The sequence below is a fragment of the Camellia sinensis genome, chromosome 1, assembly GCF_055761805.1.
Source record: "Camellia sinensis isolate YWXY chromosome 1, ASM5576180v1, whole genome shotgun sequence".
Classification (NCBI taxonomy): domain Eukaryota; kingdom Viridiplantae; phylum Streptophyta; class Magnoliopsida; order Ericales; family Theaceae; genus Camellia; species Camellia sinensis.
Genome location: NC_138961.1, coordinates 80928947 through 81001035, shown reverse-complemented (window position 1 = coordinate 81001035; position 72089 = coordinate 80928947). Strand labels below are relative to the sequence as shown.

General features: G+C 35.6%; 3 protein-coding genes, 1 long non-coding RNA gene and 1 other non-coding gene across 5 annotated transcripts; 3 read left to right on the top strand and 2 right to left on the bottom strand.

The window, feature by feature from the left end:
• The first annotated feature begins 5151 nt into the window (after positions 1-5151).
• LOC145806403 (U5 spliceosomal RNA) lies at positions 5152-5269 on the top strand. Its single transcript, XR_014349467.1, has one exon. It is a non-coding gene; the product is annotated as a U5 spliceosomal RNA (small nuclear RNA).
• A 10-nt stretch (positions 5270-5279) lies between these two features.
• On the bottom strand, positions 5280-9081 carry LOC145795541 (putative E3 ubiquitin-protein ligase WAVH2). Its single transcript, XM_082880255.1, has 4 exons — positions 8811-9081; positions 7076-7629; positions 6277-6602; positions 5280-6128 (listed from the first exon to the last, which is right to left on the bottom strand). Exons 1-4 carry the CDS (start codon positions 8857-8859, stop codon positions 5513-5515), a joined length of 1545 nt encoding a protein of 514 aa, XP_082736381.1. The 5' UTR covers positions 8860-9081; the 3' UTR covers positions 5280-5512.
• Positions 9082-33720: 24639 nt separating this feature from the next.
• On the bottom strand, positions 33721-34053 carry LOC145804452 (uncharacterized). Its single transcript, XM_082898371.1, has one exon. It carries the CDS (start codon positions 34051-34053, stop codon positions 33721-33723), a length of 333 nt encoding a protein of 110 aa, XP_082754497.1.
• Positions 34054-39711: 5658 nt separating this feature from the next.
• LOC114319849 (uncharacterized) lies at positions 39712-49339 on the top strand. Its single transcript, XM_082898285.1, has 5 exons — positions 39712-40724; positions 41790-42099; positions 42220-42402; positions 42498-42699; positions 48491-49339. The coding sequence occupies exons 1-5, from the start codon at positions 39712-39714 to the stop codon at positions 49207-49209; spliced, it is 2427 nt and encodes an 808-aa protein (XP_082754411.1). The 3' UTR covers positions 49210-49339.
• Positions 49340-53680: 4341 nt separating this feature from the next.
• LOC114319852 (uncharacterized) lies at positions 53681-60111 on the top strand. Its single transcript, XR_014328195.1, has 3 exons — positions 53681-53827; positions 55253-55288; positions 59831-60111. It is a non-coding gene; the product is annotated as an uncharacterized LOC114319852 (long non-coding RNA).
• Positions 60112-72089: the final 11978 nt, after the last annotated feature.

The following is a 72089-nucleotide window of genomic DNA, read 5'->3' as shown; positions in this document are numbered from 1 at the left end:
GAGACTAGTGGCATCGAGGAGGCAGTGAGTCGACACTCTGGGTTTTCTGAGCGCGATGATGATGATGCTAACTCCGGCTTCGAGTCAGGGAGTGAGTAGGGTGCCGATATCGGCTCTGAGTTGGGGAGTGGAGACAGCGATACCAGCTCTGGATCGGTGTCCCATTCTTTTGATAGTGGCGCTGACGGAGATAGTGCCCCTGAGTCCCCTCCGAGGAAGAGGACAAAGAGGGCCTCTTGAGCTTGATGCGACAAACACAAATTTTTGTACTCTTAGACTTAGTTTCTTTTATTTTGGTAGCTTAGCACTTGTATAGCTTCAGTTAGGTTTTTACTTTTTGTTTTTTTAAAACACTTGTATTTCCTGTTTTGTAAGAACTATGATTGAGATAAACCCTTGTAGTTTTATAAAAAGAGTTTTGTTTTGCATCATGAGCACCACACTTGCATAAAATAAAAATAGAATGGCATTTGAAACAGAAAAAAAATTGTATTGGAATAATGTTCATAACCGGATAATGAGCAGACCAACGACCAAAATACAAAATACAATTCGATAAGCAGAAAACAAAGTAAAAACAACTTAAACATAACTATTTACACTTGCTAAAAACAAAAGACTCAAAACAAAACCTCAAAGCACACAAAGACCGGAACAAAACCAGACTGCCAAACTGCAAGCCCACAAAAGGGGACGGCCGGCCACTAAAAGGGATGGCTGGCCAGAATAAGTGGCTGGCCAGCCAAGTATGGTGGCTCATCAGTTGTCTGACAGTTGGCATCCACTCACACAGCCTCATTCTCTATAAGAGGTCTTCCTTCACTGTTTCTTCGATAAAACCTCATTTTTGCTGCCAATTCTTCCAAAAATGGAGATATTTCTTGTCGAGAAGCTCAAAGATTGGATAGCCACTTTGGATGGCACAGAAAAGGTAAATTTTTGAGGTTTCAGCATAAACACACTTTTTTCGCTGAGCCGTACTCCACTTTGTTTTCCATTCCTTCATGCCGCGGTTTGATGTTGGGACCCAATTACACATGTATTTTGCTATGGAGCATAGGAAATGTGTCCAACTCTTGAAGAATTTCAAGCATTAATGGAGTCCTGGCATGACGAGGAGATCATGCCTCAGGCTCGTTTTGGCTATGCGTAGGCTTTGGGATGAATGTGTGGGCTCACTTTGCATGAAGCTCGATCTTTGGCTCATGACGGGGAGCTAGATATACACGGCTTAACTCATCAATTTTCTGACACCGGCAACAGAAGCGACGTTCTTTGGCGTGACAAAAGTGGAAGTGTAACAACACTAAGTGCACTGAAATGATGCAAGAAATGTTGCCAAATCATTCAAACAACATAAGTAAAGCATGCTAGGGTCCTAAGGCATGAAAGCTAGCAAAGAGCAACACAAAGGAGGCATGCAATACACTGCACAAATGCATGAACTAAGCATGGACAGAGCTCAAATAGGTCAAAATAAGGACCTAAACATGCTGAGGCAAGGACCCAAAGGCCTAGGCATGCAAGCGTACAAGCTAAGGCATAAGCTAGGCAAACATGGACAATACTCAAAGGCATTCAAAGCATGAATGAAGTGGGAACATGGAAATGCTATAAGCTCTGAAATATCATGTTAAATGATGCCAAATTATGTACACAACACAAATGAAGCATGCGATGATGCTCAAAGCTTGAAGCAAGCAAGAGCACTTGTACTACAAGTATACAAAACATGAAGCATGTGATTGAGGCAACCTAAACCAGTCCTAGAACATGTTAAAATGAGTCTAAGACATGCATGGAAAGAAGCCAAAATGTGCTAGCATGGAGGGGTAAATAAGGTGGATTACACTACACCTATTAAGACCAAGCATGGAATGACTTTAACAACAAAAATCAGAGTTATGTCATGACATAATAACTCCAAACAAACACTGAAATGATGGCTCGCAAGCTATGGCATGAAGGCATACGCAATGATCCATGTTAAGGCATAAAGGGGTAAACCCTCCAATGCATTGAATGAGTGACAGATGTAAGTGTATGGCCACACTACATGGACTGAAATAACATAACTAATGATTCCAAATCATTAAAATAAGCCAAGTAATGCATGTTAGAGGATTCAATACACAAAGCTAAGAAGCTAGATTGAACCAAGGCTATACAAAGCAAGTTATGCATGGCCAAAACAACCAAAATCAGACCTTAAGTATGTTAAAACATGGACAAAAGCTTCATGAAATTAAGCCAAAAGGATGCTAAAATGACATGTTACAACATGATACATGTTAGGCTATTTTATGGGATTACACTACAAGTGCAAGAAGCATGCAAAGGCTAACCAAACTAAACCTAAACAGAGGTATGACATGGTAAAACATCACCAAAGACATGCTGAAATGGATTCAAACCAAGCTAAAATGACATGCTACTTCATGAAGCATACAAAGCTAGTTTGAGGGATTTACACTACAAGTGTATTAGGCATACAAGAGCCAACCAAACCAACCCAAAACAGATCTGAGGCATGTTAAAACAACACCAAAAACCCACTAAGATGGCTCCGAAACAAGTTAGAAACACATGCTCAAACATGAGGCATACAAGACTAGATTGTGTGATTTACACTACAAGTGTATTAACCATGCATGGAGTGACCAAGGCAAGTAATAATAGTGGTATGCCACATCAAAATAACAACAAATATAAGCTAAGATAGGGTCAACATACACTATGTAAAGATGCTCAAACATGAGGCATATTAAGGCATGTATTGAAGATGCAAGGAGAGGGGATGGTCCTCCCCTTCTTAGGACCTTAAAACACCATCCCCACCACTGAAATCCCACTAGATTTCAGTGGTGAGAAGGCCAATACAAGGTGGTCCCGAAGCTCACAAAAAAGGATAAAAAACAAGGCCAAACAAGGCCTAAGAGGGGGTAAACAACCCCAAACACAAAAGTGATCTTAAACAAAATTTTTATGCATGCAAAAACAGAACTTTTATCAGTTATGAGCTAAGCTTAAAACAATATGCAAGATAGGCTAAAAGCTTAAGCAAGAAAGGGAGATTTAAAGGTCAAAAGCTCACACTTGAAAACCTTCTTTATAACTGCAACTCCAGCAGGTTTTTCAAGCTCAAGGCAATCCAAGAACACCAAAATCAGCCCCTAAGCACCTCAGTAGCAAAAGGATGGCGTTTGAGTGTGTGTTTGTGTGTTAAAGCAAGACAAATCCACACTTTTGAACACAAAAATGAAGCAAACAAGGCAATATAGATACAATACTATACCTCTCCTCTTCCCTCAGATTTTCTGACCCTGGAGGAGGGAGGATAAGTCTCCCTCTTATAGAGAAGGAAAGGCAAAGCTTCTTAGAGAAGCTAAGCCTCAAACAAATCCCTTCATACACGTATGGAGGATGGCCCTAAACAGTTGGAGGAAAATATCTCCGAAAATGTGCCAAAAAGCAGTTGACCATTTGGCCTGCTAGTTTAAGTGGTCGGCCGACCACTTTAGGTGGTCAACCAGAGCAAAAACTGGTCGGCCATAGGTGGGAGAGGTCAACACACTAAATGCAAGGTGGTGGCGTGGTGGCCGACCAGAAAAGATGGTTCAAAGACCAAGAAAGCCAGTTATCTGACAAGAAAACTAGCTGAAAAAAGGAAAAGTGGTCTCCAAGAAGAAATACTGGTCTCCCACCCTTGTACCACCTTCCAAACAAAGAAAACAAGATTTGTACCAAAAACAAACCAAAGCGGATGCAAGACGAGAAATCGAGGGGCGAAACACGCGGCCAAAAGCCCCGAAAACTAGCTGACGAGCATCAAAAGTGGTATGTAACCACAAAAGTGATCTCCCGGACCACAGTGTTTCTCTAGGCAGAGGCAACAAGGTGTGGTTCAAAAATCACGCCAAACGAAAAATGTTAAGCGGTCCCCGAGACAAGGCGCGCAGCTAAAGGCTCCAAAAATCGAAAACTAGTCTCTTGCGGGAAAAGTAGCCTACGACCACGAAAAGTAGTCTACGACCACAGAGAGATGGTCTACAAGACCACTCCCTCCCTCCGGGAAGGGAAAACAAGACTTGGTCCTCAAACCGAGCCAAAGCACAAAGAGTTTCGAGGCCCGGAGGCAAGGCTCTCTGCCAAAACTCCGAAACCTCAGAACAAGCACAACATGCACCATCACCGAGCGCTCAATCGATGACATCTGAGTCTTAAAGTCGGTCAAAAATGGGGTGTCTACACATACCTTCAATTGTATTAAAGGTACGAATTAAGAAAAAATAAAATGAGAAGTTGATAAAAAAAAGATTTGTGAATACTATATATTTAAAGGACTTGTTTATTGTTTATTATTTAAGATAAGATTATGATCTCAACAATCTAGTTATAAATTAATATTTATGTTTATAAAATTTCTCATTTATCATTTAAATTATTTAGCCGAGTATGTATTTCTTTCTTGCATAGTTGTATTTTAGATATAAATTAATTTACCTATACAAGTCTCCATCTTTTATATACATATCACGTACCAATTTAAGAGACACGTATAATTACAGTACTAATAGTTGATGAAAAATCGCACATCACGTGCCACGTACTATGTGCAACGCACGTATCTAACCACTAGTATATATAAATAAGCCAGCTAAATTAATTTGCATCTGTTTTATAAGAATAACTGACAACATAACAATGTCATAGAGATGGTTAAATTGTTAGTTTAAATATCAATTAGATGATTATGATGCTAACTATGGTTGAACTAATCAAACTTATATATTGATAATTGGAACCTTTGATGAACACAAAGTACTAATTTTTTTTTTTCTTTTTTTTTTTTTTAATATCACAAAGTACTAATCCTAAACATAGAGAACCGCACAGGCTAAAAAAAATAAAAAAAAAATGTGCGGGAGTTGTTCCACTAGAATGGGCCAAGTCAAGTTGGAAATTAATAATTAAATTAATAAAGATAGAAGTGTTAATTCCAAAGTCCAATGGCGCACTTAATTACTGATAGAACAAAACTTGAATAAATAATTATAAATAAATAAAAAATCCCACATCAGTTAAGTAAGAAAAGCTCACCTTGCAAGAGCTACAATATGAAGCCTTTGATGCAATAAATTGAAGGCATGCAGCTATGCAGTGAGCACAAATAGAACTATTCTTTTGCCTTTTATTTAAGAATATCGTGTGCTCGCTTTAATTCGTGGCATAAGCTAATATTTGGAGGGTTCATCGAAATAATTAATCTAAAAAACTTATTTAACACGGGCAAATCATAGACTAATAGTTTATTGAAGTGCAACGGGCAAATAAGACACTGGAAATTTAACAACAGTGAAATGACTTAAAAAAAAAAAAAAACTTGGTTAACAACGGGAAAATCACACACCCGTAATTTATTGAAGTGCAAAGACAAAACCCAATGCAATGGGCTACGTTGTAAATTAAAGATGGCTGGCGAAGGAATTAAAGCGCGCATGCAAGCATGGAATTACGCGCGGTTGGCTTCATTGAGTATGTTGCTAATGGATCTGAGAGACTCAATGGCCTCCTGAATATAGTGGCTAAGAGCTCCAACGAGGGGAGCAAGGGGATTCTCAGCGAGTTCTTTTTTCTCATCCTCGCCCACAGAGGGCAGTGGCTTGCTGGGATCCTCTTCAAATGACTTGGCTTGCTCAAGGTATGCGTCCATACGCGGAGTGGCAAATAAGCGCAGCTTTTCCACATCACCTCTTGTAGCGAAACGCTGGCGATTATGGGAAGTCTCTAAAGAGAGTGCAAAAGGACGCCCTTGCTTTTCGTAGATATCCTGTGATTCCATCAACCTCTTCATCTGTTCCAGCTCAGATTTCAGCATGTCAATCAAACGGTTAGACTGATCATTGACCACGTCCTCCAGCAAGTTTTGGGCTTCAGCGAGCTTTTCATATGCATCGTCCACCTTCTTGTCGTCAGCCATGACTCTTGCTTCTTTTATCATCTGTGCAGTCAGGAGACGTCCCTCCTCCATTTTCACCTTCTCCCTCTCTTGCTCCACGGATTTGCTGCCGGTGCGCTCTACCAAAATGGTTACCGGACGGACATCATCAAACGATTTCCCACAAGTGCTGCACGCGCGTTATATGCATACACATATCCATTATATTTGTCAGATCGATCATCGAGTCAAATTAAATAGCCAATCGAATACACCAAACATAATTTATTCTACCAGCTAGTAAATGCAGGGATTTAATAATATTGGTACCACCTGACCTGTATGTGTAAATGTACTTGAGGACCGAAGAACTATCTCCAGCATCGAGAAGAAGGTCCACTATGACCGTGCGTACCTCATCGATGTAAAGACTGCCAAATGAAATAGTTACAGAGCCGGCATCATCATCCTTGGTTTGTTTGTAGTCTCCGGCAGACACCTTAACGATTGTGGAATCGACTTGTTTGACAATCAGCTGCAGATTCTGAACAACCACGGTGACAAGCCCAGCCAAACACTGGGAAAATGCAAAACTCGAGTAGGCCTGCTCTCCAAAATATGAGTACGTTCCTTCCTTGCTGTTGTTTGCGATGGCATGGAGCACCTATATCGATGGAGTACACGTACGGGAATCACTGAAGTTATACTACTACAACGTTTGCAACTTTTTTCTTTTTTTTTTTTTTTTAATGCTAACCATCACTCCAAAATCCACAGGTTTTGTATACCGGTTTTCCCACATCACAGTGTTATAAGGAAAGAAAAAAAATTAGAAGTGTTTGCCACTCAACCATTACTTGTCAAATCAGCCAATACAGTAAACCCGAATATAGCAGATTATGTGGAGTGAATGTGTAGGAATCACCTAATTTACCAAAAGAAATTTCAATATAATAACCAAATTTACTCCCTTGTTTCCGCCGAGTACGGATCACCCAAGACTCTAGCTAGCCTAGATTAGTGTAGAGCTAGTTGTTAATTCCTCCATAAAATAGATTCCTATACAGAGAATATAAAACATCCTCTTGTACCTATAAAATCAGTATGAATGAAATTATTTTTTTCAATAAAAGGTACCTTTTCATCTTGGTCTGCGCCAAAACCGAATGTGTATACGGGCACGTCACCGACCGGAACTTGTGCAGCATCACCACCTGCGTTTTGTTGACCATCGGACAAAAGCATAATGCCAACCGCACGCCCGCAAGTAAGTCTGCGGTCATTGAGCACTTTTAAACCCGTTTGAAGGCCAGCAGAGATGTTTGTGCCACCGTTAGCAACTAAAGCATTGACCAATTTTTCAATATCTGCTTGAGAATTTTCAGTTATCTTCCGCAATGGGCACAACCTCTGGGAGTCCTCGCTGAATGTGACGATCGACAAACGATCGATCGGACTAAGTTTCTTGATGATGAATAGCATGGCTTTTTGCACATTTCGTAACTTCTCTCCCTCCATGCTACCACTGACATCTAAGACCGTAACAAGATCCAGTCCGCATCTGTCATTGACGGATCTTGCCCCCTTGAGGATCAGTGTCACCTTGAAGTTGCTTTTTTCCAGTGGTGCTGTCAGATTGTGGACGGGTTCCACGTCTATTTTTCCTACCAGGATTGCTGCAGATTTTTCCCCTGAAATATGCCATCATCCCAAAACTCAAATTAACAATTAACAAAACATTCTAATATGCTAGGAAGCACGGATACAGATACGGGATACGGATAGGATACGATACGATACGGATACGGCGATACGACAAAATTTGAAAAACTAGGATACGGGTACGGCGGGGATACGTTCGTAAAAAATATTATTTTAACAATTTTTAGTAATGCAGTATGTATAAAAATAAAACCTAAAGCAAAAGACAACTTGATAAAGAAGAAAGATTCCTATAAAACTAAGAGTCTTTAAGGTCAATAGCTTCAACTTGTTCCCCTTCATCAGTGAATATCACAAAACCTTAGCTAAAGCCAAAAAACCATTCTTAAATAAAAATTTCAGCAAATATACTTTTTTAAGTCATCAATGATAGCCTAGGAAGCACGGATACGGATATGGTGATATAGGGATGTGGATATGGCGATATGTCAAAACTTGAAAAAGTATGATACGGGTACAGTGGGGATACATTCGTAAATTTTTTTTTTTATATAATTTTAAAAATGTAACATGCATGAAAATAAAACTTAAAGTAAATTAATAAATAAAGAAAGGGATTCCTATTAACCTAAAAGTGCTCAAACATTCATAAAATATCCAAAACTAAAAGTAAAAGCAAATGCAAATTAAACATCATCATTACATGTCAACATCAAAAAAAGAATGAGAGTAGAGAGAAGAAACGTGAGAGAGTGAGAAAGCGAGAGAGAAGTGAGAGAGACAACAATGATACATCAATTTGACAAATTCTATTACTTTAACTCTCACTATATTCCTCTTATCAAAGAACTAAATAAAATATTATAAGTAATATGTAACTTCGAGTATCCGATACTTTAAAATTAAGTATCGGATACTTCTTAATTAATTTTTTATTAATTAAGAAGTATCCGATACTTTTAAGAAGTATCCGATACGTATCCGCGAGTATCCGAGGAGTATCGGTATCCGATACGGATACGTCACCCTTTTTGAAGTATTCGTGCTTCATAGCTAATATGCTATAGGAGTACATACAGCCGATCATGTGCAGACAGTGTTGGAAATAAAAATATTTCTTGTAAGCTTCGAGTGAGATATATCAATACAATTGTGTAACTTTCTTTGTAAATTCATAGACTATAAATGGAGAAACGAATAAAACAAAGACCTGAGACATCTTGGCTTGTAACATTCAGCTCATCATCGTTGAAGCTCATTTTGCCAAGAAAACTAATACAGCAATTGAATTTGCTAAACTTTTCTTACTCCCATCTCACCACTTTCAACCTCAAATAAATATAGAGGGGAAACCATATTAAAAAAGACTTTCTTGTTGTCTTTTTTTATCTTTAAAGCCTGGATATGTCAGTTCTATTTTTTATTATTATTTTTTTTTATTATTTGCATAGGGAAGAACGGAATCTCCGTTGTATTGAATTGAAGGGAGCAAGCACATTCCGTTAGTCGCTATTTATTTGAGGGCCTGAATATGACAGCTCAATTTGTTTTTGTTTTTTTTTTTTTTTTTTTTTTTTTTTTTTTTGGGAAAGAAATCTCCGTTTGAATTGAGGGAGCAATAGTACAATGGACTAACTTTATTTAAATGAATACAGTGGACGGTTGGTAGAATATATATATATATATATATATGAGTTTATATGTGTATAGTTAATGAGATTATTTATCAATTTGTTTTATGAATACAGTGGACGGTTGGTAGAGTGTATGTATGGCGAAGGCACGTTGGGGCGAGGGGTCACGTGCCCCATGACTTTTTAATTTTTTGTTTTTGTTTGGTAACTTGGTCTTACTCTTGTTTACACATACAGCGCCCCAAACAAATTTGCTTGGTTCTCATTTTTTTAAAATAATTTTCAGAAAATTCTATACTTTTATTTTTCATATTTTTTTATTTTTACTGAATTTTTTTAATATTTTATGCAAATTTTTTACTTTTTAGACACACCTAACATAAATACATCTAAAAAGTAAAAAATTGTAAAAAAAATCTTTTAAAAATTCACTAAATATCAAAAATACAAAAAAAAATACAAGAATTTAGTACATTTTTTGTATTTTTATGTATTTCTTAATTTTTTAAAATATTTTTTCACAATTTTTTTACTTTTTAGACACATCTAAGTAAGGTGCATCTAAAAAAATAAAAAAAATATTTAAAATTTTAAAAATATTCACTAAAAACAAAAAAATAAGAAAATCAAAAAATTCAATTTTTAAAAAACTTAATCGAGAAAACTCAAACCAAACACAATGAATGACACGCCATGCACGTGTTTTAGTTTTTTTTTTTTTTGGAGTCTTGCTCTTGCTTACACTGCCCCCCAAACGCATTGATACACACCACGCACCCACGTTGTTTTTTTTTTTTTTTTTTTTTTTTTTTTTTTTTTTTTTTTTTTTTTTTTTCAATCCCAATTAAACACTACCACACAACTTAAAACTCTAAAAGTGTATGACATTTTTTATTTTTTTTTATTTATTCACAATACTTGCTAAGTATATTCATATATTTTTTTTTTTTTTGTATTCTTTATCTCCCTTTGCTACTTTGTAATTTATTAACTCGCGATTCACTAGATTAAGATCACACAACACAAATTTGAGACCACACTACAATATTAGTATCTTCTCTTCATTATTTATAGGTAACTTTATTTATTTTTTTTACTTTTAAATAAAAATTATGAGTATTAATTTATAATTATTTGTTAACTTTTGATTTGTAAAAAATTTTATTTGTTATTATTTATGTTAAAATAAGAGATTTTGATATGTTAAAATTATGAATTATAATTGGTGGTGATTTATATTAAAATTAGGGATTGTAGTTTATTGTTGTTTTTGCTAAAATTATGGATTTTTTTGTGCTAAAATTAAAAATATTAATTTGCAGTGATTAATATTTAAATTAGAGATTTTGATTTGTTATAATTTGTGCTAAAATTAGAAATTTTGATTTGTTGTGGTTTGTGCTAAATTTAAATTTTTGATTTGTATTAAAATTGGAGATTTTGATTTATGGGGGCTTATAATTTTGATTATGAACTTTTATTTTGATTTTTAATTTTTCCAAACTATCATAAAGAAATATTTTAAAAAAAAAATTAAAATTAAAATCATCTCTTCCTTAAAAAAAAAATAATAATTATTCTTCCACAAAACAAACCCACGTGTAAAACCTGCTGTGACCCTAATAAACAGGCGCATATACAACCCATAAAAACCAATTGATACACGTGTGAACTCATATGTACACTCTACCAACTGTTGTATTCATTCAAACAAAGCTATACATACAAAGTCATAAGATCCACCCATGTGGTACTGTCAGCCACGGCCTAAAAACAAGTTAAGTTGACTTAGAAGGAATCCTAAGAGCACTAAATTTTCATTTTAAAATTTTTAATTTTTTGATATTAAATAATTAATAAAGTTTTTTATTGACTAGCCTTATTCAAGCAAAAAATAAAATAAAAATAAATAAATAATATTTCTTCATTTATGACTTTCAAATAAAAAGTATACTAATCTTTTTTAAAATTTAAGTCTATATATTTATACTCTATATTAAAGAAAATGAGATTTTTAATAAGAAGGATGTGAGAGCTTTGAACGCTCAAACTCAATTTCTTATTCTTTAAATAAATAAATAAATAAGAAAATCTTAAAGACCTAAGATTATTATCAAAATGATAAATCAAATATAGAAACACGTTTTATTAACCTTCTAAAATCTCTACCTAGCTAAAATCGTTTATTCCTTAAAAACAAATTAAACAAAAATCAATTCTAATATGTTTAAATTATTTTGTTTAGTTGATTTTGTTTCCCTATAATTAATTTGAAAAACTGATTTGGTTGTTTCCTTATAATTGAAGTGCTAGTGAAAACCCGTACTATGCATAGGATCTGAAAAAATTAATAAAATATGTTTATATAAAATAATATAAATAGTTAGATTTTCGTATGTAAATTATGAAAGCAAAATATATATATATATATATATATTGAAACCTACAACTTAAGTTTCATAATTTTATTACAATTTATGTATCAATTTTTAATTTGTCACAACTTCAATCATGTAACTTTCAACCCCTTTGTTTGGCGAGTTCAACCCAAGCAACCCGAGTCAAACCTAGAATTTTTTAAAGATTTGACAACATAATTTTTAAATCAGTGAGGACCTTGAGAATCATTAAAAAAAAAAAAAAAAAGCTATTAGTGCAGTACATGATATTTATACTAGTCTAACTCTGTTACAGATAACAAACTAACAAACTCTCTAACACACTAACTAACTAGGCATTGCTACTTTATTGTTACAACTAAATCTTGAGTCTTGAATTATTGCAAACGTGACTTGCTAGTTGATGATGGCTCAATACTCTTATCATCCCCCCTCAAGTTGAGAGGGCGAGGTAGCACTTGAAGCTTGTGTGTGAGATAATGAAACCGAGAAGAAGTCAATGCCTTGGTGAAGAGATCTGACAACTGATCTGTGAAAAGAATATAACGAAGATCAATTTGCTTTGAAGCAACCCTTTTTCGAATAAAGTGACAGTCAATTTCTATATGCTTAGACCTGGAGTGAAAAATTGGGTTTGAAGCAAAAGACATGGCGGAGATATTATCATACCATAAAAGAGGAACAGAGGAAAGAGAAATAGACAAATCAGCCAAGAGCTGTTGAAGCCAACACAGTTCTGCAACAGTGTTAGCCATGGACCTATATTCAGCTTCAGTAGATGAACGAGAAACTGTAGGCTGCTTTTTGGCAAACCAGGAAATGAGGTTGGAGCCAGATACAAAACCAAGAGGTAGACCTCCTATCTATACTGTCACCAGCCCAGTTCGAATCTATATATGCATGAAGAGTAAATGGACTAGGACTGAAGGTGTCACGACCTAAACCTGCCGTTATAGGTTTAGCATCGTAACCGACCAGTAATCCTTGGATTACCAACAGCCTCTTAACAGCATAACATATAATTAGGGGCTGCGGAAGCAAATATACAAAATATACATAGTCCATAGAACTACACAGACATACATGGGACAGAAATTTTCGAAACAAACTTATATTTATATTTATGTGACGTTACAAATGCATTAGTCATATGTCACCAGAGCCACATATACAGAATTTTCAAAACATGTTCAGATTAAACATAAACATCATAAAGTACAAAAATCCCAAAGACTCAAAACTTGGTCAGATCTCAAAAGGGAACCTTTACGGGAGGCACGATGGCTGGCTGACTCCAAAACTTTCCAGGCAGCAACTTAGGACTAGTCACGCGCCTGCTCACCTACATACATAAAAATAAATAGTGAGCGGGGCCCAGTGAATAATAATAGAGTAAAGGGTTCAATGAATGTTGTCCAAAGTGGTAACAGAAACATAATTCTTGTTCATAACAGATACAGATTCAGAATCATATTCATAATCAGAATTTATAGTTAATCATATGTAGGACATTCATTAGCACTAGCAGAAACAATCGACCCATAAAAGGATGGCCATAAAGGCATATAGTTGACCCATAATAAAGGGACAACCATAAAGGCATACAGTTAACTCACGTGTACGGAGATGGTACAATTGGCTCATGAGACGTACAGTTGGCCCATAAATGAGATTTATACAGAAAGATTCGTAATAGTTGGCTCATGAGGCGTACAGTTGGCCCATAATTGGGATGTATACAAAACAAATAACAGATGTCATCTGAAACTAATGATGCCGCGAATACATTTCAAAAATATTGGACAACCATTCATTTGTGCAGAAAATAATATTTCAAAAAACAGATCATCTTATATCATTCAAAAAATATTTATAAATTGAACATAACTTTACAAAGTTATTACTCACAATTAACAGAGGGCTCCAAGGCAAACAGACAGAATGGGTAAATCAGATGTCTTGCAATGCGTGACCTACACAGTTACAGAACGAATACATACATAATTACACTTCCAAAAACATTAACTTAATCATTTCTTATCTTGGTGTGTATCTACTTCTTATCGTCATTATTATGTCTTAATCTTGGCCTAGGAATGCCTAGGATGCAATAAGAGTGTAAAAATGCATTTGAAAACACTTAACAAAACTTGCAGAAAATAGGGGTCCCGCTCGAGCGCAACTTCCCCCGCTCGAGCGGACATACAAACATATGAGAGGCCGCTCGAGCCCAACTTCCTTTGTTCGAGCGCTTTGTAAACTTTGCAAAAGTACTGGTTAAGTGAAATCTCCGCTCGATGGCTGCTCGACTCTCGCTTGAACATGAGACTCATGCCCTCGCTCGAGCGGTCTACTAAACATAGAACTTTTGGGAGCATACATTTTCACGCTCAAGTGGACTTCTGGTCGCTCGAGCAGAAATGCAAGATCACTATAGCGATCCAGGTCTTTGACCCGTCCTTGTGGTGTTCTGGACTCAGATTTCATGGTTAGAAAGTATTACCTACGTCTTTTCTTCCTTCCAGTCTTTGAGTTTGAGTTTTGGGATGTCTTAAGAGTGTTTGGAACTGGTTAGTTGCAAGTTGTTCAAACTTTTGTTGTCCAGAATTTTGGCTCTTTGCTCGAGCGAGACTTCTTGTGTTCGAGCGAGCTTTGTGAGCTCCTATTACTTTTATAGAAAAGAGTCATTCGCTCGAGCGAAACATCTTGCGCTCGAGTGAGAAGTGCATCTGAAAAACTTCTGAAGCTTGGTATTTTACGCTCGAGCGACGCTTCTTGTGCTCGAGCAAGGCGACTTTTTTGTGTCTGGTCGCTCGAGCGAGCTCGGCGTCTATCAGTCACCAGCAGTGTCGTTTTGCTTCACTTTGATTTCCTTTTCACTCAAAAAACCCTAAATCTGCAGCTTCTCTCTCTAAAAGTCACCTTCTCTCTTTGATTTCTCCAAATCCATTAGGATTTAGGTCTAAGTTCTTCACCAAAGTTGGTTTTCACCTCGAGGGCTTTGTTGTGTGCGGTGGGGATCGAGTTTAGGCATCATTGATTTTTGGGTTTCATCTCAATTTTTCTTCAAAACTTGAGGTAGGGATTTCTTTGAGTTATATATATTTGTTTTTGCAAGATCTAGATGATTTTCAAAATCATCATTTGATTAATTTTGGAAAATAGGTTGTTGATTTAAGAAAATGAGTGATTTTGAAAGTGGGTCTACTTTCTAATTATTTTTTTTTTAAGAATTGAGGGTTTTGAACTATGTTACAAAAAGAAAGATGTTTTTGATGAGATCTTCTTAACTATTTGAAAATGGATGGTTTTGGTGAGAGAACTTAGAAATTTGGGATTTTTTTTGAAAGATATTGAAAATCTTTGGAGGATGTTGTTATATTTATTTTGTGTGCTAAAATAAATGATGTTTTGAAAAATTGTTATTTATTTACATATAAATTATGTTTTTCATGGAATATGATGAATGTAGAAGTTTTGGAAATTGTTGTTTAAAAGTGTTGATATAGTCTTGAGATGGCTAAATTGTTGAGATTGCTTGAAAGGTGGAAATTTTGTTATCCCTTGGATGAATTGAACTAAAAGTATTTATTCATCATGTGAAATTGCATTTGAATGGAGAAATGGAGAATTTGATCACGATGGAAATATTGTGTGAAAACCAACTTTGGTGAAGAACTTAGACCGTGTCTGCATGATGATTTTCAAAATGTGAGACCATGAGCTAAAGTGCCTTTGACAGATCTGAGAATCCTTTTGACAGTTGCAAAATGGGCCACAGTAGGAGAATGCATATGTTGACAAGCTTTGTTGACAGCAAAGGACAGATTTGGTCGGGTAATTGTGAGATACTGAAGGGCACCAACCACACTCCTATATGATTTAGGTTGAGTAAAGGGAAGAGTTTCACCAGGAGAAGAATAGGGCTTAAGAGCAATAGGAGTGGCACAGGGTTTGCAGTCAACCATGCCAGCTTTAACTAGTAAATCACTAGCATACTTGTGCTGAGATAAGAAAAATCTTCATGGTGTTGAACAGAAACACCAAGAAAGTAGCTAACAGGACCAAGCTTTTTCATAGAAAAAGCCTCATGCATATTATGAACCAAATCAACTATAATGCTGTTTTGGTTCATGCATATTATGAACCAAAACAGCTGCGGCAAAAGCATCAAACCAGTAAATTAAAGGAAAAGAAGATTGATGAAGAAGAGTGATAGCTGTCTCTGTAAGGTGCATATGCTTTCTTTCAACTACACAATTTTGAGCTGGTGTGTAGGGACAACTAAGTTAATGAATGATGCCATGAGAAGTGAGGTAATTATCCATTTTCTTGTTAACAAATTCAGTACCATTGTCAGTTCTTAAAATTTGAAGCTTGGTGGTAAACTGAGTTTCAACATAAGCTTTGAAAGACAAAAACACATGAAACACCTCACTTTTGTAAACTAAAGGAAACAACCAAGTAAATTTGCTATAGTCATCAATGAACAAAACATAAAATTTGAAACCTGAAACCGATGGCCCAAAAGGCCCCCATACATCACTATGGATTAAGGAGAACACTTTATTAACAGAGGAATTGGAAATGTTAAAGGGCAATCTATGCATCTTAGAAACATTACATTGTACACATTGAAACAAAGGAATCTTAGAAGAAATTGTGTCTGGCAGATAAGGTAGAGTATGTTGAAACTTCAATGAAGAAGGATGGCCAAGTCGATTATGCCAGAGAGAAACTGAAGTAGAAGATGGAATGGAAGAAGACTGTGAAACATCAGTAGCATGAAAAGCATGACAAGGTGGAGAAGAGGAACTTTGTGGAGTGAAATGATAAAGACCATGAAGATTAGGTCCTGTAAGAAGAACCTGTTTTGTAGTCTTGTCTTGAATCAAGAAGGAGTTATGATCAAAAGCAATGACACAATTATTATCTTTAACTAATTTATTAACTGATAACAAATTTGAAGAGATAGCAGGCACATGAAAGAGATCAGTTAAGAGAAAGGACTATTGTGGTGTGGGAAGTAAACCCTTACCAATGTGTTTAGTAGGTAAAGTGGAACCATTACCAACTATAACCTGTTTAGAACCTGTGTATGGCTGATCGACACTGAGATTTGCTAGATCATTGGTGATATGATTTGTTGCTCCAGAATCAAGATACCAGGGGGAAACAGATGAGAGAGGTGGTGGTGAAGTTGTGGTAGCACTATAAGCACGAGAATATCCTCTAGATTGAGAAACTGAGGAAGGTGGAGAAGAAGAAATTGGAGACTGAAAATTAGGACCCATACGATACCAACAATCAAAAGCCATATGTCCTAATTTTTCACAAATCTAACAACTAGCAATGTTAGAAGAACTTTGGCGACCTCTACAAGTGTGATTGGAATGATAATCTCTAGATTAACCACGAGAACCACCACGAAATTGATGAAATTGATGTCGGCCTCGATGATTAGAATAATGGCCTCTAGAATAAAAGGATTCAGAAGGAGAACCTTTTGATGTAGTGTAGGCTACAGTTAAATTAGAACCTGGTTGCTGAACTTTATGATCAATATGAATTTCCTCAGAACACAGTAGATAACATAGATCCTCCATGGTGATTGCTTCAGCTCGAGCTCGAATCGTAGTTTCAAAAGCATCATATTCAGCAGGAAGACCATTTAAATTGAGAAGAACCAAATCTTCATCATCAATACTTGCTGAAGCTAGGGCAAGTTTGTTAGAAATATCTTTGATAAGACTGAGATATTCTTCCATTTTGAGAGATTTCTTCAAAATAGATTGTAATTGATTCTTCAGTTCATGAATGTGTGATCTGGAGAGTGAAGTAAACTTCTTTTTGAGATGATTCTAGACCTGTGTGCAATGTTGAAATTGAAGAATTGATGAATAGATCGTAGGAGACAATATTGCAGAGATGTAACTAAGGAGGTGAGCATCAATTGTCTTCCATTTCACAAACTCCGAATTAGATATGCTTTTGCCGTGAGAATCAAGAATATCTAGATCTGGACATGAAATTGAACCTTCAACAAAGCTGAGAAGATTTGTAGCACGCAGAATATTTTGCACTTGATTGCGCCATATAAGAAAATTTGTTGAATCTAACTTCACTGTGATAAGTGAAGTGAAATTTGAGATCAGAATGCCAAGATTTGAAGGCAAAGAGAATGAAGATGAAGAAGCCATTGAGATCTTGCTCGTTAGAGCTTAGTTTGCTCTGATACCATGAGAAGAAACTGATTCTCATTAAAAAAAAAAAAAAAAAAAACTATTAGTGCAGTACATGATATTTATACTAGTCTAACTCTGTTACAGATAACAAACTAACAAACTCTCTAACACACTAACTAACTAGGCATTGCTACTTTATTGTTACAACTAAGTCTTGAGTCTTGAACTGTTGCAAACGTGGCTTGCTAGTTGATGATGGCTCAATACTCTTATCAGACCTATATAAAATTCAATAATTCAAATAAATTTGAGTGGACTTGGGTAGGGATACCAAATAACTTGAGCAATCTAAACAAAATTGTATACATAAATATATAAAATTATTTGCTAATTTATTTTTAATAATAAATAAGATTAATTAAAAATTTAATATTAATGAATAAAAGCAAAAGCAATATACTTAAGTTTTTTCAATAGAATTTTTTTATTATGTTTGAAAAATACATCTTTTAGAAAGGGATCATCGAATAAGTTGACATTAAAAAAATTTACATTTTATAATGGCATAAAATAATTTTAATATACTAAAATTAAATTTCTTACAAAATAAAAGTGTATAGATTAGAAAAAGGCAAGAAGCAAATTTAGAATGGTATTCTCATTTGATCTGAAAATAATTTTAGATGACTAATAAATTTTCACCTATAACCCTCATTTTTTTTTAATAAGAAAAGAAATTTCACAAACCATTACTTTTAATAAAAAAAAAATAACATTTATTCCTACTTGTTTTAACAAAAGTCACTTTTTAGAAATTGGAGTAAAAAATATTTCATTTTTTATTTTAATTTGTTTAATTGACAATTGAGGTTAAAAAAATTAACAGGATCCACCATTTTGCAAATGTTAAAAAAGTCTAAACGAACAATAAGGAAAATGATTAAGACTTACAAAGCACTCACAATTGTACCCACAATAATATGATATCATATGTGTTAACTCTTGATTTGCCATACACTCAATGGCATGGGACCCAACTCCCTTGCCACATCATTGTGGGTGAAAGTGTGGGTCGGTAGCATTGTTGAAACAATAAATTATCATGTGTAACTTCTATTTGTTTCATTATATAAAAAAAGTTTTTCCCAACCATCACTTTTAATAGAAAAATAAGGTTTATTTCTATTTGATTTTAGCAAAAGTCACTTCTTAACTATTTAAGTCAAAAAAAATTATTTTATTTTTATTTGAATTTGTTTAATTGACAATTGAGATATAAAATAATTAAAAAAAAAAAGGAAAAAATTAGTGAAACATACCTCTCAAACTTTGTGTATAAGGAGAGCTTGAAGATATGTATCTTTTTATTAGCTAAGGTTACTCGATGAAATTTCTCTGTAACTTCTATGTAAAAAATGAAATTTCTCTGAGTCTAGCAAAATCTCTCTGAGTTGAATTTTCTCTGTGAAGATGTTGAGGGACCTTAACTACTATAAAAATATTGTATGTCCTTTATCTTATAAAATCTTAATATTAGAAACTTTAAAAAAATTCCTCTAATTTTTTTTTTAAAAACAAATCCACCATATTTGGCAAGTGCCAAAAAGTCCTTCATTTTATTAATGCTTTTATCTTTTGTTAAAAAACATATTTGTATTAAAAAAAATTGTTGTTCAAGTCCTTGTAGTTTAGGAAGATATAAAAAAATTTATAAAATTTAAAATCGAAAATGACAAAAAATAAAAATATAAACTTTTAATAGCGATTAATAATTTGAACACATTTATTTAATAATGTATTATGTTTAGACCAATAATATTATGACACATGAGAATATTGATCTTATTGTGATTGTAGTAACATAATTTAAAATTTTATTTTATAAGTTAATGAAGGATGCATAAATTAAGGAATAAATATTGATCTTATTCCAATTATGATAACAAAATTTAAGCAAGAAGCTAAATTTAAAATTTTATTTTTAGAATATAAAATTAATTTATAGGCCAATCATATTGTAACACATATTAACAAAAATTAAACAAAATAAAAAAAATCAGAAAAAAAAATTACAACTTTCAACCTTAATAAGATGACAACATTTTACAATTAAAATATTATATAGATTTTGGTTGATTTGGAGGTCCAACATCCCATAGTAAATTTGTGATTTTTTTAAGTTTAAAAAATAATTTAAAAATAAAAAATTTCATACTTTATCTTTTTCTATAACGATTCCATGATTTAGAAAATGAAAGAAGAAGAATATCCTTCTTCTCTTCTTATAAATATTAAATTCATGCAATAATATAATCCATTATTTTTTCTTTATCTTTATGAGACAATTAAAGGTTAATTTATATTTAGTCTTTTGCTTTATTAAAATAGACTATTTCATCCTTTAAGTGCACAAATTTTTTTTTTTACTTCTGACCATTTTTTGTTTTTGCATTTCATGTTTTGTGTATCATTTCTCACTCTACTCTCTACTAATTGTTCTTTATTTATTTTTATTACAATAATTTTTTGTTTATGCAAAATTTTACCTAAAAATGAAGTGATAGTGTCATTTGTAATAAAATACAATGATAGATCAAAATACAACCAAATCATTATTAATAATTTTATTATATTAATTTTAAGTTTTTATATTACTACTCTTTTTTATTTTTACTTTTAATATTTTGGGACATCATGATATGTATTAATTGACCATTGGTATAGTGTATTACTCCCAAAAGTACCTAATAGTTTTTCTTTTTTGGTCCTAACCTAATGACGTTATTGCCATAATTACAACACCACAAAAAAAAAAAACAAAAAAAAAAAACAAAACAAAAACAAAAACAACAACAAAAACAAAACAAAAAAACAAAAAATACTTCATCTGTCTCAATTTATTTGTCCCTAATAGAAAATCTAACTTATTAGGGAGACATGCAATCATTACAATTCAATTCAGAATTTGAAATATTTTTTCCACTAATACCCTTCTATTTGAATTTTAAAATGTGTTTATAATGATTTATAAGGGGCAATTTTGAAAATATAATAAAGTTTAGCATCCACAAAGTGGACAAATATTTTGAGATAGATTAAAATGGAAAGGTGGACCAATAAAATGGGACAGAGGGAGTACATTTAATCTATTTTTTCAAAGCTATTAAATATGCATAAGTATGTACTTTTTATTATGAAAAGGAAAATATTAATGATGGGGCGCTGATTGAGGGCCCGAGGCTTCGGGGCTCGAATGCCCCGAAATGCCATTTTAGGTAAAAAAAAAAAAAAAAAAAAAAAGGAAAAAAGAAAGAAAAAAAAAACAGTTTCCAAAAATGGAAATTAGGGGTATTAGGGCCAACTTTTTTAGGGCCACCAATCATTTTCCTTAATGATGTATGTTTACCAATTTAAAAAATATTTACATAAATAAATTGGTCGAGTGACTTTCTTTTATTTTTTTTATAGATGGGGTCAAGTGACTCTTTAATTTGTGTTGATTGACATAAATCTAACATGCCCCAGGTAGCTTGATCATCTCATAAATTTAAAAAAAAAATTTAAAATATCCTTACACTTTATGGTCAACTTAAATTTATCATATTCTATCAATTGGCAAACCAAATTTTATTAATATGATAATATTTTTCTTAATCCGATTACTGAAATAAATATAAAAAATTAAATATTTTATTTCAATTTTTTTACCACATCGCCTTAAAAATGAAGTGAGATAGAAAATGTGTGAGAGATAGGAAGAGAGACAAAAAGATAAGATTATTAAATAAGTTGACAAATTGTGATAGGATGAATTGTAATTACAAATTTTACAGATAATGTAATTATACTTGACAGAAAGTAGAATTTTTATAATTTTAGAAAATTCATTTGTTTTAATTTTATTATTTCAATTATTATATATCTATTTTATTGATCACTAGGCATCCAGGCTAGTTTACGCGCACCTCGACTAATATTATATATCTACTTGATCATTGCTCTTAATAGATATTATATATCTATTTGTTATATAATACTTGGGACAAAACATTAATAGCAGCCAAAAATAAAAATAAAAATCATGTAACTCATGTCATGTTTGGGATGTAGCGATCCCGGTTTCAATCCTTCTTTCATGATTTACCACTTCGACTGGGACGGTCGGGGGTCGAGCTGGCCGGTTAGCTCGCGAGGGTCCAGGGGGCAACGTCCCTTGGCGGGTCCTAGGGCAGCGCCCTGGCGGGGTTGAAGGGCAGCGCCCCCAAAACAAAAATGCAAAATGCATTTGAAGTTGCTTATCCGCTCGAGCGGTCGTTTATGCGCTCGAGCGGAGAATGTATGGTTTCAGAAAAGTACTGGGTTAGTGTATTTGACGCTTGAACGGGGCATTCCACACTCGAGCGGACCATATTATATCAGTTCGTGAATTTGATATTTTATATCACTTTTCAGTCCTCTCTCTCTCTAAAACTCTTAAGAATTCCAGATCGGGAGCTTCTCTCTCTAGAAGTCATTCTCTCTCTTTAATTTCTCCAAATCCATTGGGATTTAGACCTAAGTTCTTCACCAAAGTTGGTTATTATTTCGAGGGCTTCGTTGTGTGCGGTGAAGATCGAGTTTCGACACCGTTGATTTTGGGGGTTTCATCTCATTTCTTCTTCAAAACTTGAGGTAGGGATTTTCTTAGAGTTATATATAAGTTTTTGCAAGATCTAGATGATTTTCGAAATTATCCTTTGATTAGCTTTGAGAAATTGATTGTTGATTTCAAGAAGAAGAGTAATTTTGAAAGAGGGTTTAATTTTTTTTTCTTTTAAAATAGAAATTGAAGGTTTTGAACCACATTGATTGAAGAAAGATGATTTTGGGCAGATTCTTCTAAATAGCTTGGAGATGAATGGTTTTGGTGAGAAAACCTAGAAATTGGGTCTTTTCTTTGAAAGATGTTGAAAATTCTTGAAAGATGTTGTCATATTTATTTTGTGTAACAAAATAAATGGATGTTTTCAAAATTGTTAATTTATATATAAATGATGAATTTTGTGAAAAAAATGAGAAATGTTGTTTATTTTGGAAATTATTGTCAAAATGTTGATTTAGTCTTGAATTGACTAAATTGTTAAGATTGCTCAAAATATGAAAATTACGTTATTCTCTTGAATGAATTGAATTTAAAAGTATATATATATATATTCATCTTGTGAAATTGTGTTGAAAAGAGGATTGAGAATTTTGATCGCAATGGTATATTGTGTGGAACAATTGAATATGGAAGTAATGTTGTATTGCATTATTAAGCATACATTGGCATTTCAATTCATTGGACTATGTTAAGCTTTGGAAATTTGCATTGAGAAAAGAATGTTGGGAAATGGGTTTTCATGAAATGGTTTTGGGATAAATATGGTGGTAAGTCTTGATAGGTGGTGTAGATGATATTGTTTAAGTTGGCCTTAGTGTCATTGGTGAAAAACCAGAAAGTCACGCGGGTAGGTGTCGAGCCTTCCGGTTAATACCGCTAAAAATGACAATTGGTAGTACTCGTATAGTCTCCTTGCAAACACTGACCTAGAGACTACCAGAGTTGTATTGACCGCCCCCTTTAATTAAATTGATAAATTTTGAACAGTTGAAGTTGCATAACATCATCGAGCATGATGGTTTTCAAAAGATGAAGATGTGTTTTATTTTCAAAAAGGCATGGCATGGCATGTGCATACATCTCTTGAGACTTGTATAAAATGTATATACTTTGTTAAGGATTTCCTACTAGGCTTTATGCTCACCCTACCGAATTTTTGTGCAGGAAGAGATGTGGTGAATACGCCTAATTGAGGGCGTGGAAATGTGTGTGTTGAGAGTACTAAAGTTCTCATTTGCTGTGATCTTATTTGTAAGCCAAGGGCTTTGTATTTGTGGGTTTGAATAATCATTTTGTGTACCGGGCTTAAGCCTTGGAAGATTGTAAACCCTTGGTGGTGCTTATTTGGTTATTTACTTGTTGAATCAATGTAATATCGCATGAGGAACTATTATTATCATGTAATGCAAGTATGAGAAGTTATATTTGGTTTTCCTTTAAGAGAGCCATGATTGTTGCATTATCATTTGGGCTAAAAATTTGGGGCGCTACATGGGATGTTATTTTTTTATTAAAAAATCAAAAAACTAGAGAATGCTAAAGTATATGGAGTTGGGGGTTGGTGTTGTGACACCCATGGCGTGTGTCTCGAATCTATTTTAATGATCTGAACTGTTATATTGTAGATTTTATCAAATAGATCATTAATGATAAAAATTAGATTATTTGGGCATTTGTAAGCCATAACAAAATCACATTTATCTTTTAAAAAAATAAACGGTTAGTATAGTTCTAATAATTTTTTAGAAAACAATTTGGGCCTAATCTTAGGCTACGCATGTCCGATTAATCTCATTTTTTATATGAATAATATAGGGTAAATTATGCAAATGGTCCCTGTAGTTTATCCATTTTTTTATTTTATTTTATTTTGGTCACTGTTGTTTCAATTTGCTCAATTTTACCTTTCAATTTAACGAAATTGTGTTATATTAGTCTAATAAATAACAGCGGTTAGGTTTGATGGACGGAAAGTCAAATGATGTGTCAATTTAGTCCCTATAATTTTTAGGATGTGTCAAAATAATAAGGACTAAATTGACACATCCTGTAAACTACAGGGACCAAATCAACACATCATTTGATTTTCCGTCCACCAAACCTAACCGCCATTATTTGTTAGACTAATATGACACAATCCGTTAAATTAAAGGATAAAATCGAGCAAATTAAAATAATAGGGACCAAAATGAAAAAACAAGTAAACTGCAGGGACCACCGCTGTAATTTGCCTGATAATATATAGCGGCTCGGGTTGAGACCCGACCCTTTTGTATTCTTTGGTTTGGATTCTGGTATCTATTGTTGTTGTTTATATTTATTAGGGTAATTGTTGTTGATTGGGAGTGAAATCTTGGATTTGGTTGGTTAGGTTTTGAATAGGTTAGGACTTAGTATTTCTGGGAAAATTCTGCTTGTTTGTTCTTAAGTTCGCTCGAGCAATCTTTTGTTTCTCCCAGAATCTGTGTTTGTAGGCTAAACTTCTGGCAGCATGTCATCCTTCACTTGATCGGTCTTATGCAGTCTGAAGTTCTAAAAGGGGGTCATTCAGTGTTTTGTTCACTTGTGAGATCTATTCTGCAAGTGTAATCTTCTAGGAGTTTGGTTTCTTCTGTGATGTCCTGAGTCCTTTTAAAGCTATTTGAGTATATTTAATTGAAATTTATGTCGCTTTTAATTATCCTTGTTACCTATTATTTTCTTTGTAGTTGTTTGTATACATTCTAGTGTGTTATGAGGTGTCAATTTACATATTTGGATATTGGAGTGTATCCGGGAATGGTGGGATTGCTTTGAGGTTGTTTTGTCTCACTTCTGAGTTGAGGCCGCTCGAGCGGTACTTTTGTCGCTCGAGCAGTCATGTCGTTCTTCTAGTTCTTGGTTTTGAAGTCTAAAATACTGGGAGTGTGTTTTCGCTGCTCGAGCGATCTGTTGTATATGAGAGAGAGATTCTGGAAGTTTAAATTCATAGCTCAAGCGTAAGATTGTTCACTCGAATAGTCTATCCACAGTTTGTTCCGAAAAATGTGCCTAACCACTTAAAAGTTGAACCACTACTCATCTCTCCTTCATTTTTTCATTTCACTCTCTCTCTCTCTCTCTCTCTCTCTCTACATTTCATTTTCTCTCTTTTCTCTTATCTCTCTCTAGAAAACACCTACCAACTTTATTAATTTTTTGATCCCCTTAAATCTATTGGAGATTTGGCCTTAGTCCTTTTATTAATATTGGCGAACTCGTCGAGGGCTACGTTGTATGCTGTAGAAATCGAATTTCGACAATGTCAACTTTGAAACTTTCTCATCTTTATCCCTAAAATTTGAGGTAAAGGATTTCTTTGAGTTATATATATAGTTCTAGCAAGTCCTTATGTATTTGTTCATGGTTGTTGGATAGAGGGTCTGGAAAATGGATGATTGAGTTAGAAAGTGTTGGAAAGTGATTTTCTTATCAATTTCTCAAAATCAAATTGTTCTGTTAAACTTATGAGCTTCTTGAGAGTGCATGGAGGAAAAATATCTTTGAAAATAGGAAAGACCCTCTTTGGAAATAAAACCCTAGATTTGGGAAAAACTGAATTTGTGAGGAGATTTATAAAATTATTATAAATTTCTTTTAGAAAATGATGAAATTTCATTTGTTATTCCTTTGATTGAGATATCCATGGGATGGACAAACCTTATGTTGAAAATCTTGTTTGATAGCATGATTTCGTATATGCTTGGACTATGAAATGCAAGTGAATATTAATTGTGACTATGAAATGATATCATATGTCACATTGATATAGATTTTGGTTATGATTTAAGCAAACGTTGAGAATTGTAGAATGTTACGATGAAACTTTATAATTACATCTCATTTAATTTATTTTGTATGGTTTTGAATATTGTTTATTATGGCTATGCCTTGGGAATTGATTTATTGTTTTGTGAAAACAATTGAAAATCTTGAAATGTTTTGGGGTAAGTCCAAATAGGGAGTGTAGATGGTATTGTTTAAGTTGGTTTGAGTGTCCAAAGTGAAAGACCAAAAACACGTGCGGGCTAAGTATCACGTGCCTTCCGGTTAGGAGCTAGTAAAATGGAGGATTGGTAGTGATTGTTATGCCTACTTGCAGACACCAACCTAGGGATTACCTGAGTCGTATTTACTGTTCTGTATTTAAGATTTTGAAATTTATTGGGATAATGAAGTGTCTTTAAAAGATCATTGCATATGATTTTCAAAAAAATGAAACTTGTGATTTTGGAATATGGCAAAGTATTGCATTCATCTTTATAAGATTGTTTAAAAATATATATTTTGTGAAGATATCTCTACTGGGTCTTGTACTTATCCCTCGTGGATTTGTGTAGGAACGGATGTGGTGATTCTGTCTAGCTAAAGGCGAGGAATATGTTTTAAGAGCACGAGGATCTTTTACATTTTGTTGTATATTTTGACAAGCCAAAGGCTTTAATTATATGAGTTTTTGGATAACCATCTTTTGTATAATCAGGCTTAAGCCTTAGAATTTGTAGCCTTTGGATATTTATTTTGTGTTATTTATTTAGTTTTTTATTTAATCGTCACACTTGCTATGGATTCACCCTTGAAGAAGTTTGAATATGTATCGAATGTGGACTCCTTTTGTAAATCTCTCATATGAATAAATAGAAATATAGAGATTTGGTCATTTGAGTTAAAATTAGTGTGATTGGTTGAATTAATTAAACTTCTCTTTATGTCATTAATTTGGGGGTGTTACATCTTCGTTCGAGCCAAGTTTTGGTCACATAAGCGGTGTTTCTGTCATGACCCGAACCTGCCCCTATATGTTAGGATCATAATCAGCCAGTAATCATGAGACTACCTGCGATCTTAGACAGAAATCAATTAAAGATTATATATATGGGGCTAGATGTGGAAGCAGAACTTTAAATTTTGTCCAATGAGCTATGCATACATGGCATAACAAAAACTCTTTTCATATATATAATAACTTACACCATACAGTCATTATAGATATACATATGTCCAGGAACATTCAAAGACTGTCTTAACAGAAACCAAGGTTATATACAGACTTGGCCATACAAGACCACAAAAGGAAACAAAATAAAATCAAAAGATTTATAACAAAAGCCTCGTATGTGAGGCAACCTTGGTTGACTCCAAATTTTGGTACTCTTTAATAGGTTCACTAGGACTGGGGCTGGACCTCCCACTGCTCACCTATATATATATAAATACAGAGTAAGCTAACGCCCAGTGAACAATATCAAATTAAAGGGGTTAAGTGAATGAGCCCCTTGAACAAATAAGCATAAATATTTCATATCGGAACGACCTTAGGTCCAACATATAACAAAATGACCTAGGGTCCAATGGATAGTAGATATCTGATACAGATTCATTCATTTCTTAATAGAACGACCTTAGGCCCAACAGTTAACAGAAAGACCTTAGGTCCAGCAGTTGACTGACGTATAAATTAGATGCAATCGTCTCTTACTGAACGCCCTTTGGTCCAATCATTCACAGTCATGTAATGGCCATTCAATCATTGCAATTCCATATCAGTCAATCAGACTTATCAGAGATTCAGAATGACCTTGGGTCCACTTTATCAGAGATAGAAAACGGCCTTGGGCCCAATTCAAATATACTGAGCGATCTCGCTTCACAATTTAATTATACAGAATGACCTTGGGTCCATTATTCAATTATACAGAACAACCTCGGATCCATTGCATATATTCATATCATATCATTCATATGTATAGATAACACTTGTATTTGTATTGTTCAATTATACCGATATCACATCGTTCAGACAAATGGAAGAGACAGATGGAAACTCGTTCAAACTTATCAAGACATGGGTTTAGAAAAGCTTACTACATAAGGACAGTAAGAAAATAGAGTATAAACAAAAATATCTTTACTAAGATATTACTCACTGTGGTCAGATGGCTGAATCGTCCTTGCAATTGACCCTACATAATTCACAACACATTGGGTTATAATACAATTTTGTCCATTCTTTAACTTATTTAATTCTCTTAGGCTTTATTCATATTCTTTAATTCATTTAGAATGCTTAATGTGTGCCTAAGAATGCTCAGAAATGAAAGAGAATGTAAATTGAAGCATAAAACAACTTTTCAAAATTTCCTAAAACAGGATACTTATGCTCAAGCGCAACATTGATCGCTTAAGCGAACCCTTCGGTTTGCAAAAGTGCTGAATGCTTCATTTTTACACTCGAGCTCAACTTTGGCCGCTCGAGCCAATGCTCAAAAATGTGAGTGGTCGCTCGAGTGGTACTTCAGTCGCTCAAGCTAACCCTTAATGTCTGCAAAAATACTGGTTGCTAGCAATGTGCGCTCAAGCCACCTTTTGGTTGAGCCATTAGTCAAATTTCTAGAATTTCCATAATATAATTTGAAGTCCAAAACACATTTTCAAAGGGTGTAACTTGCATGTTATACTCTATAATTTAGCTATACAACTATAAACATGAATACAAAACCAAACATACAAATTGAGGCTCAAAACCTCATGAATTCATCATGCAAGTCCCAAATTATTTCAAATTTCTTCTTCAAGACTTCAAACACATGCAATTGAACTTCAAAGCTTCATAAATTATGCATGCATGTACATTATGTCTTTGAATTCAAGTTTATTCATCATGAATCATGTCCATAAGTACGAGACTTCACAAAATCTTGCATGCTTGTATGACTTGATCTCAAATTTATCATATTTAGCTCATTTCTTGCATTTACATCTAAAATCTTCTTGGTTACACATATTTGATAGTTTAATTTCATGTATTGAGATTCAATAACTTACCTAAAGCCTTCAATTCTTCCAATTATAGCAAATTCTTGAGCCCAATTTCTAAATCTCCAAGCCTTGAGTTCAATTCTTCAATTTTGAGCTCTCTCTCTCTCTCTCTCTCTCTCTCTCTACTTCTTCTTGGCTGATTTTTTTGAGCTGAAAAATGTGCTTAATCTCATCTCTATACATATATATAGTGGTGATTAGTTTAAGCTAATCAAACTTGATTAATGCTAATCAATTGTACTTACTTTAATTAATTTAATCTAACTATTTTGATCCGAATCAATTTTTAATTAAATTTCATCGTAGGCTCTAAAAATTATGCTAATCACAATAGTGCATTCAATTTCAGTTTCTGTCGCCTCTACAGCCCTCAATTTCAGTTTATAACAGAATACAAAATAGATTTTTCTACAGTGGACAAATATAAATTCAAATACATATATAATTATATGATTATCAACCAAAATCACATTAGGCACATAATCACAAGTATAATTAAAGGTTAACAATATAACACAGAACGAGGTTGTCACAGTTTCGGTCGCTCGAGCGGTTTGTGTCTATAAAGCTGTGGGAAAAAGATTTCTTATCACTTTTTTGACTCCTCATCCTCTCTCTAAAAAGTTTCCAAACCCAATTTTTCTTCTTTCGCTCTCTAGTTCTTACATAAACCTCCCTCTATACTCAAATCCGCTAATCTCGCCACCTTGGTACTTTGGGATAAAATGTAGAGCGCAAGGAGGTGATCATTTTAATCTGAAAAAAGTTGAAGATCCGTCTCTGTTGATTTTGGAATTATTCTTCTCCTCTCTTTCTTCTATTGAGGTAGAGATTTCTTTAACATTTCTGCATGATTTTTGGCTTCGTTATGTACTCTTGACTAGAGTAGTATTTTGGGTTTGATTTGGGTTGATTTAGGTTTGATTTGGATTACAAAAAGAGGGGTTTTGAGATGGGTTGTTCTGAAAGGTTGTTGAGATGGTTTTGTTGTTGTGAAATATGGAATTTCTCTTAAATGGGGTTTTTAGAAAGAAAGAGATATTGTTTTGGAAAACCTTCAAAATCTTTAGAAATAATTGGTTTTGAATAAGGATGACAATGGTGGGGCAATATTCGAACCATTGATTGAATTGGATAGTGGAGTTGAACATGTATTGTTACTTCAAATTTGAAATTATAAATTTATATCTGTTGCTTAAAATTTATCTTTTGAATAGAGATATCTATTTTACGCTATCATTGGAGGATAACTTTAATTTGATTAATGAAATAAAATATAGTTTTGGGAAATTCTTGGACTGTTATATGATTGAGAGATTAATGTTGGTTAGCTTTCGTATATTTGTTTAGAGTTATAAGTGTATTTATTGTTATATATTATAGCAAAGTGACTTTTCGTGACTGTCACACCTCGAATTTTTTATTACTCAGATACATTACCAAATTCCTTATAAACATCCATTTCCAAATTTTAATTATAAAAATCAGACTAGTTAGATAGAATAGATAAGGTTCTCTTTCGCATAATTACAATGATAGAAATGTTACACACAAATGTTCATAATACATGCCTCGAGGCTTACATAAAGATTACACAATAATCATATACAATAGAATACCGTTTGAATATCATCCTTGGATATAATCAGATGGAGTTTTCACCCCGTGCACCAAATCTAACTTCTCTTTGCCACATTGGACCCCAAACAACAAACAGATGTCGCTGTTTCTCAATGGTTGTCTGCTCCTACTAATGTAAAGCTCTCATTGTTTGGATTGCACATCTATATTATCTGGCACACCGTTGCATCACACTTTCTGAACGCTTTCGAATTTAAATTATGCACATGGCCTGCCCCAATCATCAGCCAAAACGACGTCTCCTGCAATTGTCGGATATGTCTATCACCCAACTCTAACTCAACACTAGGAATGTTACGTTGTTACGTTTAAGAAAAATATGCTAAAGAATTTTTTAGTGTGTTACATTAGAGTATTACGTTTGACAAAAGTACACTAAGAATTTTTTTTTAGGCTATTACATTATTACATTTAAGAAAAGTACACTAAGAAATTTTTTAGTACGTAACACTCCAACGTAACACATTAAAAAACTCTTTAGTGTATTTTTCTTAAACGTAACAACACAACATTCCAATCAATGTAATACTAAAAAAATTTCTTAGTGTATTTTTTCCAAACATAACACTCTGATGTAATACACTAAAAAACTCCTTAGTGTATTTTTTTCGAATGTAACAACGTAGTATTCCAAAAAAACTCATTAGTGTATTGTTTTCCAAACATAACACTCCAATCAATGTAATACACAATAACTTCTTAATGTACTTTTTTCAAACATAGCACTCATATGTAACACTCTAATGTAACATCAAAAAATCACACTAACATAATTGTAAATTTCCACGCTCGACAACCAACATTTTAGCTACCAATCCTCCAAAATTTTTTTTTCACGCCTCATCTTTCTATTCCCATTCCAAAAATGAATCAAAAAAAAAAAAAAAAAAATTACAAAAGGGTATTCACTTAAACTCAAATGGTATCAAATCAAATAAATACAACTTTTTAAAATAAAAAGAACTAATTGGTTCATAAGAAAACACTTAAGACTAAATGGATCACCATTTCCGCATATGAGATTTATAGGTAAATTTTTCTAATTTTTATTTATTTTTTACTAATTACATTATGATTCATGTATTTATTATTTAGAACTTAAAATATAGCATTAATGATAAGAAAAAAAGGAACATAAGTGAAATTGTGATAAAATAGTTAAAATTTAATTAAGTCTATTTTTTCGTGTGTTTTACTTATTTTACTGTTTAATTTTAAAATGAATTATTATTTATTTATTTGAAACGTGCATAGTACGAATATTATGCTAATACATCAATTAATGCACATGTTTCTTATGTGGCTGGGTGTCTTCGCCTCATAACGTTGACTTAGAAGGGAATCCTAGGATGATTAGGTTCACATATATTTTAAACAAAGTAAGTTGGGCAATTCTCATATACAATAAAAAAATCTCAAATATCCCTTGCGAAACAGCCAAAATCTTGAAGTCTATCTACTTACTTTAAAAAAAAAAAAAAAAAAAAACTTTCTTTTGGCAATAGGAACGAAGGATATTAAAATTGGGATTTTTAATAGGATCATTGGAAGGAATTAATGGATCGAGTTATAAAATCAGATTGAGAATCACAAGATTATACTTTTAATACAAAATAAAATAAAAAATTATCGCTAATGATAATCTTTATTACTTAATTTTAAAAAGATTAAAGAAAATTGATAAATTTCATATAATATATATTCTATGTTAATATAAATTAGACAAGACATTTGAAAAATGAGTTTATAATAAAAAAATTTATATAGATATACACATATATATAAAAAATAAATAATAACAAAAAAAAATTGGTAAGATCAGGCTCGAAGTAAAATTGGGATTGTATACGATTCTACATCATTTTAAGATTAGGATCGTAATGATTTTAAGATCCTACTAAATTTAAGTTCTTAATTAGTGTGATTTGAATAGTTTGACTCAACTGAATCGTAAAATCGTAAGATTATACGATCTAGATCGAGATTCTGATAACTATAATAAAAGCCATCGTCAAAAACGATTTTTTTTTTTTTTTTTTTTTTTTTTTTTTTTTTTTTAACATAAGGCTTGGATGTGACAAATCAATTTTATTTTTATTATTATTATTTTTTATTTTTGGCATAGCAAATAAGGGAATCTCTATTGAATTGAAGGGGAGTAAACACTTTCTTTTAGTCATTGTTTATTTTAGAATCTGAATATGACAATTCAACTTGCTTTATTTTAATTTTCTTTTTGATTTGTTTTTCTTCTCGTTTTGCATAAGGAAGGGAATCTCCGTTGAATCGAAGGAGCAATACTACGTTGAGTACACTCCAATTAATGCACATATTTTTTTACGAATTAATGCACATGTTTTCCTTTGTAATGTGATTGGGTGTCTTATAGATTTAGAAGGGAATACTAAGAACAACTCACATATATTTTAAACAAACTGAGCTGGCCAAAAATTCTAACATCTATTTGTTGACTTTTATCAGCTATTCAATAGTAGAATTACAACTCCACTTGTAAAACCTGCTGCGACCCTAATAAACAGGCGCATATACAGTCCATAAAAGACAAATTGATGGATAATCTTGCTAACAATATACATGGCTGAGCGAGAAATTTAATATAAGAATACTTATTAATTATATTTTAAAAAAATTTCTTACCTAATCATTAGCAATAACATAATAATAATTTTTCGATCTAATATTAAACATTAAAAATTAATATTCTTTACAAAAAGTTTTTAATTTAAAACTTTTACAATTGATCCCGACGAGTTTTCATTTTTTAAAATCTTTCCATGATAGTATCATTGTCAATGCCATAAAAACTGTCTCTCTCAATGTAGACAACCAAGCTATCATTCATCCATTCATCACCCATTTGGTTTCGCAATCGATTCTTCACAATATTCATAGCCGAAAGTACTCTCTCAACAGTAGCAATTGCAACAGGTAAGATTAATGCTAAAGTCAAGAGTAAATACACCAATAGATATACTTTGTCTCTTCCAGTCTCCACCATTTTCTTCACAAGATCGGCAATTCCATTCAACATTGGGAACTCACTACTGGATAGCATGTTGATAATATATGTATCAAGTTGATCATTAAGTACCATGAGTTCCCCTGAAGAAGTTTTTGTTCAAATGATATTTGTGGAAAATTATGATCACGAAGTGACAAGGACCTTTTTGTAGATATGCTCTACGAATTTGGTCTTGATCATTAGCATTATAGTCTATAATCCAAGATTGTAGTCCAAGATCTGCAGGAAGGTCTACTAAGGGCTGGTTTGGGATCTACTAAAAAAAACAAAAAGTTACTCAAAAAGTTAAAAAGTTATCACTATTCATCCAAAAAAAATTAAAAAAATAATTTTTCACACATCAATTCACACAGCCGTACAACTCATCATCTTCACCCGTGAAGCTTGTGCTGTGTTTGAAAGGAAAAATTGCACATTTTGGTGCAATTTTCACACACTGTTGTTCGGCCCATGGGGGTCATCACGGGTCCCGTTTTGATAAACTGAACCATTCAATGTGTAGAACTCGTCAAGTACTATATGTCTGTAAAAAATTATATTGATCGGATATCGATAACTATATGATCAAATCAGTTTTGTATAAAAAAATGGATGGTGTTATAATTAACGATTGAAAAAAAAACACATATGATCAGATAGCTATCTATATCCGATCAACGTGATTTTTTATAGCCATATAGTACTCGACGAGTTCTACGCATTGAACGGTTCAGATTATCAAAATGAGACCCGTGATGGCCCCCACGGGCCGAACAAAACCGTTCAGTGCAATACCCGAAAATTAACGAATAATTTCTTACCATCAATTCCTCCCCACAGATTGTACGGTTGTTGCCTTTTCATTTCTAATCTTCTCCTACACACTTCTTTATACAATTTTTTAATACACATTTTTTCATAAAAAGCCAAAAAGTTAACCCAAACATCCATATTTTTTTTCTCAACTTTTTAGTCTAAAAAGGCAAAAAGTATACTTATTTAGGACATCCCAAACAACCCTTAAGTTGATTTCTATGAGACTTTGTTTTGTAGAAGAATAATTATCATCTTCTTCTTGACGAAGAGATGATTCCAACTTTAATTTTCTTTTGAAATATTTCTCCATAACTGTTTGAAAAAAATTAAAAATCAAAATAAAAAATCATAATCAAAATCACAAACCCCCACAAATGAAAATCTCCAATTTTAATACAAATCAAAAAAATTTAAATTTAGCCCAAATCACAACAAATCAAAATTTCTAATTTTAGCACAAATTATAACAAATCAAAATTCCTAATTTAAATATTAATCACTGTAAATTATTATTTTTAATTTTAGCACAAACAAAATCCCTAATTTAAATATTAATCACTGCAAATTATTATTTTTAATTTTAGCACAAACAAAATCCCTAATTTTAGCACAAATAACAACAAATCAAAATTCCTAATTTTAATATAAATCACCACCAATTAAGATTCATACTTTTAGCATATCAAAATCTCTTATTTTAACATAAATAATAACAAATAATTTTTTTTTACAAATCAAAACTTAATAAATAATTATAAATTAATACTCATGATTTTTATTTAAAAGTAAAAATAAATAAATAAAATTACCTGCAAACAATAAAGAGAATATATCAAGACTGTAGTGTGGTTTCAAATATGTGTTGTGTGGTCCTAATCTGGTGAATTGTAAGTTAACAAATTGTAAAGCAACAAAAGGAAACAAAGAAGATAAAGAAAATATGAACATACTTAACAAGTACGGTAAATAAATAAAAAATTTCATATACTTTTAGAGTTTTAAATTGTGTGTTAGTATTTGATTGGGATTGAAATTCAAAAAAAAATAAAAATAAATAAATAACAACGTGGGTGCGTGGTGTGTGCTAGTGTGTTTGGGGGCACTGTATGTGCAAGCAATAACAAGACCTAATAATAATAATAGGGAAATAGTAGGTTTCATGAAGAATATGTGTCTCATGATCTAACGGTGCAGATGATTTTCATAACAGTTTTCATAACAATTTTCATGAAACGTAGCAGGACTCATAATAATAATAATAATAATAATAATAATAATGTTAATGTGAGTGCCTAGTGTGTCAGTGTGTTTAGGGAGTCCAGATTCCCTCCTTGAGCCCCTCTTTCATTCCCTCCTTGCAGAAGCCTTCGGGTCCACTTTGAGGCCCAATTTTGATAATCCGAACCGTTCATATTTTTAGATTTATTCAGTATATTATGCCTGTAAAAAATCAAGTTGATCGGATATCAGAAAATATGCGTTCAGAAAATTGGGACTACAAACTATTTTTTAATAAACAGTTTTCCGAACACCTACTTTATGATATTCGATCAACTTAATTTTTTACAGGTATAATATACTGAATAAATCTAAAAATATGAACGGTTCGGATTATCAAAATTGGGCTTCAAAGTGGGCCCGAAAGCTTTATAAAGAAGAAATAAAGGACCGAAATGAAGGGGAGGATCCCAATTCGTGTTTGGGGGCACTACAAATATAAGCAAGGGCAAGATCCAATCCAAAAAAAAAAAAAAAAAAAATTAAAAAGGCAGGAGGCACGTGACCCTCGCCCCCACGTCCCTCCTCCATACATACACTCTACCAACAAGGCATATACAATTCATGAAACAAATTGATAAATAATCTCGTCAACTCTACACATATAAACTCATGATAAATTTTTTATGAAAATAATCATAAAAACTTTGTGATACTTTTATTACACTTAAAATAAAATATTATATATTCATTAAAATAATTTAAAAATATAAAACACTAAACATTAATTAAAATAATCCAAAAATTATAAAATTTTCATAATCATTTTCATAAAAAAAAATTTCCCAATCCTTAATATATATATATATATATATATAATCTACCAACGGCCCACTGTATTCATTTAAATAAAGTTATAAATAGTGAGTACATGGGGGAGCGGAGGACGGACCGCCCATCATCTCTAATCTCCAGGCCCTCAATAAATACCCCGATTATTTGGTGGTTTTTGCCGACTTACTTACTTACTCCTACAGCGAAAAAAGAAAAAAATTTAGAAATCGTAGAAGAAGATGACAGTGGCAGAGGAAAGAGGTAGCATTGCCTTCTCCACAACCTACCGACCACCGGTGCCGCTGGACGTATTCTCGTGCCCGCTTCGGCCAACATCGAAGCAAGATGAGCTTCCCATGACTGACGAAGAGAACTACAATTACAACGGCCAAGAAATTTCATCCGCGGCTCTCAAGACAATTCTCAAGCGCGAAAATTTGGCTTCCGAAGGCAGAGAGGCCGATGTAAATATAGGTCGTCTCTCGGGCATGGTTTTCGTCTCCGAACGACAAGAAGGCCTCGAATTGCTTCACATAGCTCTCCGCTTCAATGACGACCCACCACCCAAACCCGAAGTCTACTGTTTGGCTGATGTTTTTGGCAAAGACAATTTCAGTGGTGTTCGCATGGAAGACAGTGGTTGCATTGCCGGTGATAATCTCGTCTATGTCACCACAAAGGACCCCGCCCCTGGACTGCCGTCTATAAAACCAATCTCAAGACCGGAACAACCGACCGCCTCACCCCATCAGGTAAGGTTCCTTTCGTCATTCTCTTTTCGGGTTCTCTGTTTTAGATTTTTGGTTGAAGTTATGAACGTTTAGTTCTAGCTGTTTCATAGTTTCTGCAGTTGGCTCCTTGCCAATTGCTTCGGAGCTCCTGTTTGCTTGATTCTATTGAGCATTGTGTGAGCGAGGTAGCCTTGATGCTTCTTTAGTTTTCCAGCTATGTCATCGGATTTTATGCTTTGTACGTTTCCTGTTTCATCCATACGACTTTTGACCTACAAAAACAAAACAGGGGAAGCTGATTTAAGCCCCTCGGTTGCACCGTCTGGAACGAAGATAGCGGTGGCGTCGTTCCAGGGAAAGCGTGGTGGTTGGAATGGTGAGATCGAAGATCTACATACCGACATTTTTGTGATGAACGTAGAGAAGCCCTTCAACCGCCATAAGGTTGTAAGGAATGGTGGGTGGCCGACGTGGGGAAGTGACAACGTCATATTTTTCCACCGCAAGGATGGGAAATTTGGGGTGTGTGTTGGTTCATCCCATGTGAGCTCCTATTGGAGAGCCCACTTTCTCCACCCAATGGAAGTGGCTCTCCCACTCTACCAACCCCATTAGAGAGTGGAAGAAGGTAGGTGGTGACCAATGAGGCTCTCCCTCATTGGTGTATAAATAGAGGTTGAGGGGAGAGTTGAAATGGACAGACAGAGAGAGTGAGAACCAAGAGAGATCAGAAATTGAGTGTGAGAGCTGTGAGTTGAGTGAGTTTTATCTCCTCCTCTGTAATTGTATTTTTGCTCCATTTTAGTGATAATTCTCATTTCTGTCCGTGGATGTAGGCATTGGGCCGAACCACGTAAATATTGTGTTCTCTGTGTGTGTGAGATAATTTTCTGGGTGTCTTTGATCCTAACAAAGTGGTATCAGAGCCAAGTTGTACGTTTTTCGGAAAAACAGAGCGTTGTTTCGAAACTGCCCAGAAATCGTATTGCTCAAAATCAGATTTTGAGCATACTAGGAGCAAGGGCTCGACGAGAGGAGTCCAGAAACATAAAACACACACCCAACGGAGGCCGGACGCGCCCTCACGCGCCCCTGGAATTTGGCGCGTGAGTCCCAGTCTCGCCACGCGCCACCACGCGCCGATCAGGCAGACGGCGCGTGATCCCACTCTCACCCACGCGCTCCACGCGCGGACGAAGGAAGAAGACGCGTGAGTTCACGCGCGACACGCGCCGCACGCGCGCGCACGAGCCGCTCGAGCCGGAGCCGCGTTGACCGAGTTTGAGCCGCTGACCGAGCCGCTGACCGAGCCGATTACGTCAGCCTGACGTCAGCATAACCGGAGGATTAATCTGGTGCTTCGCAGGCGCACCAGATTCTGCCGATCTGAACCGTTAAAATTGTTTTGGCTACATCTAAGCCATTTGAGGTCCGATTTGGGTGATCCAATAGTACTTTCCAACTATTTGGAATATTTCGGACACATCCGTACGGTCAGATTTTGCAAATAAACTTTCAAAAATTTGCAGTTTTTATTTTGGCAATCCGAAGTGCTTTTCCGGCTAATTTGAGTAGTCCGGACTTCACAGCAAAGCCTGTTTTTCAAACAGAGATTATTTTCTGGATGATGGGGGAATCCACATCAGTTTCAGGGCCGATGATTCGGTTGAACGCTTCTAATTATGCGATATGGAAGCCGCGGATGGAGGACATCCTTTATTGTAGAGATTTGTTTGATCCTATAGCGCTAAAGGGGGTCAAACCAAATGGAGACAAGGATGTGGACTGGATAAAAAATAACCGGAAGACTGTCGGTCAAATCAGACAGTGGATTGACCACAGTGTGTTCCACCATGTTGCCCAAGAGACAGACGCCTATGCCCTATGGATGAAATTGGAGGGCATGTACCAGTCCAAGACCGCACGGAACAAAGCCTTGATAATGAGAAGGCTTATAAACCTGAAGCTGAAGAATGGTGTGTCTGTTGCTGAACACACCAGTGAATTCCACAGCCTTGTGAACCAGCTTGCATCTATCAAAATGGAGTTGGAGGATGAGATGCAAGCATTATTATTACTCAGTTCCTTACCAGATAGCTGGGAGACGTTGGTGGTTTCTCTCAGTAATTCTGCACCCGAAGGGAAGCTGACCATGGGGATGGTCACAGACGCCTTATTCAACGAGGAGGCAAGGAAGAAAGAGATGGACGGAGAGCAGTCTCATGCCCTTGTCACAGAAAGTAGAGGCAGAGATAGAGAAAGGGGCAGAGGTAGAGGAAGAAGTAAAAGCAGAGGGCGTTCACAGTCCAGACAGGACAACACGAGGAGGTGTTTTTACTGTGATCAAGAGGATCACGTAATAAGAGATTGCCCGGAGAAGAAGGCGGACAGACAAGCCAAAGAGAAGGCTAAGGGACACGGAGGTCCCTCAACTACAGCAGTTGCAGTGCATTCCTCTGACGATGAAGAGGTGATGCTTACAGTCTCGTCAGAGTTGAAAACACCCGGCTGGATTTTGGATTCAGGGTGTACGTTCCACATATGTGCGGATAGGAAGCTTTTCTCCACTTACCGAAGAGTCAGCGGTAGCATTATCCGGATGGCCAACAACACAGTGAACAGAGTTGTCGGCATAGGGACAGTGCGATTCCTTACTAAGGATGGAAGAAAAGTAATTTTATCTGAGGTCCGACATGTGCCAGGAGTACGGAGGAATCTAATCTCCCTGAGTATGCTAGATCTAAAAGGAAATTGTTTCTCATCTAGTGGCGGGGTTCTTCATGTACGCAGAGGTGATAGAGAAATGTTGCAAGGCAAATTGTGCAACAAACTGTACAGACTGGAAGGAGAAGTTTTGACAAAGATGAGTGTTGTCAAATGCCAGTCGAAGGGTACAAAGAGAGAACATACGCAACCAAAGCGTATGATTGAGCAAGGCTTTCATCAGGAATGGCGAAAACGGTGCACGGGAACGCAAGGAGGCAGTTCAAAGGTGCACAGATCTGAGCCAGTGAAGCCTATCTTGAAGAAAGTTCAGAGCAAAGAAACCAAATCTGTAGAGACTATGCCAGTAAAGAAGAGAGTTTCTTTTGCTTCCGTGTTAGAGACATTTTGCAACCTCTCAAAAGATGCATGGAAGGGAGGGATGCAATCTCAAGTCGCAAAGTGAGCTTTGCAATGCACTCCAATAAGGGGGTGCAAGCACTATGCACGGAGTTGCATAGTGATAACTTGTACAGACCGATGGAAGTTGTCTTGGCAGAAGGGCTAACTGTCAAACATCAGTACGGACGTACAAGTGAGACAGAACCGAACATCAGGGATTGCAGCACAGACAACGGGCGTATGAGATCGCTGGGAAGTTGTTCTGAAGTGCAGAAAGCAAAGGCTGGTTGTTCAGAAATAAGCTCCGAGCAAGGAAAATTGAGGATGTTGATGTGTCAAACTCTGAAGTTTTCTAGTTGCTCCAGTGTTCATCATGCAAGGAGTTGCACGGTAATGCAAGGGTATCCCGAGCAGGGGGTGCAGGACATCCAATCAGGGGGTGTCAAGATATCTTGGTTGCGCAAGTTCAAGCATAGCAAGTGAAGATATCCGAGACAGGAAGCGTGGAAGAGATTTGTGGGAGATAGGAGCAGAGGCTCTCTCCAAATCAGAGAGTGGTGTGAGTTGAGTTGAGGATGTAGGATTCCCTCCTCCTCTTGTATCTCTGGTGTATTATCTCTAGCTTTCAGGGGATGCAATGTCTCAGTGAGGAGATGAAGATTCTGTTGGTCTTTTGGGCGTGACAAGATTAGCAGCAGTGTATGGACTGGATCACCTCACATGAGTTGAGGGGGTGATTTGTTGGTTCATCCCATGTGAGCTCCTATTGGAGAGCCCACTTTCTCCACCCAATGGAAGTGGCTCTCCCACTCTACCAACCCCATTAGAGAGTGGAAGAAGGTAGGTGGTGACCAATGAGGCTCTCCCTCATTGGTGTATAAATAGAGGTTGAGGGGAGAGTTGAAATGGACAGACAGAGAGAGTGAGAACCAAGAGAGATCAGAAATTGAGTGTGAGAGCTGTGAGTTGAGTGAGTTTTATCTCCTCCTCTGTAATTGTATTTTTGCTCCATTTTAGTGATAATTCTCATTTCTGTCCGTGGATGTAGGCATTGGGCCGAACCACGTAAATATTGTGTTCTCTGTGTGTGTGAGATAATTTTCTGGGTGTCTTTGATCCTAACAGTGTGTTCCGTGTCAACCTCAGCAACGGTACGGAATCTCGTGTGACCCCAGATGGAATTCAGGCAATAACTCCGGCAGCCATCAACGCCACCACAGTGGCAGTGGCAACTATTCGTCAAGAATCAGAGTTCTTGAACGTCGTCCGTGTAGAAGCACAGTATCGGCACATTGAGATTTTTGATTCAACCGGACAGCAACAAACCATACAAATCACTCAAAAAACCGTGCCAAAGGCTGACCATTTCAACCCTTTTGTGATAGATGGTGGGAAGCGCATCGGTTACCATCGTTGCAAGAGCCACCTTCTCAAGGTACATACCGAATAACCACTTTTCAAACCACTTCACCTTTGAATTCTTTTTCTAGCCAGCCATGTTTAATTAACTTAAGAGCTAGCCTGCTACGTATGTACAATTGTTACTTTGTGACAGAGTGGAGAAGATATCCAAAGAAATACCCACAAGCTCGAATCTCCACATCCGGATGTAGGACTGTTTAGGGTGCCGGGAATCTTTCCAACATTTTCCAAAGACGTCTCCAAGCTTGCATTTGTGGACAACGAGTTCAAGGCCGTGTGGGTAGCCGATAGCAAAGGATTGCGTATTGTTTACCACGTACGTAAGTGCAAGAATAATATTACTGTAATTGTATTAATGCACAATTGTGTTTATCTTTGATCAATAGCTGATGATCAATTTTGTTTATGCAGGCGAAAGGCCCAGACAACGTCTTCTCGCCAGTTTGGAATCAAAACCCAGAAAAGGATATATTGTATGTTAACATGGGACGTTCTTTCCAGTCTAAAGAAACACTACACATTTGCGCTATTCTCAACGTGTCCAATGGTGCACATCGTCTCGAACAACTCACAAAAGCTTCCAATAATACCTTCCCATCCACCAATCCAAACCGTAACTTCCTACTTAGTTCCTTCTAATTCCTTTCCAAATACCCAATTATAATAGAATAGTATATACTGACATGGCTCCTCGTCGGGATAATATGTTAGTTCAAGAATTAATTGGTGGAGGACTCGGCTTATCCGTTGAAAGTAATTTAAATATTTTGAAAACTTAATGATGAGTCACATATCAAGTTCAATTCATAAAAAAGAAATCCTACATTGTTTCACCAATCCTTGGGCAACCCATTAGCAAGTCAGCAACTAATTATAATATTATAGTTTTCCCAATGTTAATATATGAAAAACAAATTATGGAAGACAAATTGAGAGAGTAATATTGAAAGAGAATTTGTAATATAAACTCTGTATGGAATCAAGATTGAGGCTCCATTATATAGGAGTCTGTTATACAAACATTATGATGATACAATTGAATATAATAAGAAAAAGTGGCCGAAAGCTGGTGGCGCACCGAAAGCCTTTCTGACAAAGGGAATCCTATGCTATAATTGGTGTTGTCTATACTATAATATATTAACAACAGATATAGTATTATAGTATATTCAATTAATATTAACAGCCCCCCCCCCAAACTCAAGGAGGACAAACATCAACCAACTGGAGTTTGGAGACAAGTTCAACGAAGCGGCCAGGAGAATGGGCTTTGGTGAAGATATCAGCAGGTTGATCAGCAGAGGAGATGGGATGGAGATGGACAGTACCATGAGTGACGTGTTGACGAATAAAATGACAGTCAATCTCAATGTGTTTGGTGCGATCATGAAAAACATCATTGTGAGCAATTTGAAGAGCACTTTGATTGTCACAAAAGAGAGCAGTAGCGCCAGAGGGGGAAACACCCATGTCAGCAAGAAGCCAACGAAGCCAGAGAAGTTCCTGAGTAGTATCAGCAAGAGCACGATATTCAGCCTCAGTACTGGAGCGAGCAGTAAGAGATTGTTTCTTGCTGCGCCAAGAGATAAGAGAATCACCCAAGAAAAAGAAGAACCCGGTAGTAGAGCGCCGGTCAGTAGGATCCCCAGCCCAATCAGCATCAGAAAAAGCACGAAGCTGGAGAGAGGAGCGAGCGGAATAATGAAGTCCATGAAACAAGGTACCTTTGAGATAACGAAGGATACGAACTAATGCAGCATAATGAGGTGTACGAGGAGCGGACATAAATTGGCTGACAATATGAACGGCATAGGCAATATCAGGACGAGTAACAGTGAGATAAACAAGGTTGCCAACCAGCTGACGATATAGGGTAGCATCAGAGAGAAGAGTGCCATCAAGAGGTGTAAGACGACTCTAAGGCTCCAGGGGAGTGGAGGCAGTCTTGCAATCCGTAAGACCAGCGCGGGTGAGAAGATCAGAGGTATACTTAGCCTCAGAGAGAAAAGACCCCATGGAATCATGGAGGATTTCAAGACCCAGGAAATAGCTGAGAGGACCAAGGTCTTTCATCTCGAAATGATGGCTAAGAAATTGTTTAAGGCATACAATACCATCAAGATCGTCACCGGTGATAATCATATCATCCACATAAAGGAGAAGCAAGGTGGTCCCTTGAGCAGTTTTTCGGATAAAAAGAGCAGTATCATAAGAACTGGAGGTGAAACCACAGTCATGAATAGTAGAGCTGAACTTGGCAAACCAAGCGTGCGGAGCTTGTTTGAGACCATATAGAGCACGCTGAAGTTTGCAGACTTTATGAGGTGGACAAGTAGACCTAGGGGGAGGTTGCATGTAGACTTCCTCAAGAAGAACACCATTAAGGAAAGCATTTTTCACGTCCATTTGATAAAGATCCCAGTGTCGGGTGGTAGCAACCGCAATCAGGCTGCGAACAGAGGTGAGACGAGCAACAGGAGCAAATGTCTCCTCATAGTCAATACCATATTCTTGGTTGAAGCCTTTTGCAACAAGGCGGGCTTTGTAGCGCTCAATAGTACCATCAGAACAAGTTTTGATTTTGTAGACCCATTTGCAACCAATGGCAGTCTTGCCAGGAGGAAGATCAACAATGTTCTAAGTGTGAGTTTTGTCTAAAGCCTACAATTCATCAGTCATAGCTTGCTGCCAAAGAGGATTAGAGCGAGCCTCACGATAAGAGGTCGGTTCATAAGTAGAAAAAGCAGTAGAACCAACAATAAAGTCACGAAGACGAGTGGAAGGTTGTATTACCCGGTGTGGTCGAGTAGAGGCAGGAGGAGCCAGAGGAAGAGACTCACCAGGAGGGGAGGATCCCGAGGGAGCAAGAGCAGGACCATCAGAGAGAGCAGGTGCATGAGACAGACCAGAAGGCAAGGCAGTCTCAAGGGGTAGTGGAGGAAGCTCATCAGAGGACTCGAGAGGGGCCGGCAAGGGCGGTGAAGTAAGCTCATCTGAGAACAGATCCGTGGAAGGGTCAGTAAAAAACAGAGAGGGTGAGGGAACGGACAAACGAAAGAGAGAGAGAGAGGAAAACATTTTGTGTTCCCAAAAGATGACATGACGAGAGATACGGAGTCGTTGGGAGAGAGGATCCCAACAACGATACCCCTTGTGTTCAATACCATACCCTAAGAAGCAACAAAGGCGAGAACGTGGTTCAAGTTTGGTACGTTCATGAGGTTGAAGAAGAACAAAACAGGCAGATCCAAAGACCCTAAGGTTAGTGTAAGGGGGACGGGTGCCATGCAGACGTTCATAAGGAGTGTGATTATGAATGACAGGTGTAGGGATACAATTGATAGTGTAAGCAGCAGTGAGAGCTGCCTCTCCCCAAAAATGTTCCGGACAAGAGGAAGATAAAAGGAGAGCTCGAGTAGTGTCAAGAATATGTCGATGTTTCCGTTCAGCACGTCCATTTTGTTGAGACGTACCAGGACAGGAACAATGAGGTTGAGTACCATGACTCTGAAGAAAGGAAAGAAAGTCAAAATCTTTATATTCCATGGCATTGTCGGAGCGAAAAAGCTTAATAGTTTTAGAAAATTGTGTTTTAACCATTGTAGCAAAATTGTAATAAAGTTGTTTGAGCTCAGAGCGATTTTTCATAAGAAACAACTAGGTAAAACGGGAAAAACCATCTATAAAAACAACAAAATAGCGTGCACCTCCCATAGTAGGAGTAGGAGAAGGTCCCCAAATATCAGAATGAATGAGATCAAATGGTGCAAGAGAAACAGAGTCACTTTTATTAAACGACAAAGCAGGTTGTTTGGCAAGTTGACAGGACACACAATCTAAAACATCAGAACTTACATGACCTAAATGACCATTGGAAATTAGAGATTTTAAACGACCAACAGAAAGATGGCCTAAACGACAATGCCAAAGCTGAAAAAGAGATAATGGAGGAGCAGTGGTAGCAGTGGTAGGAGCTGTGATCTGAGAGGAATCTGGAACATGAAGATGGATGAGTTCGTAAAGACGTCCATGCTTACGGCCTATCCCAAGAGTTTGCCCCGTCCGAGGGTCCTGCACCAAACAACCAGTACGGGAAAAGGTAACAGTTAGACCATGCTCACATAATTGACTAATGGAGATAAGATTTAAAGTAAGAGCAGGCATAAGATAGACATGGGATAAAGATAAGTGAGAGGTTGAAACAGAACCAACATGACTTACAGACAGAAGAGACCCATCAGCAGTATGAATAGAAGGAACATGAGGAGTAGAAGAGAGAGGAGTAAAAATAGTAGGGTCAAAGGTCATGTGATTACAACAAGCGGAGTCAAAATACCAAGAAGTGTTACCTGCGGTGACAGATAAAGCAGTAGATGGAGGAGTACCAGAATTCTGCCAAAAATGTTGAAACATGGCTGCGACGTCAGTTTGAGAGAAAACTGGAGTGGAAGGGTCTATAGGGTCAGAGGAGGGTAAATCCTCTGAGGCAGCAGCAGCAGTTCGTTGGGCAGGCATTGGTTTAAACGGAGTTCCAGAACGGTGAGAGTGGTTGCGAGAAAAATTCCCGGTGGAAGGACCATTGCGAGAGGCACGGGCTGGATTGCGGAAGCAATCTTGCTGGAGATGACCAGGGCCAGTCTTGTTGCAAAACCGACAAAGACGAACTGGACAATTGACCAGAGGATGAGTCGACGGAAGATGGCGGTTGTGACAGTAATTGCAGGCATTGGACCTCTGTGGAGATGGTGAGGAGGGAGAACTTCGAATCTGGGGAGTGGCAAGAACAGAGTCCACAGGGTGTGGATGGAGAGTACCAAATCTGGTTTCCTCGGACAAGAGTTCAGAAATTGCTTGCTCAAGAGTGGGTAAAGGAGTGCGATGAAGGAGAGATGCGCGGACTGGCTCAAATCGGGGAGTGAGAGCCATGAGAAACTGAACTAAGCGCTGTTGGTCACGGTAGGCAGTAAATAAGGTAGCATCCTTAGTACAATCCCACGGAGGTTCAGAAAGAGCGAGCTGATCCCAAGCATAATACATTTGGGAGAGAAAATCATTGATGGTTTGAGTTGTTTCTTGACGCATACCGTGAAGATGACTCAGAAGCTGATATTGGTGAGCAAGGCCAGTAGTCCGATAGCGTTCTTGTAAAAATTCCCAGATTGCTTTGGCAGGAGAGGAAGCAGAGTCAAGTTGGAACCGACCAAACTGAAGGCTGATAGATGTAATAGAAGTATTGCGAAACCAAGTGATGATCTGATAGTTTTTACTATCCCAATCTTCCAGTCGATCGACATATTTGGCAGCGGAGTCCGTGGTAGCGGAATCTGTGGTCCTTTGAACGGGTTTGCACACATCCCCAGTGATGATGCGCCAAAGTTTCTTTCCTTTGAGGAAGCCAGACATAGCTTGTGCCCATAAGACATAATTAGTCCCGTCAAGAATAACAGAAATAGGTTGGGAAGAGGAGTCCAAGCGATCCATGAGCGAAAAATAGCACAAATGAGGGAGAATCGGAAAAAACCGAGAGTACCAGTGAATTCAGATGGTCAAAATTAGTCAGAAAAGGAGTAAACAGACCAAAAATATGACCAGAAAGGCTGAAAATGGAGTAGTCAACGCTGCTGGTCAAACAGGATGGCGCGGCGCACGTTAGCAGAGAGTGGCGCGGCGCACGTTAGCAGGCAAAGACACACGGCGCACGGAAGCAGTCAGGGCTGACGTCAGCTGACGTCAGAAACACGCGGCTCACGTTAGCAGATGAGGCCGCAGCGCACAATAGCACAGGACAGTGTAGGAAGCGCGTGGAGCGCGTCTGGAACGATCAAGCGCGTGGCCAAATGTTCTGGCGGCGCGTGGAGGCGCGTGAGACGTCAGATGAGGATGAATCTGGTGGCGTTGGCTTCGTCGTGGAGAGACGAAGGTGTTGGTACTGTCCAATCTGTGTATTAGGTAAGAGAGAGGTACGCAGCAATCTGCCAAGAAAAATGTGATGTAGAGACTTAGGTAAAATACCTGTGCTCTGATACCATGAAAAACAAATTATGGAAGACAAATTGAGAGAGTAATATTGAAAGAGAATTTGTAATATAAACTCTGTATTGAATCAAGATTGAGGCTCCATTATATAGGAGTCTGTTATACAAACATTATGATGATACAATTGAATATAATAAGAAAAAGTGGCCGAAAGCTGGTGGCGCACCGAAAGCCTTTCTGACAAAGGGAATCCTATGCTATAATTGGTGTTGTCTATACTATAATATATTAACAACAGATATAGTATTATAGTATATTCAATTAATATTAACAATATATATGCTTTTGAATGACAAAAGACCCTTTATTATAATATTAGAGTTTCCAGTTTTAATTTGTGTGGATGGATGGGTTGAAAATTGTAACAGGGACGAAATTAGTTTTTCGATCTACAAGAGATGGAGGAGATGAAAGATACAAGAATCTATACATAATGGAGAACGCAGAATTAGGGGAATATAGAGGTGAAATAAAGAGGCTAACAACTGGGCATTGCATTGACACACATTGCCAATGGTCCCCAAGTGGAGATTGGATAGTATTCTCGTCAACCCGCGACAAACCTAAAGGTGCACCAGAAAAAGACAACGATCTTGACCCAGGATACTTTGCGGTGTTTCTAGTGAAGGTGGATAATCCGTTAGTGGTGGTAAGAGTGATGGAAAGTAGTGAGTTTTTGAGAGTGATGCAAAGTAAAAATAATGTTGCAGGGCATGTGAACCATCCATTCTTCAGTTCAGATGGAAAGAGCATCGTTGTGACTGCAGATCTTGCAGCAGTGTCAGTTGATCCTGTCTCTCTGCCTCGCTTCCTGCACTCTGTGAGGCCTTATGGAGATATCTTCACTTTCGACATTGACCAGGATGACATAAATAAGAACAAGAATGTGAAGAAGTTCAAGCGCATCACACAAAGTAGATATGAGAATTCCACTGGTACTTGGACCATGTTCTCAACTCAAGACCCGAATGCAGCATGGAGCATGCTTTTAAATAAAGTCTTCGTTCCGTCTTGCCCTTATGCACGTGATGGAGGTGAAAGTTGGCACATGACTGGCCACCTTTGCATCCCAAAAAGATGTTGTTAATTGCCTTATGTTCCTATCTTCTCTTTGGCGCTTTTAGTGGTCTTTGTGGATGCTATGGTATTCTGCTATTGAACTGTTCAGGTGTTGCTGTTTCAAGGACGGGTCTATTGATGATTCTATCTCAATGGTTCTCTTCTGCTTTTGTTGTGATTGATTCTTTTCAGTGGTCTTCTTTTGCTTTTGAGAAAGGTTATGCGGGACTGGTTTCCTAGAGGTTGGTTTGAAGGTGCACTTCCAGAGTTCAAATGGATGATTACTCAGTGTTAACTTTCCTTCCTCATTATCATTAGCTAGTTTTCACTAAGTGTTTTGTTGATTGTTAAATGGATTAAGTTGTGTTGTTTGTGGGTTTCAAGCTCTTTATTTATTTATTTATTTTTTTGAACAGCAAAAAAAATAGACCTTTATTGATGATAATTACCATATATATATATATATATGACTAGGGATGTAATTAGTTATTTGTCTACCATTTCAAACATATCTAATCCATCCATTTAATACATACTTTTCAATTCCTAAATTAACAAAAATAAAAACAAAAAAAAAAAGTTTAAAAATACTAAGGTTTCAAAAATAATGAGTTAGAGTTAATATTATATATAATAAGAATTTACAAACTTAGGTTATAAAGATGATAAGGTATTATATTATTAGATATATATATATATATATATATTATAAATATAATATATGTTTAAGCGGTCGGTTTCAGTTTAGATTGGTGCACAAGGTGCTTAAACCGATACCGAACCAAAAATCGAAAAAAACCAAATTTAAAAACGGCACAGGCTGATTCTTGTTAAAAAATAGACCAAATATATCCAGTTTGGTACGATTCAATCGGTTTAGTCGGTTTTTTCAATTTTTCTTACATCCTTACATATGACATTACATCAAAGAAAGGAAGAGGAAATGCAAAAAGTATCATGACCATACGATCCCAATTAGGTTGGCATCGCAAGGAATACCCAATCATTTGTTAGCACACCTGAAGGTTGATGAGAACACGTATTAGGTGTTATCTAAAATCTTCTTCAGTTGTAGTTGCTTTGTTTTCGAAGAATTATTGAAAGCTTCTTCATTGATTTCAGTATGTGATTACATGTATGTATTTATACAAAATATCTAAATAAATAATTATATTTGTAACTAACTAACTAATCTAACAAACTCTATCTTCTAGCTAATTATAGCATCAGCTGTAGCTACAGTTTTGGCTTTAGCTGGTTAGCTGTTAATGGCAGCTCCTATTGTGGCTTGAGTTGCTGATGCAACTCTAAATGTTGTGGCTCTGTTGGCTCTATAGTTGTAATATTATCAGTCCCCTGCAAGCTGATGGCAGAGGAAGTGGCCAATAGCTTGGTCTTGAGAAACTGGAATCTGGAACTGGATAAAGGCTTTGTAAAAATGTCAGCAATTTGATCCACAGAAGGAACATACTTAAGAACAACTTTCTTGGCTGCAACCTTCTCACGAATAAAATGACAATCAACTTCAATGTGTTTAGAGCGAGTATGAAACACAGGTTTGAATAAAGGGCAATAGCGGAGAGGTTATCACACCAAAGAATAGGAGAGGAAGTAGCAGGAAGATGAAGATCATGCAGTAGCATCTAACCAACTTAACTTTGCGGTAGCATAAGCCAAAGCGCTATATTCAACCTCAGTACTGGATCGAGAGATTGTCGACTGTTTCTTAGCAGACCAGGAAATGAGATTAGAGCCAAGATAAATGCAATAGCCAGAGGTAGATCTTCTATCCAAATGATCCCCAGCCCAATTAGAATCAGAAAAAACTTGAAGCTCAAAAGAACTGGGAGAAAATGTGAGGCCATGAGAGAGGGAACCTTTAACAAATCTGAGAATACGTTTAGCAAAGGCAAAATGGCCATTAGTGGGATCATGCATATGTTGGCAGGCTTGGTTAACTACTAAAGACAGATCAGGGTGTGTGATAGTTAAATACTGCAATGCACCAACAAGACTTTTGTATAACTGGGGTTGAGCAAAAAGCAGAGAAGAAGCAGGAATGACAGCAGGCCTGACTGAAATAGGTGAATTGCAGGGTTTACAAGAGGTCATGCCAGCCCTGAGGAGAATTTCAAAATCATATTTTTGCTGGGACAAGAAGTAATTAACTCCCACAGTTTGAATAGAAACGCCAAGAAAGTGAGAAACGTTGCCTAATTCCTTCATGGCAAAGGAAGCATGCATTTGACCAATGAGGTCTTGAAGAAGAAGAAAACTATTGCCAGTAAGTAAAATATCATCTACATAGACCAAGAGAATGAGAATATCATTGGAGGTCTTCTGGATGAATAAAGAGTTGTCACAGTAACTGTTAACAAAGCCATGAGCTAACAAAAACTTGAAGAAGGTTGAATACCAAGCCTGAGGTGCTTGCTTCAGGCCATAAAGAGCTTTCTAGAGTCTATAAACATGATGAGGATTGGTGGCACTAGAAAAACTAGGTGGCTGGAGCGTATAAACCTCTTCATCCAAGGTACGATGAAGAAAGGCATTGCTAATGTCAAGCAGTTTTAAGGGCATTGATAATGCAAGGCAATGCAAAGTAAAATTGTGATAGTAGGTTGTTTAGCCACTGGACTAAATGTCTCATTATAGTCAACACCTTATTGTTGTAAAAATCCTTTGGCCACCAACCTGGCTTTATATCTAGCAATAGTCCCATCAGAATTTCTTTTTATTCTGAAAACCCATTTGCGGCCAATGGCTGTTTTGGCAGAAGGAAGAGGCACAAGGGACCAAGTACCTTGACCAAGAAGAGCATGATACTCATCAAGCATTGCAGCATACCAGATTGGAGAAGTAAGAGCTTGTTGATAAGTGGAAGGTTCTATATTAGTGAATGAAGAAGAAGTGGCCATAAGACAACTAGTTTTGGATCGAGTAAACATAGGATGAACATTGGTAGGAGAACTGTGAGAAAATGATGAAGGAGGGATAGATGGTAAATCTATAAAAATAGAGTGAATAAGAACAAGAGAAGAAGGATTTGGATCAGAAGGCTGAATAGGCTGAGACTGAACTGCAGGAGGCTCAGACAGAGGAGTAGGAGCAGCCGGACTAGTACGCAGAGAAAGAGGTACAACAGAAGACACAAAAATAGAGGGAGGCAGAGATGTAGGACAAGGAGCAGGAGCAACAGTATTAACAGACCTAGAAGGAGAGCTAGAGGACCAAAAGAAGGACTATAAGTTAGAGAAAGAAGAAAACTTAGAAGGAGGCTGAACAGTGGCAAAAGGAAAGATATCCTCATGACATGTCTAGAAATATGAATTTTCCCTCTAGCAAGATCACGACATCTGTATCCTTTCAAAGATGGATGGTAACCAAGAAAAACACAAATAGTAGATCTAGGTTGAAGCTTGTTAGAAGTGTAGGGCCGAAGCCAAGAAAAGCACTGACAGCCAAAAACCTTAAAAGAGGAATAAGCAAGAGAAGAATGGAATATAATTTCATAAGGAGACATATTAGAAAGCATAGAGCTAGGCATCCTATTAATGAGATAGGTAGCGGTGGACACTGCATCAAGCCAATACTGTAAATGTGACAACCCCGCCATGTATAATATTTTTATATTGGTTAATTAAGGAGATTTGGGATTTTAATTGGTCGTTATCCTAATTTAATTTGAGATTTATGGAAATTTTTGGAGTTTGATTCGTATTTGATTTTAATAAGAATTTAATTTGGAAGTAGGAATTGAATGTCCAAATGGCTTAAGGAGGTAAAATTGGTGAGTTGATTTAGTTTAATTTCAAGTATCGGACCATATGAGGGTTTAATTAAATATTCGATTCAGTTTAGTAAAATTGAAATTTGATTAATTAAGTCCGAATTGGAGTTAATTAAGTTAGTTAAATTATGTGGATTTAAAGTTGTGATTATTATAAATTAAATTTGTTTATGGGGTGTCCAATTTGAATATGTAATTTATTGACGAAAATTTAGAGTTTGATTAGAAATTGAAGGCCTAAATGGTTTGGGAAATCAAAATTGATGATGATAGTAAGTTGAATTTAATATTTAGAGCCTTTTGGGAGTTTGATTAGAAATCTAATTTAGATTGATAATTTTAAATATAATTAATTGAGCTCTAAAGGAAGTCAAATTAGACTAATTAAATTATGTAGGAATTGTGATTTGTTATGATTAATTAATTATGTGTTAACCAAGATTTATTAAGATTGAGTGTTTCTTAATTAAATTAATCCTAAGCATAAATTGCATTACGGGAACAAGCTAGAATTGTGGGTGTGGGTGCGCTGAGAAATTTAGGTGGGTGTACTGAGAAATCTGTGTATGTATGAACATGTGAGTGTTGTGTTGGAGGCTTGATTAAGTGTGCACGTGTGCTATGTGTTGTCAACAAGAAGAGGAGTGCATGTGTGTATGGGTGTGTATGTGTGTGTATGTTAAAGGGTTTTGTTGCTTGGTGCTCTGTTGAGAGCATTTCAAAAGGAAAGAGAATGAATTAGAAAGTGTAGAGAGAGAGAGTTTGCTGGAAGACCAAGGAGAAAAACAAAGGAGACTGAAGTGTTGAAGTGGAGTTCAATAATTGACCAAGAAATTCATCAATTTGAAGACTTAAGGTAAGGAATTAAGACTTAAATTTTGTAGATAATTTACCTACAAGCTGAAATTAAGAGGTGATTGGGTGGAATCTCATGTAATTAAAAGGAAAATAGCATGAAGATGGTGAAATTAAATTGGATTCATGATTATGGAAATTAATTTAGAAATTAATTATTTTGGGTTTGATTTTTGCATATCATATATGGATTTGAGTCTTATTTTCACATGCAAGTAAATTTGGAGAAATTAGAGAATTAATTCATGAACATGGTTAAGGTTAATCAATATGGAAATAATTGTAATTCTTCAATTGAGCTTGGGTTTGAAAACTTTGATATATATGAGATGTAAATTTACATACATCATAAATTTCTTGGGATTGATTTCATATTTTGATGAAATAAGAACTAAGCTTTGGAAAATTATGAGTTCATGGACAAATGAGTTCAATTTTTAAATTAAAGGAGTTTTGATGTAAATGATCCAAAATTACTAATATTTTCTTGATTAATTAAGAGTTTGTATGTTTCTAGACAAGTCATGTATGAACCCAAGTTTTGAGATTATATTTTGAAATTTAATTCATATTTTAGAATTTGTGAGTTTGGAATTGGGTTTGATATGAAGAGCATAAGTTGAGTTGAATTTGATGAACTTAAAGTTTGTATGTACATGCATGTAAAGAATTGTCATGAGTTTCCATATTTGAGTACAAACATGCATTTTATAATGAATTGAAGGTTATTTGGCACATGTAAACATAATAATGTTGAATTTAGTTGATCATCAATTGTACTATTTAAGATGAAAGTGAAGCCTATATTTCACTTGCATGTATATTTCCAAATGATATGGAAATTAATTTGCATAAGTTTTGAAGATATGAAGTTGGTATGGGTTGTCAAGAAAAATGTGAAATAATTTGTGAGTTGAATTGTGATTTTGGACAAATTAGACTCAATTTTCTTATGTCCTCATATTGTATAAAGATTTCCATGATTTTGTATAAAGAACATGAGCTTTAGACCCTTTGAATGCTAAGTTTGAGCTTCAAATGCAATTCTAGAAATTCCAGAATTCGGCATGTTCGCTCGAGTGGGGGAAAGCACCGCTCGAGCGTGAAATGTTGGCTTCCAGAACTTTTGCAGACATTGATGTCTGCTCGAGCTGAAAGAGTCGCGCTTGAGCATTGAAATGTAGTAACCAGTACTTTTGCAGACCAAAGGGGTCCGCTCAAGCGGAGAGCCCTGTTCCTGAAATTGTGAAAAAATGCTTTTGTGTTTTGTTTTCCGTTCTCTTTCATTTCTAAGCACTCTTAGGCATACATCGAGCTTTGTAAATGACGTAAAGGGTAAAGAAAGAAACTTAAGAGAATTAACGAATTAAAAAACGGAATGAATTGTATTGTGATCCGATTTCAATGTGTATTACGAATTGTGTAGGGCCAAGTGCAAAGGCGAATCGAGCATCGGAACACTGTAAGTGATATCTTAGTAAAGACAATTTCCTGCATATTATCTTCTAAATGCTACTCTGTAGACGGCGCCCGCGTGGGCCTCATGCTACAGTTCGAACTCGATTTGTGTCACGGTTCTTAATCTAAACCAAAGAGTCCAAATCTGGCAAATCGTTTTGAGAAACAGATTTTTGAAAAAGTAGTGCCAAACATGGACTGCTTTGCCAGATACAGAGTCGCCACCTAAATATTTTTAAAATGGGGAAATTTAGGAAACCCTGACTCGGTGCCGAAGGCCACATGTCCGTCATCACCGGAGTTGTCTCGGCTCGGGAGCTTGGGTACGATCGGGGAAGGTCAGCTATGAGCACCCCCTTTCGCCCAGTCCAAAGACCGGCCTCTACTAACCGTGATATCCGTTTTTGAAAACTTTACGTGTTCTTAAACCAATTATTAGCCTAGAATTACTATGTTATGCGCACAGCAAACAAGTATAGACTAGATTGCCTAATTTGGAAATAAACATTGCATATCCGTTCGGTTTGAAAATGCTTTGGAATTTGCTACTCGCAAGTAGGCTAAAATACGGATTTCAACGAGTTTTTCCAACTCAAACAACCCAACCTTCACCCACAGGCATTCAAAACAGTTTAACACATAAGCATCTAGCCACATGTTAAGCATGCTGTCATGGCAATATTCGCACTCATGTGATATGCTAAAGCGGAAATACTTACATAGTACTCCGTGCCAAAACAAAGAACTTGTTAGCAAACATGCATGATCCAAGTCCATGTGAAGTGCCTAATGCATCGCATACAAAATGTTACTAGAATAGGCTCGGCTATCCTAAACATGTTATGTGAAAATACACAATTATCACATATTCAATTTTTGATTTGAAGTACGAATGCAATTAGCGTGATGTACCGAGCCTAATGCATGTAATACAAAATGCATGAATGCACGCATGCATAGCATAAGGTATGCTGAATTTAAACATGCCCTACTCTACCACCGTAAGCAGGTAAATAAAAGGGAAGAAAGAAGTGGGGTTGGAAGACATACACACCACCCACACACACTTATTACAGATTTACCCTCACTCGGAGGGACCGAATAAATATTATAAATTAATTAACTACGCAAGCTAATTAATATTACAAATTAACTAATTTAATTAACAAATTAAATAAATTAATTAAAGCAGGAAAACGCCTCGGGAAGCGCGCCACCATGCATGGGCTGCCTCTGTTTTCCTTCCTTTCCTCCTCTGGAGGCTGTCAAAGCCTCAGGACTGATCCCTTGGACAGAGAGGATCACCACCGGCTGATTGAAATTGCCACCGGCAGTGTGGTATGGCCATCGGCACAAAATTGAATCTGTCGGCAGAGAAAATGGTGCCGGTCGGCACATTACACTGCCGGTCGGCAGAGTATTCCTGCAGAACCTGCAACTCACAGCAACAGAGGGCAAAACAAAACATGGCAGCACAATTCAAGGCATGTATGCACCAACCATGTCCCTTATCATTGTGATGACTCAAAGGGACATGTGCCTCGGTTCTCGGACCACCAATCCCGCATTTCCATGCATGATGGCCCAAAGAACCAAGTATGCAACTTTGATTTCAAATGTATGCAAACCAATCAAACAAAACTCCCAATCCCTATCACCCAAGTCAAGGGACAAGGAATGCATGCAAGATGCAATGCAACCTAGGCATACAAGCTAAGGATGCAACATGGCATGGCAAAGCACTTATGCAAGCATACAAGCATACGTATGGCAATGCAAATAAATGGAAAGATGGACTTATACATGAATTAGGCAGCTCTAAAATAGACCTAAAACAGTGGCCATAGGTGCTAAAGAGTGAGGGCTAAATGGCATACACACACACATGCACATAAGGACCAACACTTAAGCACAAATCAAGCAACATTCAAGCACACTTGAAAGGGACAAACATGAACAATTAGCATGCATTATAAGCCTTGAAATCATGCTAATACATGGTGCCAAACCAAGCAACAAATCAAGCCAAGCATGCACCAAATGGCCTAAGTGTTCAAAGCAAATCAATGAGGCATTGAACTACACTTAACATGACCAAACATGGCATGAAAAGAAGGACCAAAATCAGAGGTTTAGCATGTTAAAACAAAGCTAAAGGAATACTTAGATGGCATCTAAGTGACTCAAAAAAACAAAGACATGCATAAACAACGAAACTTGGAGCATTGCTACACAAGCTTCCAAAGCATTAAAGAGGCATGCAAGGCAATCAAACAAGCATGGAAATGGGACTGAAATGGCATGTAGAATGATCCCAAATCACCAAAACAATGCAAAGATGGCATGCTACACATGCGCATACTCAAGGCCAACAAGCCCAAATACAAAGGAGCTATATAATGCATGCTAAAATCAACCTAAATACTTATGGACAGACCTAGAACATGGCAAAATAAGCACATAATCTTCACAAGACTAAGCCTAAAACATGCTCCAACAAAGGCTAACAACCTAAGGCACATTAAGGCATAAACAAGGCATTACATGGCAACTATACTAAACATGCATGGAGTTCCAAAACCAACTTGAAATCATGTTATATTATGGATATATAAGCATGAAAAACAAACCAAACATGCTCAACACACACTCAAGCATAGGCTTCCTTAAGAGGTCAAAATATGCCCTTTTCAAGGACAACAAGGAGAGGGGGTGACCCTCTCCTTCTTGGGACTTCAAAGCATCATCTTCACCACTGAAATCCCTCAAGATTTCAGTGGTGAAGAGACCTCAACACCAAAATCCCGGAGCTAGCACAAAATGGCTCAAAAAGAGGCCTTTTGAGGTCTAAGGGTGGTCAACAACCCTCAAACAACAAAACACTCTTAATAAACAATAAAGAGGGCCTAAAAATAGAACTTTTTTATGTTATACAATAATCACAAAAACAGCTCTAAGATAGGTATAAAATCAATGCAAAAATGGGAAAAAAAGGACTAGAATCTCACCCTTGAAGACCCCTTTACAAATGATGCTCCAATGACCTCCTTTGGCTTGAATCCAACACCAAAATCTCAAAACAAACCCTTTAGAACCTCAGCTCCAAGAGGAAGGTGAAACACTAGGTGTTTGTGTGCAATAGTGAGACACAAAACACCTAGTGAACAAAATGAGAGGGAAAGAGAGATAGAATGTGTATCTCACCCAAACCCTAGAACAAGAGCTCAACAATGGCTGTTTTACTCTCTAAAATATCCTAAGTCTAACCTTGTCTCTCTTTTTTTGCCTTAGAGAGAGCTCCTCCCTATATGCCTCTTGTAAAGCTTACAAGACAAGCTTTGCAAGAGGGAGATCCCTCCATACACGTGTATGGAGGGGAGCAAAAGCAATACAGATGTCTAAAAATATCTACAAAAGCAGATGAACAGCAATCGGCCGGCCAAAAATGCCATCTTGGCCAAAAAGAGTGCCGGTCGGCAACAAATAGTGCTGACCGGCAACAAAGAGTGCCGGCCGGCAAACTATATTGCCGGTGGCAGCAAAAACCAGCCGGTGGCATCTAGCCACTGCCGGTGGTGGGTGGGGATGGTCTACAAGCCCCACCCTGTCTCTCAAAGGCAAGATGCAAGTGTTTGGTGCAAAACCAGACACTAAACGGTCGAATTCGGGGATCCTGAGGCATGGCGCGTGAGCCGAGACCTCCGGGAACTCCAAACGAACACAAACATGGATAATCACCGAGTGTTCAAACGGTGACGTCCAAGTCTTGAGGACGGTCAAAAATGGGGTGTCTACATACTCATGTGTAAGTTTTCTGGACTTGTGAAATTGAATTATGAATGAGCATTCTATTTGTTTGATACGACTGATAAGAGTATGAATGAGCCTGAGGCCGTTCGTCGTTTGAAACGTTTGAATATTTTGATGGGCCAAAGGCTGTTTGAATACTTTTAATGAGCCAAAGGCCGTTTGAATATTTTTGATGGGCCAAAGGCCGTTTGAATATTTTGATGGGCCAAAAGCTGTTTGAATATTTTTGATGGGCCAAAGGCCGTTTCAATATAAATGTAATGGACTAAAGGCTGTTTGAATGAAAAGTGATCATGATCGTGAATATGAAATGCGCATAGATACGAATATGGAAATAACGGGCCAAAGGCCGTTTGACTGAAAAGTGATCATGATCATGAACACGAAATGCGCATAGACACGAATATGGAGATAATGGGCCCGAAGCCGTTTGATACGCTGAAGTGTTTGAATTGGGCTCGAGGCTGTTTAACTAGTTTGACAACTTATGCAATGGGCCTGAGGCCGTCTGACATGTTTGATGCAATGGGCCCGAGGTCATTTGATATGTATGATGAGGATCTAAATTGGGCTCGAGACCGTTTGACATGTACAAGAAAATACAGAATGGGCCTAAGACCGTTTGTATATGAAATTTATGGGTTTGATGTACTTAATATGAATCTCATTCGTATAACCTCTTTACTATGGTATTATTCATTGGGCTTTCGCTCACTCTTTGTATATATGTATGTAGGAGAGCAGCAGGATGCCCAACCCTAACCGTAATGAACCCGAGAAAGAATGTCAAGTTTGTGGAGTCAACCATGACACGCCTCACGAACGAGGCCTTAGTTTTCAGAACTATTGTTTTGACCCTTTTGTCTTCTTTTGATGGTCATGTTTGACCTTATCTGTATATAAGCTGTGGTTTTGTATAATTATGGTATTACATAGATCTAGACATAGAATGTCTTCTATGTGGGTATGTTTGGTGTGAGTTATTAATATAAGAAATGTTTTTATTCATTCCATTTATGCACAAGTTCATTGGACAATTATGATCTTTTGCTTCCGTTCTTGGCCCCCATATGATTATTTAAAATTTGTTTTCCGTCTTAGGCCGTAGGTAATCTAATGATTACTATCCGGTTATGATCCTAACCTATAGGGGCGGGTTCAGATCATGACAGTAGAGGCACAGAAGAATGATGTAACAAGGCAATGGTTGTTTCAATGATGTGCCTGTGTTTGTGCGCAGAAACTCCATTCTACGGAGGTGTGTAAGGACAAGACATTTGATGAAGTATACCATGAGCTTTTAAAAATTGAGTCATTGGAGTATTAACAAATTCAATGCCTCCATTAGTTCTTAGAACTTGTAATTTGGTGGAAAATTGAGTTTCAACAAAAGCCTTAAATTCCAAAAATTTGGAAAACACTTCACTCTTGTAACACAAAGGATAAAGCCATGTAAACTTGCTAAAGTCATCAACAAAAAGCACATAGTACTTATATGTAGACAAAGAAGAAAAAGGACCCCACACATCACTATGGATGAGAGATAATGGTTTGTTTATAGTAGAATTGGAAAGCATAAAAGGGAGTCTATGGCTCTTGGCCACACAACAATGAACACAAGAAGACAAAAGAGCCAAGGTTTCATTAGCAATATCAGGCAAATAACTCTGTATATGTACAAATTTCAACTGAGATGGATGACCTAATCTTTTATGCCAGACTTCAGCAGAAACAGCTCCAGTAGTGGAGGTATGAAAAGCATGAGGTGAAAAAGGAAGAGAAGAAGTAGTAGCGAAGTGATATAAACCATGAGCACTAAAGCCCTAGTGCAAGACTGCCTTCGAAGACTTGTCTTGAACCACAAATGAAGAATCATCGAAAGTGACAATACAATTATTGTCTTCGATAAGTTTATGGACAGAAACAAGATTTGAGGAAATAGGAGCATGTAAAACCTTGGTAACCTTAAAAGAATACTGAAGAGTAGGCAAAATACCTTTCCCTGTGTGTTGGATAGGCAAAGAAGTACCATTGCCAACTGTAACTTGATCAGTACCTTGATATGGTTGGTACATGCTGAGATTGGAGATATCATGTGTGATATTATCAGTAGCACCTGAATCAAGATATCAAGGAGAAGATTCAGGTGAAGCAGAAGCAACATATGACTTTGGGGAAGATGAATTCTGTGAGTGAGTTGAAGAACAAGACTGGTGGTAAGTAATATCCAATCTATGCCAGTAATCAGAGGCAATATGATTGGCCTTTTTACAAATTTGACAGATTAGTCCAAAATGTAATGGTTATCTGCCTTGTATGCCTCTACCTCTGCCTCAGCCTCTGCCTCTAGAAGATCTGCCCCCTTCGAAAATACCTCGAGAGGAGCCCCGGTAATTGTGAATTGATCTATCACGAGAATATGATGAAGGAGAACCTCTTGTAGCAGCATAAGCAACAGATGATTCTAGACACTGACTCTTTCTTTGTGTTTGCTTTAATGTGAATAGTGTTAGACTTATTTATTATGATGATTTATTTAATTATGTTTTAATTTATTTGAAAGAGAAAAATAGAATCCAAAATTTATTTTGATGATTTATTTGAAAGAGAAAAATAGAATTAAAATTTATTTTGATTTATTTGAAAGACAAAAATAGAATCAAAATTTATTTTGTCCCATTATTTCTCACCTAAACCTTTATTCTAAATGTTGTTAGAATGTATTTAATATTTGATTAAATTAGGAGTTCAAATAGCCCAAAACAAAGGTTCAAACAACCTAGCACAGCAATAGGCAAAAAGGTTCAAAAGGTTCAAGTGGAAGATATTCAAATTAGTAATGATGGAAGTACAACGGCTATAAACGGCTATAAAGGTTCAAAAGGCCAAAAGGTTCAAAAGGTTCAAGTGGAAGATTTTCAAATTTGTAATGATGGAGTGGAAGATATTCAAATTGGTAATGATGGAAGTACAATGGCTATAAACGACTATAAATTCAAATGAATACAACGGTTATAAACAACTATAAACGACTATAATTTTCATTATATATACCAAAACCTCTAATGTAAACAAGTTACAAAAAACTTGAAAATATTTTTTGATTTATAATCACTCACATCTATTCTCAGAAATTATACACTGAGCCTTATAACTTTAAACCCATCTTTCCTATTTGAGATTTACAGAAAAATCAAAGTTTCATTTTATATATCTATCTTTGAGAGATTTTTATTGTAAGCTTTCTTTTAAAGCAAAAATACTACCCCCTCCGTCCCAAAATAATGGCCCCTTTTGGGGAATTCAACTTTTTTTGGTAGTACAATTATTACATTTGAAAAAAGTTGATTTTCCAAAATTATCCTTTTGATAGTACATTTTTTGGGAATATCAATGTCACAATTGTACTTTTTATATTGTTTATTAATTTAAAAGAAGGACAAAATAGGAAATTTATATTATTTTTGTACTTGATTTTTGAAGAGGGACTAATATTTTGGGACAATGAAAAATGGAATAAGGGACTAATATTTTGGGACGGAGGGGGTATTTCATCTTATTAAAGTGTTGCAAACACTGTGTTCTTGAAATCTTGAGAGTGATTGTAAATCACCTAAGATTTGCAAGGGTTTGGACTTATAAAATCTGTGTAAAATTCGTGGAGGATTGCTCCATTTGTAAAGAGGTTGCTAGAACCCCTATGAAGCTAGAAGATAGTGGAAAATCTCAAGTAAAGCTTGAGGAGTGGACATAGGCCGAGTTGAAGCCGAACCACTATAAATTTGCTTGCCTCTCTCTCCCTTATTTTCTCTTTATTTTATTTTAAATTGCCATAGCTATATTTCACATTTTTACTATGCTAAAATCATTAACTGACATAGTTGTTAAGACACTTGTTTTAATTATTTTTAGTTCATTAATTATATTTATCTATTGTGCTAGTCATAATTTTTATTAGGGTATTATTAATTTTAATTGTAAAAACCTAATTCACCCCCCTCTTAGGTTGTCTTTTGGGTAACAATTGGTATTAGAGCCTAGACTCTTGATTTAGATTTAACCATCTAGGTGTTTCGATCCATGGCAACCTTAGCTGAAGGACAAGCTACAAATAGACCACCATTGTTTGACGGAAACAACTATAGTCATTAGAAGGATAAGATGACTCTATATCTTCAAGCTACCAATTTTTCTTTGTGGCTCATTATCACTAAAGGTCCTAAAATCCCTACCAAGGTAGTAGACCATATCAGTATGCCTAAACTTGAGAATGAATTTGATGAGCATGATTATAAACTTCTTCAAGCTAATGCTAAAGCCAAGCTTATTCTTATTTGTGGATTAGACTCTAAGGAGTATAATAGAATTTCAAGTTGTGATTCGACAAAATAAATTTGGGACAAACTTGAGGTAACGTATGAAGGTACAAACCAAGTGAAGGAATCTCGTATTGATATGCTTGTTTATAGTTATGAATTGTTTAAAATGAATTCTGATGAATCTATTTCAAGTATGTTTACTAGATTTACTGAAATTGTAAACTCTTTGAAATCTCTTGGAAAAATTTATACTAATAGTGAGTTGGTAAGAAAAATTCTTAGGTGTCTACCAAAGAATTGGGAAGCAAAGGTCACCGCTATTATAGAAGCCAAAGATCACTCCACACTTGGATTGGATGAGCTTATGGGTTCCTTTATGACTCATGAGATCACCATGAAAGGACATGAAGATGTTGAAGACAAAAAGAAAAGTGGAATTGCATTCAAAGCATCATCAAATGAAGAAGAACATGAAAACTCCAGTGAGGATGAAAGCTATGCCATGTTTAGTAGAAATCTCAAAAAGCACTTCAAGAAAAACAATTATGGAGAAAGAAGACCTTTCAAAAAGGAGTACAACAAAGATAACAAAAAAGAACCTATTATTTGCTATGAGCGCAAAAATTCTGGACATATGAAGATGGATTGTACAAAATTGAAGAATCATGGAAAAGACTATAAAAGAAACAAAAAGGCCATAGTAGTAGCTTGGGGAGAAAGTGAAGATGAAAGCTCAAGTGATGAAATTGAAAATGAAGTAGCCAACTTATGTCTCATGGCTCTTGAAGATGAAGACTCTACTCAAGATGAGGTAACTACTCTTTATGAAGAACTTGAAAGTGCATTCCATGAACTATCAAATGAATTTAGAAAAGTTTGTGCCAAAAATAATGTGTTGAAGAAATCTGTTGCATCTTTATCTATTAATGTAGTAGAATTAAAGAAAGAAAAAATTATTTTGAAAAATGATTTTGATACTATCTCTAATGAGAAAACTACTTTAAAAAACAATGTTGATGATTTAACAAAAACACTTGAAAATTTTGTAAAAAGTAGAGATAATCTCAACATGCTTCTTGGAAATGAAAGATGTGTTTTTGATAAAGCGGGTATTGGATATGACCTTATTAAGAAATAAAAGAATCTCAATACAATTTTTGAAAAGGCACATCTCATGACACACCCTCATATTACTTGTCATTATTGTAGAAAGAAAGGCCATTATATATCTTCTTGTCCATTCAAAAATAATATAAACATGGGAATTAAAAAGATTTGGATCGTTAAGGGATCTAACAAAACTAATTAAGAAGGACTCAAGAAACTATGGGTATCAAAAACCAACACTTGATTGTCATCTTGTAGGTTTGCTTTAAGTCCAAAGCTAAAGAAGGGAAGTGGTACCTTGATAGTGGATGTTCCAAACACATGATCGGAGATAAATCCTTCTTTACTACACTGTCATCCAAAGATGGAGGCTTTGTTACTTTTGGAGGCAACAAGAAAGGAAAAATCATCGATATTGGTAGCATAGGTATTTCTCTTAACCCTTTTATTGAACATGTTTTACTTGTTGATGGACTTAAGCATAATCTACTTAGTATTAGTCAATTATATGATAAAGGTAATGGAGTTATTTTTAATAAATCACATTGCACAATTGAAAGCACAAATGATCATAAAGCTTTATTCATTGGTAATCGTTACGATAATGCTTATGTTTTTCATCTCAATGATCTCCATACTAGTGATGTTAAATGTCTATATGTTAATAATGAAAATAGTTGGTTATGACATAGAAGACTTGGTTATGCTTATATGGATTTAATTACTAAACTTTTGAGAAAGGATTTGGTCATTAAACTTTCAAAAATTAAATTTGGAAAAGATCATCTTTGTAGTGCTTGTCAACAAGGAAAACAAACTAAAACATCGTTTAAATCAAAATCTCATATTTCCACAATTAGACTTTTACAACTATTGCATATGGATTTATTTGGTCCCTCAAGGACATCTAGTCTAGGTGGTAAACATTATTGTTTTGTTATAGTTTATGATTATTCAAGATTTACATGGGTTATGTTTTTTGCACACAAAGATGAAACATTTTCTTCTTTCACAAAACTCTGTCGTAGAATTCAAAATGAAAAAGGCTGTCTTATTACTAATATTCGAACCAACCATGGTAGAGAACTTGAAATGAGAAATTTGAATTGTTTTGAGATGAGCATGATGGGGGAGCTAAATTATTTCCTTGGGCTTGAAATCAAACAATGTAAGGAAGAAATTTTTATCAACCAAGCTAAGTACACAAAAGATACTCAAAAATTTCGGTATGTATGACTCAAAAATAACTAGAACACCTATGAGCACATCCATTAAGCTAGACAAGGATGAAAAAGGTAAGTCCATTGATCAAACAAAATATCGAGGTATGATCAGCTCACTTCTTTATTTAATTACAAGTAGACCCAATATTATGTTTAGTGTTTGTATGTGTGCTAGATATCAATCAAATCCTAAGGAATCACATCTCAGTGTTGTTAAAAGAATTTTTAGATATCTTGTTGACACTCAAAATTTGGGACTGTTTTATCCTAGAGGTGTTGCATTTGATTTAATTAGTTACTCGGATGCCAATTTAGCCGGTTGCAAACTTGATAGAAAAAGCACCAATGGCACTTGCCATTTTCTTGGTAACTCATTAGTATCTTGGTTTAGGAAAAAACAAAATTCTGTTGGTTTATCAACGGCCGAAGCTGAATATATAGCTTCCAGAAGTTGTTGTGCTCAAATACTTTGGATGAAACAACAATTGGAGGACTTTGATTTGCATTATGATCATATCCCTATTACATGTGATATTACTAATGCCATCAATTTAAGCAAAAATCCGGTTCAACACTCATGAACAAAACATATTGAAATTTGACATCATTTTTTAAGAGATCATGTTTGAAAAGGGGATATTATACTTGAATTTGTAAACACCGACAAGCAATTGACGGATATTTTCACAAAACCCCGAAGCGAGGATAGCTTCAATTTTATTCGTGGCGAGTTTGGAATGTCGATTTAAAAAGTTTTGTTATGACTGTGAAACTTGAATTTTTGTTAAAATGATATATGTGTATTGCTACATTGATATGGAAACATTTATATCAGTTGAATTCTCTCAAGTCCTTCATACATTTATTTTCCTTAACAGTTTGCTATTCTCAGCTGAGTAATTTTTTTTTGGTTTTGCATCTTGAGATAAAGTTAACTTTGCATACATTGATTTTTTTTAAACCCTCATTGTATTTTTTTTTACATTACCATTCAAGCAACACCAACGTCCCATTAAGTTTAATTTCTGCTAGTATTATTTTATTTTATTTTTTATTTTGCTATTAGGCTTAATTTCTTTTATTTTTATTTTTTTTCATTATTATTTTTTGTTTGGGCTTAATTTTCTTATTTTTTTTCTTTTTAATTTCATTTTTCAGTACTTAAACATAAAAACAAAAATAAATCAAAATAAAAATATTTACATAAAAAAAAAACACCCTTCATTTTTTTTACGGCCACGCCGATCAAAATAAACATAAAAAAAACACCCTTCATTTTTTTACGGCCACATGCCGATCAAAATAAACATAAATAAACATATAAAAAAAACCCATTATTTTTTTCCGGCCATACACCGATCTTAATTACTCGCCTCTTCCATCGTTTTCTTCTTCTTTTTATCACCTTGGGCGACCCTTGACGCCTTTGCCCTTTTGCTTTCGTCGAGAGCGACGACTCTCCACTGACTATCAAAGGCCAAGAACGACGTTGCTCCAAATCGGGCCATGGAGGTGGTCTTCCGTTTAAGCTCTTTATTTTCGGCCTTCAGTGCACCTATTTCTACTCGCGCATCTTTGTACATGCGCTGGAGCAGAGCAAGTTGGGCGTTGACCTAATGGAGCTCACTCATCCTGTTCTGCAGTCGGTGAGCCAATTTTATAACTGCAGTCACCGTCTCCATACAGGACGTCAGTGTGAAATGATTAGCTTCAATGTCTGATTGAGCTGCCATTATTTGCTCAATCGACATCATAGGAAGGTTGGGAAAAGTGGGAGCCGGGCCACTCAGCCCAGCAGTGCTTACGAGATCATTCAGGTCCGGAAAGAGAGTAAGGGGACGGGACGAGGCCATGTAGTAGGAGAGAGAGAGATGTAATCGAAAGGAGAGTAGTTTTTGGTAACCTTTCTGCTCTGCTCAGTCTCTCTGTTCTATCTCTCTCACAAAGCTAATGTAGAAGAAGAAAGTGAAGAGAGTGATTAAGAAGAAGACGAAGGCAAAGACGACATGAGAAAGAGAGAGCGAAGGCCGCTGATTGACTGATTGACCCATCTCGCTTTTGTCGGTCGGCTGACGCAAAAGCGAGGATGCGTGTCCGACGCGATTTTCGACGAACAAAAAAGAGACGCGGGCGAATCATATATATATGTATATCTGTTTTGATTATCTATTTTTGATGCCATTTCTCACTATCATTCTCCTCCTCCAGATTTTGATCCATGATTTCCTTTTGATAATGTCACAGGGAGAGAAATTATATGATGTTCTGTGTTATGGTATTATTTTCAAACTAATCTGATGTTATGTATTTATACTTTGATATCTTAATCTTATATCACGTTATTGATTAAAGTTTATTTATTACACATGTGCTAACCTATGTATTTAGAAATGAATTCAGGAAACATGACTTGAGGAGGAGCCCTTGTTACTCCTAAATCAAATCAAAATAACATTATGTGCCATCCTCAAAAAATGAGAGATTGTTAGACTTATTTATTTTGATGATTTATATAATTATGTTTTAATTTATTTGAAAGAGAAAAAATAAAATTCAAAATTTATTTTGATAATTTATTTAATTATATTTTAATTAAAATTTATTTTGATGATTTATTTGAAAGACAAAAATAGAATCAAAATTTATTTTGTCCCATTATTTCTCATCTAAACCTTTATCCTAAATGTTATTAGAATGTATTTAATATTTGATTAAATCAGGAGTTCAAACAATCCAAAACAAAGGTTCAAACAACCTAGCAGAGCAACAGACCAAAAGGTTCAAAAGCTTCAAGTGGAAGATATTCAAATTGGTAATGATGGAAGTACAACGACTATAAACAGCTATAAAGGTTCAAAAGGCCAAAAGGTTCAAAAGGTTCAACTGGAAGATTTTCAAATTTGTAATGATGGAGTGGAAGATATTCAAATTGGTAATGATAGAAGTACAATGGCTATAAACGGCTATAAATTCAAATGACTACAACGGCTATAAACGGCTATGAACGGCTATAAATTCAAATGAATACAACGGTTATAAACAGTTATGAACGGCTATAATTTTCATTATATATACCAAAACCTCTAATGTAAACAAGTTACAAAAAACTTGATTTTTTTTTTTTGATCTATAATCACTCATATCTATTCAAAGAAATTATACACTGAGCCTTATAGCTTTAAGCCCATTTTTCCTGTGTGAGATTTACAGAAAAATCAAAATTTCATTTTATATATCTATCTTTGAGAGATTTTTATTGTAAGCTTTCTTTGAAAGCAAAAATACCATTTCATCTTGTTAAAGTGTTGCAAACACTGTGTTTTTGAAATCTTGAGAGTGATTGTGAATCATCTAAGATTTTCAAGGGTTTGGACTTGTGAAGTCTATGTAAAATCCATGGAGGATTGCTCCATTTGTAAAGAGGTTGCTAGCACCCCTGTGAAGCTACAAGATAGTGAAAAATCTCAAGTGAAGCTTGAGGAGTGGACGTAGGCCGAGTTAAAGCCGGACCACTATAAATTTGTTTGCTTCTCTCTCCCTTATCTATTTATTTTATTTTAAATTGCCATAGCTATATTTCACATTTTTACTGTGCTAAAATCATTAACCGACATAGTTGTTAAGATACTTGTTTTTATTATTTTTAGTTCATTAATTATATTTATCTATTGTGCTAGTCATAATTTTTATTAGGGTATTATTAATTTTAATTGTAAAAACCTAATTTACCCCCCCTCTTAGGTTGTCTTTTGGGTAACAAATAGATTCAGAACAAAGCAGAGAGGTCAATTCAGCCATGGAAATAGCATCAACTCGTGCACGAATGGTAGTTTTAAGAGCATTGAACTTGTCAGGTAATCCATTTAAAATAAGCAACACAAGATCTTCTTCATCAACAGGTGATGAAGCTAGAGCTAGTTGATCAGCAAGGTCTTTAATTTGACTCAAATAATCTTCAATGGATTTAGAATCCTTAGTTAGATTGTTCAATCTATTCTTCATTTGATGAATATGAGATCGAGAAAGCAGAGGAAATCTCTTGCATAATGTGTCCCATACCTCTACACTGTATTGCAAATGAAGAACAGATGTGAAAATTGCAGGTGTAAGAGTTGCTGTAATACAGCTAAGCAAATGTGCATCAATGATGTTCCAATGTGCTCGATCTGGATTCAATACTTCTTCACCAGTTGAATTCTTGATCAACAATGGTGGGCAAGAAACAGATCCAGTTACAAAATCTAAAAGCTCAGTTGCATGAAGAATATTCTGAAACTGACTTCGCCAGATCATGAAGTTTGTAGAATCAATCTTCATTGTAATGAAGGAGTGCAGATTTGAGATCAAAAGATTTAGATTAGCAAGTAAGGATGAAGAAGATGCGAAAGCCATGGATGGATCAACCTCAAGCTTGTGAAAGCTTTAAAGAGGCTCTAATACCATGAAGAATTATTGAAAGCTTCTTCATTGATTTCAATATGTGATTACATGTATGTATTTATACAATATATCTAACAAACTAATAATATCTGTAACTAACTAACTAATCTAACAAACTCTATCTTCTAGCTAACTATGACATCAGCTGTAGCTGCAGTTTTGGCTTTAGCTGGTTAGTTGTTAATGGCAGCTTCTGTTGTGGCTTGAGCTGCTGATGCAACTCTAAATGCTGTGGCTTTGTTGGCTCTGTAGTTTTAATATTATCAGTTTTTATATTATTGTTGTTTAAAAAAGAAAAATAGTCGGTAGAAGAGTTTGCACATTCTCCGAATCTCTCTCAATACATTTCTTTTCATTGTACCTTCTATTTTATGTTTTTAATGAAATGTTCATTTTTGGATAAATAAAATAAAAAAAATGTTCTCGTCTACTTGTCTTCTTTGCTGATAAAAAAAGAAAAAAAGAAAAAAAATTAAGTTGTGTTGTTTTGGGTTTTCAACCTATTAGATGTTAACTAAAATATACTCAACCATTTTTTTCTTCAACTGTAGTTGTTGTGTTTTTATGTTTTTGTTGTTTAAAAATGAAAAATAGTAGTAGGATAGTTTTCATACTCGCCGAATCTCTCTCAATACATTTACTTTCGTTGTGCCTTCTATTTCATATTTTTAATGAAATGTTAATTTTTGGATTAAAAAAAAGTTCATATCTACCGGTCTTCTTTGTTGGAATCTAATTCAATCGTGACCTAGATAGATCAGGTAGTTTATTCAATGTCTAGAGTTTATGTTTTATTAATTGTTTGGGAGAAATCCAAACAAAACAAGTTGGCCCAAATCTCTGATGAACAATAGAAAAAAACCAATCAGCTTGTTTGATTTGAGTTTTTTGAATTCATTTTTTAGAAAATTGAAACTTTTTATTTTTTGTATATATATTTTTTTGTTTTCATTGAATATTTAAATAATTTTTAAAATTTTTAGATACATCTAACATAAATACATATAAAAAGTATAATATTTGTGAAAAAAAACTTTAAAAAATTCACCAAATACCAAAACTACAAAAAAAGAAGAAGATAATTTAGTATATTTTTCGTATTCTTGTGTATTTATTGATTTTTAAAAATAATTTCTTTATAAATATTTTACTTTTTAGACATATCTAAGTAAAGTGCATCTAAAAAGTAAAAATTGTTCAAAAGTTTAAAAATATTCACTAAAAGAAGCTACGAAAAAAAAAACTAAATTTTTCAAAAAATTGAATCCAGAAAATTAAAACCAAACATAGTGAATATTGCCAGTGGAAAGTTTGCTTCCGTCTCCATGAAAAAGTCTCTCTAATAGAAATATTCTATGACATCTCAAAATATTTAATTAATCTTAACACTGCATCAAAAAAAAAAAAAAAAAAAAGAAGAGAAAAAAGAATATTTAATTTTATAGTTGTATGTATTAAAATATAATTTAATTTAAAATTAGGGGTCATTGTGTTTTACTAAAAGATAATATTATAATTATAATAGTTTTTTAGGCCAAAGTGTAATTAGGGGAAAAGATTTGCAACATGTGCAATTCATTGATTTCAATTCATGAATAGAGAAAGGAAGAAAATACACAAAAAAAAAAAAAAAAAAAAGGCAATGGAAAAGAAAGAAAAGAAAAGAAAAGAAAGAAAGGAGTGTCAACGTGGTGAGTCTAGGGATGCAATTTGGGCGGGCTCAACTTGAGTAACTCGAGCTTAGCCCAAATTTTTTTAGGGTTTGGACAAAATATTTTCAAATTCGGTACGGGTTTGGGTAAAAATTCAAAAGCCTGAATTAAATTTGGGCGAGTTTGGATAAAGACGTCAAGTAACCCGAGCAATCCGAAACTCGAATTATATATATAGATATATAAAAATATTA

Bases quoted from the DNA above. Each gene is read 5' to 3' on its own strand.
- LOC114319849 (XM_082898285.1), top strand. From the start codon at position 39,712: ATGGGGATGGTCACAGACGCCTTATTCAACGAGGAGGCAAGGAAGAAA. The intron at 42,403-42,497 runs GTACGTAAGTGC...TTGTTTATGCAG, and splicing joins GATTGCGTATTGTTTACCAC to GCGAAAGGCCCAGACAACGT. The intron at 42,700-48,490 runs GTAACTTCCTAC...AAATTGTAACAG, and splicing joins CCCATCCACCAATCCAAACC to GGACGAAATTAGTTTTTCGA.
- LOC145804452 (XM_082898371.1), bottom strand. From the start codon at position 34,053: ATGGTACTTAATGATCAACTTGATACATATATTATCAACATGCTATCC.
- LOC145795541 (XM_082880255.1), bottom strand. From the start codon at position 8,859: ATGAGCTTCAACGATGATGAGCTGAATGTTACAAGCCAAGATGTCTCA. The intron at 7,630-8,810 runs GTCTTTGTTTTA...GGCATATTTCAG, and splicing joins TACAAGCCAAGATGTCTCAG to GGGAAAAATCTGCAGCAATC. The intron at 6,129-6,276 runs GTCAGGTGGTAC...ACGCGCGTGCAG, and splicing joins AAGTACATTTACACATACAG to CACTTGTGGGAAATCGTTTG.